The sequence below is a fragment of the Bufo bufo genome, chromosome 11, assembly GCF_905171765.1.
Source record: "Bufo bufo chromosome 11, aBufBuf1.1, whole genome shotgun sequence".
Classification (NCBI taxonomy): Eukaryota; Metazoa; Chordata; class Amphibia; order Anura; family Bufonidae; genus Bufo; species Bufo bufo.
The window spans coordinates 93,503,788-93,575,876 of NC_053399.1; the positions used below are offsets into that span (position 1 = coordinate 93,503,788).

Below are 72,089 nucleotides of genomic sequence, written 5' to 3' on the forward strand. Positions count from 1 at the left end.
TTCGATGACATCACAAAGGAACCTCACGATATAGGATCTAAATCTCCTGTAAGACTCATTAATTACAATTTGGTCGGTCTCCAGAGGCAGGTTAAAAAAAAAAAAACATCAAAAATAAAAAAATATAGGAAAAAATCCCTTTGTCTTTACCAGCCCACCCTTGTGGCACACACCTAGAAAAATCACGAGACAACACAACAATCTATAGAATAGCTCATTAGAAGGAAGGCTGATTTTCTGGTTAGAAGAGTGGTGAGGCTTGGGCTTCTGTTCACCTCGTCTCGAGGAGAACATTCCCTGGGAATGATAGCGGAAGGTGATTAAAATCTGAAATGTGAAACCTTAAAAAAATTAATAAAAAGGCCCCGAGGATTCCTGGAAAGCTGTACGCAGGGTTAACGTGTATCCACAGATCCATCTGCCGTGGTGGGTTCCTCCGTTCCTCTGTAGCCCAGAGGTTGCACCTTGCAATGCTGCTGCGCTGATGTATCATCTGCTCTGGGGGTGTTAGACCAATGCACGTCCATTCATTCTTAACACACCCCTCCTTTGCTTGCCTGCCATTGGTCAGAACAGCTGTGATGTCACCAACCTGGACTGACTGGCAGATATTTCATTTCATCAATGGGGCGGTTCAGGGGGACAGGGTAAAAAACAATATCTGCTTGTTGGACAGCACCATTCGCTACAGGATCTTTTGCTTTTACGCCTCCTTCCCCTCGCATTCTGCCTTTTTGTCTTGCCCACTGAGTGTAAGTTCTGTGGCTCAGCCTACCATTCTAAAAGATTATTTTAGTAACCCTTTACTTCCTGAAAAGAAAAGTAACGTCTAATGTCCTACTACATATTGCTCAAGCCCCGATAATTCGCCTGATACGATCCATAACTACTACAATTTTTTTGTAATATTTATCGGACACGGTATAGCATTTTTTGTCTTGTTACTTTATTATGAATTTTTTGAGAATTTTTGACTTTGGTCAAAACCAATGAATTCTCAGCCATTTTTTTTTTCAAAACAGAGCTTTTGACTTGGGTTAAAATCAAGGTTATCTGAGGTCCTGTGATGGAAACTCAAGGTTCTCAACTACCATGTCTACATTACCCCCCATCATCTGAATGAAGAGGATGTAATGACAGACCTCCATATAAGTTGGAACCAGCCAAGAGATGCTAGCCCACAGATCTTTGAGATTTCAGGATCTGAGAAAACTAAGATTTTGTGATATGAGGCATCTAATTTGCCTTGAGTTTTGCTCATTGCTACAATGGGAAAACTGTTTAGACCATGGCCAAATGTACGTTATCATAGAAGAGTCTCTTGAATGATCTAGGCTACCAATTCTACTAGGGCCTACATAGTCTTTCACTTTTGTTTGGCTAAAACCTCAGCTCTTGTGGTCTACTGTAGTTTCGTATAAAATAATTCCGTACACGGGCTATAGTGGCAGTTTTTTCCCCTTTGCCTAATGCAGGAAATGATGCCCAGAACAAGATAACACACGATGCATGAAGACAAGGTGCTGAGCCTTGAGCTAAAAGAAGAACAGAGTATACAGCGTGAGGGTATACAGGCCTGAACTAGTACCTGAGCTATCTATCTACTACTTATCTATCTATCTACTACCTATATATCTATCTCTCTATCTAGTCCACTGTATTAATGCTTTGTGAATGATTTCTTGCCAGTAGACTGCATTATGCATGTGCTGGGGTTAATATATGTAGACAGCCTCTTCCACCATAACCAGGGATGTGGGAACAGCTAATTAATACATTCATGAAATAAGCAGATGGACTTCAAAAGAGCTAATGTCTAGAGACACAGCACATGCATATATGTATGTATGTACAAGGAGCCCTCATCCATAGAAATGTTATCTGTAGACTATGTGCCTTCTCATCCTCCCATGTAATATGAGCTGAAAGATCTGTGCGTTAGGTTCCTCAGGATGTGGGGCCGATATCAGAAGGAACATATATTTCTCACAATCAGAGGCTGAAGGACATGCTTATAGATAGGACGCAGGTCAAGCCGGTACTCTATCTCTATAGAGGAGGAGCTACAGCCTTGGAGTCGCCATGTTTCCACTGTGACGTATCGGGGGCCACAGTGAACTCATCAAACGCTGTGATATCATCCAGATACAGACCGCCAAATAAATGCCAATGTCCTGGTGTCATCTATCTATCTATCTCATATCTATCTATATATTATCTATCTATCTCATATCTATATATTATCTATCTATCTCATATCTATCTATCTATCTATCTCATATCTATCTATCTATTATCTATCTCATATCTATCTATCTATTATCTATCTCATATCTATCTATCTATCTCATATCTATCTATTATCTATCTATCTATCTATCTATCTCATATCTATCTATCTATCTATCTCATATCTATCTATCTATCTCATATCTATCTATCTATCTATCTATCTATCTCATATCTATCTATCTATCTATCTATCTATCTCATATCTATCTATCTAATATCTATCTATCTCATATCTATCTATTATCTATCTATCTATCTCATATCTATCTATCTATCTATCTATCTCATATCTATCTATCTATCTCATATCTATCTATCTCATATCTATCTATCTATCTATCTATCATCTATCTCATATCTATCTATCTCATATCTATCTATTATCTATCTATCTATCTCATATCTATCTATTATCTATCTATCTATCTCATATCTATCTCATATCTATCTATCTATCATCTATCTCATATCTATCTATCTAATATCTATCTATCTATCTCATATCTATCTATTATCTATCTATCTCATATCTATCTATTATCTATCTATCTATCTCATATCTATCTATCTATCTATCTATCTCATATCTATCTATCTCATATCTATCTATCTATCTATCTATCTCATATCTATCTATCTATCTATCTATTATCTATCTATCTCATATCTATCTATTATCTATCTATCTATCTCATATCTATCTATCTATCTATCTATCTCATATCTATCTCATATCTATCTATCTATCTATCTATCTCATATCTATCTATCTCATATCTATCTATCTATTATCTATCTATCTATCTATCTCATATCTATCTATCTATCTATCTATCTCATATCTATCTATCTCATATCTATCTATCTATCTATCTCATATCTATCTATCTATTATCTATCTATCTATCTATCCCATATCTATCTATTATCTATCTATCTATCTATCTCATATCTATCTATCTATCTCCTATCTATCTATCTATCTCATATCTATCTATTATCTATCTATCTATCTATCTATCTCATATCTGTCTATCTATCTAATATCTATCTATCTCATATCTATCTATCTATCTATCTCATATCTATCTATCTATCTCATATCTATCTATCTATCTATGTATCTATCTATCTATCTATCTATCTCATATCTATATATTATCTATCTATCTATCTATCTCATATCTATCTATCTCATATCTATCTATCTATCTATCTCATATCTATCTCATATCTATCTATCTATCTATCTAATATCTATCTATCTCATATCTATCTATCTATCTCATATCTATCTATGTATCTATCTATCTATCTCATATCTATCTATTATCTATCTATCTATCTATCTATCTATCTCATATCTATCTATCTATCTATCTCATATCTATCTATCTATCTATTATCTATCTATCTATCTCATATCTATCTATCTCATATCTATCCATCTCATATCTATCTATCTATCTATCTATCTATCTATCTATCTATCTCATATCTATCTATCTATCTAATATCTATCTATCTAATATCTATCTCATATCTATCTATCTATCTCATATCTATCTATCTCATATCTATCTATCTATCTATCTATCTCATATCTATCTCATATCTATCTATCTATCTATCTCATATTTATCTATCTATTATCTATCTATCTCATATCTATCTATCTATCTATCTATCTATCTATCTATCTATCTATCTCATATCTATCTATCTCATATCTATCTATCTATCTATCTCATATCTATCTCATATCTATCTATCTATCTCATATCTATCTCATATCTATCTCATATCTATCTATCTATCTATAATATGTATCTGTGAAACTATTAGTAGTATCCTAATCATCTATTAAAAAGTCCATACTACACATGACATGACATATAATACCGCACTACACTGCACCTGTCCACCTACATTAAGCTTCCTTTAAATGAAAGGCTTAGGGAGTAAAGTGTACCCCTCCCCATTACAATATTATGTTTCCCGAAACAATCCATTTAACACAAAGCCTCATGTAAAAAATAAAATAGAAAATGCCAAAACGACTAGGCCAACGTCACCAAGAGAATGTGTTCAGTTTGAAACAAGGAGCCTGTGAAGAAGAGTGCGCGCTCCCCTCTGACGTGTTGTACCTGCCCCGTGTATAGCAGACGGCTGATCCCCTGTATTTACATCTGATTAGAAATGGGGATTCTGCTATTATCTGGTGATGTTGGGCTCCATTGTGCTCAGCCACATAGCTGCACTCCCCCTGCCTCATTATACTGCATGTGACTGGTAAATAGAATTACTGGCGCCCCACCTCCCGCTATACACCGCTATACACCGCTGCTACAGAATCATCTACACTATATGTTTAGGGGAGAGAGATAGATAGATATGAGATAGATAGATATGAGATAGTTAGATAGATAGATAGATATGAGATAGATAATAGATAGATAGATAGATATGATATATATAATAGATAGATAGATATTAGATAGATAGATATGAGATAGATAGATAGATAATAGATAGATAGATAGATATGAGATAGATAGATAGATAATAGATAGATATGAGATAGATAGATAGATATGAGATAGATAGATATGAGATAGATAGATAGATATTAGATAGATAGATAGATATGAGATAGATAGATAGATATGAGATAGATAGATAGATAGATAGATAGATAGATAGATATGAGATAGATAATAGATAGATAGATATGAGATAGATAGATAGATATGAGATAGATATGAGATAGATAGATAGATAGATAATAGATAGATATGAGATAGATAGATATGAGATAGATAGAGAGATATGAGATAGATAGATATGAGATAGATAGATAGATAGATAGATAGATATGAGATAGATAGATAGATATGAGATAGATAGATATGAGATAGATAGATAATAGATAGATATGAGATAGATAGATATGAGATAGATAGATAGATAGATATTAGATAGATAGATAGATAGATAGATAGATAGATATGAGATAGATAGATATGAGATAGATAGATAGATATGAGATAGATAGATAGGAGATAGATAGATAGATAGATATGAGATAGATAGATAGATAGATAATAGATAGATATGAGATAGATAGATAGATAGATAGATAGATATGAGATAGATAGATAGATATGAGATAGATAGATAATAGATAGATATGAGATAGATAGATAGATAGATAGATAGATAGATATGAGATAGATAGATAGATATGAGATAGATAGATAGATAATAGATAGATATGAGATAGATAGATAGATATGAGATAGATAGATAATAGATAGATAGATAGATAGATAGATAGATAGATAATAGATAGATATGAGATAGATAGATAGATAGATATGAGATAGATAGATAGATAGGAGATAGATAGATATGAGATAGATAGATATGAGATAGATAGATATGAGATAGATAGATAGATATGAGATAGATAAATAGATATGAGATAGATAGATAGATATGAGATAGATAGATAGATAGATAGATAGATATGAGATAGATAGATAGATATGAGATGGATATGAGATAGATATGAGATAGATAGATAATAGATAGATAGATAGATAGATAGATAATAGATATGAGATAGATAGATAGATAATAGATATGAGATAGATAGATAGATAGATAGATATGAGATAGATAGATAGATAATAGATATGAGATAGATAGATAGATAGATAGATAATAGATAGATAGATAGATATGAGATAGATAGATAGATAGATAGATAGATATGAGATAGATAGATAGATATGAGATAGATAGATATGAGATAGATAGATAGGAGATAGATAGATAGATAGATATGAGATAGATAGATAGATAGATAGGAGATAGATAGATATGAGATAGATAGATATGAGATAGATAGATAGATAGATATGAGATAGATAGATAGATATGAGATAGATATGAGATAGATAGATAGATAGATAGATATGAGATAGATAGATAGATATGAGATAGATAGATAGATAGATAGATAGATATGAGATATGAGATAGATAGATAGATGGATAGATATGAGATAGTTAGATAGATAGATAGATATGAGATAGATAATAGATAGATAGATAGATATGATATATATAATAGATAGATAGATATTAGATAGATAGATAATAGATAGATAGATATGAGATAGATAGATAGATAATAGATAGATAGATAGATATGAGATAGATAGATAGATAATAGATAGATATGAGATAGATAGATAGATATGAGATAGATAGATATGAGATAGATAGATAGATATTAGATAGATAGATAGATATGAGATAGATAGATAGATATGAGATAGATAGATAGATAGATAGATATGAGATAGATAATAGATAGATAGATATGAGATAGATAGATAGATATGAGATAGATATGAGATAGATAGATAGATAGATAATAGATAGATATGAGATAGATAGATATGAGATAGATAGATAGAGAGATATGAGATAGATAGATATGAGATAGATAGATAGATAGATAGATAGATATGAGATAGATAGATAGATATGAGATAGATAGATATGAGATAGATAGATAATAGATAGATATGAGATAGATAGATATGAGATAGATAGATAGATAGATATTAGATAGATAGATAGATAGATAGATAGATATGAGATAGATAGATATGAGATAGATAGATAGATATGAGATAGATAGATAGGAGATAGATAGATAGATAGATATGAGATAGATAGATAGATAGATAATAGATAGATATGAGATAGATAGATAGATAGATAGATATGAGATAGATAGATAGATATGAGATAGATAGATAATAGATAGATATGAGATAGATAGATAGATAGATAGATAGATATGAGATAGATAGATAGATATGAGATAGATAGATAGATAATAGATAGATATGAGATAGATAGATAGATATGAGATAGATAGATAATAGATAGATAGATAGATAGATAGATAGATAGATAGATAGATAGATAATAGATAGATATGAGATAGATAGATAGATAGATATGAGATAGATAGATAGATAGGAGATAGATAGATATGAGATAGATAGATATGAGATAGATAGATAGATAGATATGAGATAGATAGATAGATAGATATGAGATAGATAGATAGATATGAGATAGTAGATAGATATGAGATAGATAGATAGATATGAGATAGATATGAGATAGATAGATAGATATGAGATAGATAGATAGATATGAGATAGATAGATATGAGATAGATAGATATGAGATAGATAGATAGATAGATATGAGATAGATAGATAGATAGATAGATATGAGATAGATATGAGATAGATAGATAGATATGAGATAGATAGATAGATATGAGATAGATAGATATGAGATAGATAGATAGATAGATAGATAGATAGATATGAGATAGATAGATAGATAGATATGAGATAGATAGATAGATATGAGATAGTAGATAGATATGAGATAGATAGATAGATATGAGATAGATATGAGATAGATAGATAGATATGAGATAGATAGATAGATAGATAGATAGATATGAGATAGATAGATAGATAGATAGATATGAGATAGATAGATATGAGATAGATAGATATGAGATAGATAGATAGATAGATATGAGATAGATAGATAGATAGATAGATAGATAGATATGAGATAGATAGATAGATATGAGATAGATAGATATGAGATAGATAGATATGAGATAGATAGATAGATAGATAGATATGAGATAGATATGAGATAGATAGATAGATAGATAGATATGAGATAGATAGATATGAGATAGATAGATAGATAGATATGAGATAGATAGATATGAGATAGATAGATAGATAGATATGAGATAGATAGATATGAGATAGATAGATAGATAGATATGAGATAGATAGATAGATATGAGATAGATAGATAGATATGAGATAGATAGATATGAGATAGATAGATAGATAGATAGATAGATATGAGATAGATAGATATGAGATAGATAGATAGATATGAGATAGTAGATAGATATGAGATAGATAGATAGATATGAGATAGATAGATAGATAGATAGATAGATAGATAGATAGATATGAGATAGATAGATAGATAGATAGATAGATAGATAGATATGAGATAGATAGATAGATAGATAGATATGAGATAGATAGATAGATAGATATGAGATAGATATGAGATAGATAGATAGATATGAGATAGATAGATATGAGATAGATGATAGATAGATATGAGATAGATAGATAGATATGAGATAGATAGATAGATAGATATGAGATAGATATGAGATAGATAGATAGATAGATAGATATGAGATAGATAGATATGAGATAGATAGATAGATAGATAGATAGATAGATAGATATGAGATAGATAGATAGATAGATATGAGATAGATAGATATGAGATAGATAGATAGATAGATAGATATGAGATAGATAGATAGATATGAGATAGATAGATATGAGATAGATAGATAGATAGATAGATAGATATGAGATAGATAGATAGATATGAGATAGTAGATAGATATGAGATAGTAGATAGATATGAGATAGATAGATAGATAGATAGATAGATATGAGATAGATAGATAGATAGATAGATAGATAGATATGAGATAGATAGATAGATAGATATGAGATAGATAGATAGATATGAGATAGATAGATATGAGATAGATGATAGATAGATATGAGATAGATATGAGATAGATAGATAGATATGAGATAGATACATATAGTTTATGGTTTGAGGCCTTTGATACGCAGCCTAAAGAGTTGAAAATAACCTAAAAACAGCAAATACATATTACACTTAAACACACCTAAGAAAAAAACATTATAAAATAGAGAAAACAATTTTACAAAAAAAAAACCTCTCATACCTTCTGCTCCTGAATTTCCAATCTCGTGTTTCTAAAAAACAAACAAAAAACAAACAAAAAATAAGATATAAATAATAAAAGTCTAGCAACATAAAAAAGAGCCGATGTCAGCCTGTGATAGGAGAGACCACGGCCTGTGTTTAGAGCAAAATCCCTCCTTTCATTTTCCTATTGACCCACCATTTATATTACTGTTCATCCCACCTGTATGGACTGAGGCCTGCTCATCACAACATACACAACCACCATCTTCTATCATTTATGTTCCATGAAGGAGCGTTGAAGACGATTATTACTTATTATATCTATTTTATAGCATCCCCTGCTAAGGTATATAGTATACGGTACCTATATGTGTCAGCTAAGGGTTAGTAATGCCTAGGTCTACCAGAAAGTATCCATGCAAAAGTGTCTATCCAGTATCTATCTATCTATCTATTATCTATCTATCTATCTATCTATCTATCTATCTATCTATCTATCTCTTCTATCTATCTATCTATTTATCTTCCACTTCTATCTATCTGTCTCAGATTTATCCATTGATCAAATACCACAAGAAATATTACAAAGCATAACAATCCACAGTAAAATGTATACTATAGCCTACAGCCTACAATATATAGCATGCATTTATCATATACTGGGCCCTACTGTTTAATATCCAAAATAAAATTCCTCAACCAATTATTTCCTTTTTCAAATACGATCAATGGGGAAAAAAAATGAATAATTTTTCATTTTGATAATGAAAAAAAAAATGAAAATGAAAATAATAATAAAAAATCCCCCCCTAGTTCTCAAAGGATTCCTCGGCTATTTTGCTTTTTGCTATACTATCTAACGTTTCCTCTCCTCTAAGCGGAGATTTGCTTCTGAATTCTTCTTGACGGTCGCAAGAAGCAGAAGAGGTAAAGCAGAAGTCATTGGTCGTCTAGGCCTTTTCTTTCCACATAATAGGGGGCCCATCTTTCCGGCACTATTCCAGTTGCCTCTCCCGTTCTCAATCCTGTTAAATGAAGATGCTAAGTGGTGGCATGGAGGATTATAATGAGAAGAGAGGTACCTCGGCTGCTCTTAGTGCCGTACGTAGCATTCTCTCTATTAATCCCTCTCAGGCAGCAGAGTTAATTCTCCAGCCATTATTACCGAAGGCAGAATTTTTTATTTTTTTTTAGCCTACAGCTAAGACATGCCTATGAGAGGTCTCGAGACTGCCTCATAATTGCATACGTCCTTCACAGACCCGTAAAGCAACAAAAGCTGCTTAATTGGCACTGTTGTACATCTCGGTGGCCATGCCAGAAAATCAACTGTCGACCATCAGTCCCAATTTTTTAATAAAAAATAAATTATAAAATAGAATAGCTATAAAAAAATAGATGAAAAAGTACAAAAAATACTCAGTACTCACTGTGTAATGAAAGCATTCTTCCCGGTGGATGCAGCATTCTTGGAGATGCTGGCAAAATGAGGCGCTTTTCCCACATCCTACCCTCTTGTGGCAGTTGGTTGCATCTCGGAGTGACGTAAAAAGGTGCTATCCATTCAGGATTTTTCTCCGCAGCTTTTAAGGTTCTCAGAATCCGTCCTTTCTTTATGCATATGTGCTCGCTCTGCCTCCACAGCCTTTTTTTTTTTTTTCTTGCACCAGAAGTCAGGTCTTCATGCTGAACGATTATGCAGCTCCTCTAACCATGGTAGACACAAATAACCACAATTATATATTTCAAGAGCCTCTCCACCCGTACCTCACAGAAAAAAAAAACTAGTGAAAGACAATCATAGCATGGCTCTTTTCACATAAATACTTCTTTATCCACTGGCTCCTCCTCACATTCTTTTCAATTTTGACCAAAGAAAATGTTGATTGGGGTAGGACCGAGCAAGGGGGAGTGGTGGAGAAGAAATAGGGGTGTGGAATGGCTTTGTGGACACCTAATATAGTGGAGTCCCTCCCCTTAACCCTCACTCCACAAATTCAATGTTCCTAGTGAGAGAAAACATTCAATTTTTTTGAATACAAAAATTAAAATGCTTATGCTCTACTTCAAAATTTTAATTTTTGAAAACTTTTTAGCATTTGAAAATGTAAAAATCAAGTCTACTCACTTTTTCTTCTTACCATGTCAAAAGCACGGTGGGATTGTCATCTCTAATGAATATTCACTTCTAACTTTGTTCAAAATTTTATTTTATTTTACAGTGTGGTTACGACATCATCTTGATAGGACAAATGGTGGGCAGAGTCCTCCATGCTCTTCGGGAAGTGACTAAATTGCCAGCACCATAGGTCTGAATCTACATTTTTTTACGTCTGGTTTCCAGGGCTCATTTCGAGACTGTCTTTGGAAGTTGGACTAATGGTCCGTAGAAAATGCACAATGAATTCACTTTTCTGTCTTCTTGCCTGGGAACTCAGTACGTCCTGAACTTGACAGGCAGTCTACTGAATGTTAATGAGATGTCTCAAGTTCATTGTCAAAAGGCCCTCGCAGACACCCTGTTCTCTCCCATAGACCAGCCTTCAATTCCAACGCTTGTTTTGTTCCACTGACTAAACCCTTGTGTGTGTGTTTTTTTTAAATGCATTTGAAGTACCCAGACTTCCATACCGGCATAATTAGCCAAGAAAATTTGCATGGTCGGTCCTTTCAGCTAAATAAACAATTCCCATACTTACGCCTTCAAAGTAGCAGCTTCTGCCAAATGGGTCCACCATATCTTCTCTGCTCTGATTGTGGATAGATAAAAAGGGAAGACGGAAAGATGGGAATATAGTCAGCTATGGATTATAGTCTCCTACTCCTTTTAAGTCTTCTTATTTTTGTTATTTTACATAAATCAGGATATGCTCTCTTAGCATCCATGATGATGTCTACCTCTACAGAGTTGTCACCCATGAATTCAACTTTGGACTTTTCACCATGGAGCTACACATAGGTGAGTCTGAGATGAGCCGTAGACATTTTTATTATGTTAGTTTAAAAGAATAAAAATTAAGCAAAGAAAAGATTTTTAATGTTTACGTCAGTGATTAAAATTTAGGGATCAAAAAAAAAACTAAATCAAATTTGAAATTAAGTTCTCATTTTCTAGAACCCCCTTTTGTCTGTGGGCATATTAATATGATTTTCTCACCAAGTTGGGATAAATTGAGCCTCTTGTGTCTCTGTCTTTTGTTCAGACAAATCTTTTCATATTGTTAGCACTCCCTGGGAGCTGATTTAAGCACGCCTTCTATAAACCCACGTGACCAACCCCCCCCCCCCCCTTACACCACCTTGTTAAAAAAAAATGCTCATTAGCCGAAAGGAAGCTAAGAGGCATATAATTATAATTAACTACAGACACCTCTTGATTGCTTTCCCTTTTTTACCTTAAAAAAATCCCTTTACCCTACTATTTATGGAATTTGACAATTTTGCCAATTAATTTTTACCTTAATTTTTCAAATTTCAAATTTATAAACATTTTATTAATAGATTGCTTTTGGAATTTCTAACATTATTTTTAGAAAAGATCGTACCTTTACTTGTGGATTCCCACTGGTTCTAAAAGGTATTTTTTGATCTTCGTTTCTCCTGTAGCTATGTAGTGATCCTATTGTAAGCAAGAAATAGACTCTTATGAGCTTACCTCTTATCAGCAAAATTCCAATTCCGATAGAATTCATCTTCGAAAGTCATAATTTTTTTAACCCCATTGTGAAATATTTTCTCCTTTTTTCCCTTCTGTGGTTTATGAGGGAAAAGCTCTTCAAGAAAATGGGATCGTTCTGGAGACGAGAGTGAAGCTCCCTGTGAGAAAAAGGGGGAAACTGACATGGCGTAAGGATACACGAACTACAAAGGAATACTCCACGTAGCTTTAGACGTAAAGTATACGTATTATTTTTAAAAAAAAGATGATATGCAGATGCTGTAAAGGGTGGTCTGACCCACCAATAGTTTTTTTTTAAGGGTGGGAATAAAATATTCTTTTTTTACCTCTGTTATGTTTTTATTGTAATTGAGTCCTTACAGTCATGCATAGCTGACTGATCATTATAATCTCATTAGCATATATGCAAATCTGAAATCCTGTGCACAGTATGGGGAGGGTAGATCACATCAGCATTATTTTTCCAGAACACATCTGCATCTTTTCTCAGAATCTGAGCAAATTTTTCTTCAGGATTAAAAAAAATTGAAAAACTAAATTTAAGCGCTATCGAGATAACACAATGTCTATCTATCTATCTAATATCTATCTGTGTATCTATCTATAATAAAAAAAAATTATAAATCAATTTTCCAAAAAAACTTGTTAAATTCTAGTTAAAGTCTCCTAGTGCACCAGTTTAGTTTAATTTTGCTTAAAAAAAATGCTTCTAAAAATAGTTATAGAATTTTTTTAAATTTGATAAAATTTGGGGGATTTTTAGCAAATTTTACATAAAATAATAAACTAAAATGATATCAAAAGCCCATGTAACGTAACAAAAACCACAACTGATGTTGATAATAGCAAGTGATGGTAATAGTAGGCTCCCATGGCATAAATGATGTGTTTGCAGCCTGAATACCTGACAGCACACAGCAACCGTTTCATTGTCAACAACATCTAAGTGTAACAGGAGACCAACACTGGTACAAAGGCAAGAGATGAAAACAAGCCACGGCGAAATCAAACCTTACCATCGAACACAATCTACAGTTAGCTATGAATTCATGTTTCGTGTGTAATATTCACTTGGGTAACGGAGCCATTTTCAAGGGGGATTTCTAAATTAACGCCATGCATGCCCCAAGGGACAACCACATTTTCAATTACTCCGTGATATTTTTCTGTTTTTTATTTATCTTTAAGATGCCTTGAATTTTACTCATTTTTATATCTTAATTTTAAACTGGTCTAAAAAAAATGGTGTCCAAAAAGTTCTACATAGGAAAGTGAAGCACATATTCCAGGGCATAAAGGAAATTTGTACAAATCCCATTAGATTGGCCAGATTTAGATAAAAATATTAATAGTCTTGTGTGTTCTTTAAAGTTTAGAATTTTATTTTAGATTTTTTAATTTTTTTTTACGCCAATCAGAAAATGGTGAAAACACACACCACTAACATTTATTCTGAGAGCCACTTGATCATGTCAAATATGAGTGGTTAAAGATTTATTAAAATTATGTGTTTTCTTTGGACTTTTTTATGTTATTTTCTATCACATTCACGCCTGGAGGTTTACTTCAATACTTATTGATAATAATGCTAGTTTACTGTGGAGTGCTTGATTTCTATATTATGCATATTCTAAGCATACAGCTTTAATAAAAGTATAAAGGAATATATACCGTATGAATTTTTTTTCTAGGGTTATTTATATAACAATTGTGAAGAGAAATCAGTGTAAAATTGTCTTTTTATATAAATGTACTTACCTAATTTTACACAAAAAGGTAAGAGACCCTTGAAAGTGTGAATATCTATCTATCTACATATATATCTGTCTTTCTACGTACAATGTTCTAGAATTTGAAATTTTTGTCGGACGTGCAACTGCTGTATACAAAGTGCATTTTCCCACCCATGAGAATTTTTTTAAATAATATATTATATAGAATTGTTGTGCCTGTTCTATTATCTATCTATCATCTCATATCTATCTATCCATCCAATATTGATCTATATTTCTATCTTTTTTCTATCTATGTATCTCTCGTATCTATCTATCTATCTATCTATCTCATATCTATCTATCTATCTCATATCTATCTATCTACTATCTCTCTCTCTCATATCTATCTATCTCATATCTATCTATCTAATATTGCTCTATATTTCTATCTATCTATCTAGTGCTTAAACCAATACTGTTGCTATAAAAACCATGGTCTATATAATCTGTACAAACACTTGTCTTCGGTGGATAACTTATAGTGTACCAATGATTGCTCAGTTCTCCAGGTGACATCTTATAGTCACCTCTGAAGTCACCTTTACAGTGTATGCACTAACTAATGTCATATACAGCCGTAGATAAGCTTTACCCGATGGTCACTCATCCCATCAATATTATATGACCTGAAATAAATGTATAATAAGAAAAGTACATAATAAAGTAATCCTGAAAGGTCAGTTTTAGGGGATTTCCCTTTAAAAAACTTACAAAATTGGTGATTTTTTTTTAAACATAATTTTACACAATTTTTTTGTTTTATTTTTTGAAAAAAAATAAAAATTAATTTATTACAACCTTTTATTATTATTAGCCATTATTGTTAAGCCAGGGTTAACGACATTTAAGTGGTGTCAGGGTTTACAAGGTTAATCCTAAGAGGCTTTAAGTGAAAAAAAAAACTAAAGTTTTGTTAAATTTCAATAAAATTTTGAGGAAATTTGGTGAATAATTTGTTTGAACATATGTGTAATCATTACTATTATTTTTCTGAATTGAAGATATGATGTCCCTGGAGGTAAAAATATTGGGGTGAAATTAGAAAAAAATTTACTTTCAATCATGTCTATGGAAGAAGTTCCCTTTTTGAAATGTGCCTCGATTAGCAAGTTTTGATATCTGTAACCCTTGTGATATTCGTTTACTCCATGGTTGTCTTGATGTAGGGCACTTCTACCACTTTTTTATGTATTTTTTGGTTTTTATTTACACTCTACTTCAATAAAAACCTACTTGACAAAAAAGACTATAAAATCAAAATGACAAAATGTTGTAAATTAGATTTTTTTCTGTGTAAAATGTGTATTCATGTTGATTCTATCAAAGAAGGGAAGAATATTTTCTAATGGATGAATTAAAAAATAAATAATTCCTGGGCATTTTCTATAATCCTCACCTTTTAAAGACCTGCATTCTTATAGGTGCCAAGACTCAGAATAAGGCCTCATGCACACAAACGTATTTTTATTCCGTGTCCGTTCCAAATACGGAACCATTCATTTCAATGGGTCCGCAAAAAAAACGGAAGGTACTCCATGTGCATTCTGTTTCCGTATGTCCATATTTCCGTTCCGCAAAAAAATAGAACATGTCCTATTATTGTCCGCATTACGGACAAGGATAGGACTGTTCTATTAGGGGCCAGCTGTTCCGTTCCGCAAAATATGGAATGCACATGGACGTCATCCGGATTTTTTGCGGATCGCAAAATACATACTGTCGTGTGCATCAGGCCTAACTCGTTTTACAAGTCGTCTATTTATTTTATTGAATAGTGGAAAATCCATGCAAAGAAGAGATATTGATGCCATTGCGAAGGATGAAAATGAAACGATGCAGGGTACTATAGAAAACTATTTTTGAATATGCTGTGTTTTATGGTTCGATGAAACATTGCTTGGAACTTAAAAAATTCTATAAATCTTGACAAATTGAAAATAAAATTGAAGTTTTAATCAAAAATTTGTTTTCATTTTTTATTGCTTTGTTCTGATTTTAGTCAAATATCTCATACAAAACTGAAAAAATATATTTACACACGAATAACAAAACTAAAAAAAAATATACCCACCTTGTACAATTGTGTGCAATTTATACTTTTTGATTTTTTGTTGTTGTTTTTAGTAAATTTTTTAATTTAGCACTTAATTCACACAAGTTACAGCCAATAAAAGAACAGACATTGAAATAATTTCAACAATTCAATAAAATACCTAAAATTTGTACAGTTAGTAATTGGAAACCTGATACATATGATTAAGTGATGTTTTGGTCCAAAGGGAATGGAACAATATTGAAATGGGGGGGGGATGTCTTTTTTTTTTGGAGACGGTTAATAGCTGTACCATTATTATGTGACAGAAATGTAGAAAGGGGGTGATGTCTCCAGAGCCAGTGTGATAGTATGTGGCTTGTAGACTGCAGTAGTGACCACTACCATTCTTCTGATCTTAAAATAATATATAGAGTAGATGTGTTTTTTTTTTTTTTTTTACATTTTTGTCCCCCATTTTGACAAAAAAGCATTAAGTTTTACTTATACAATGAACCCCAATTAACCCAGAAAATAGAACAGGCTTGCCCTACCTAGTCAAGAGACCTCTGTCCAGCACCTGTTCAGAGTTTTTCATAGGGGTCAGTAAAATGATGCATCACTGGGCCTCAACATACATGTTGATAGAGTATTTGGGAGCTAGATTGGGGCTGTATTTGGAATTTAACAATGACCAAGACACAGAAAAAAGAAAAATTATGAGAAATTCAAAAATCTAGGAACTGTTTTTTGAATAGTTCTGTATAAATATCTTGGGATGAGTATTTTTTGTACTAAGGAAATATCTACCAGCCCTTACCTACACTCTTGAACTGGAAATAAGGCTCTACATATATCTCTGCTGACTAGATCATCGTTTTTATCATAGTATATTTCAAAAATTGTCTCCTAATTCTTCTGCCATGGACAGTGACCTGGAATTATATAGACATACAGAAGACAACTTCCGTAAAGCATAAAGAAACTTATTTTTTTATAGTCGGGTAGGTCCATACAATCTGGTTGAATTTTTTAACTACTTAAATAATCAAAATAACCTAATTAAAAGAATAGAAAAATTTGAGAAAAAAATAAAATAAAAATCACTAATGAGAAAAAAAATTCACCAGGTCTCTTTCATCGCCTGTAAAACAATCATGACAACTGGTTGAGGTTCTCTAATAAAGTGCAATTACTTACTACCTTCCATTGTTCTGGCCATGTATGTAGGTTTTAAAGGCTTGTTAATCTCTGTCTTTAAGTCTCTTCATACAGTCTCTGAGGGACTATAGAAGAGGCGGTTCCATATTATTTTATCACGTTAGTTAAAGAAGACATCTTCTGAGGCTACAGGACAATGCCCGTATGACCATTCAGGCTGAATGACCTTATTCTCAGGCCTGTGACCTTTGTGATTGTACCGGCAAATAGCACCTTTTTAGAAACCCTCACACATCAGAATAAAAAAAGGGACTCAATAAAGAAAGCAGGGGACAGAGGACTTACACAAGGCAACATGAATGGACTTTCTATCCACTGACTGGGAAAAGTTTGTTTAAATTCTTTTTATGCCTTTCTTGTCGGCCCCAGCAGGAAAGCCGCTACCAGTCATTCTCTTTGCCGGTTCTTCCTACCTCGTACAATGATGTCCAGGAGTGGATGTCGCACCAGGAAAGGTGTTGTTTATTTTTGCTTTAAATCAACAATACCAGCAGATGGACTTTGATAGGATTACCTTATTAATTCCCAAGTCGTGGTACAGAGAAAACGATCTGTTATTTGCATAAGAGGGGGAGACAAAAAATTCTTAATTTACTGGTGGCTTTTCTCCTAGAGTGAATCAGCCTGTGAAAAAGTTGGAAAGAATTGAAATAGATCGGTGTTCTGCACCGTCTGCTTCAAATTGAAAATTTAGCACAAAAAAAAGTTTGAGCTCTTGCAAATTTGAAATTAAAATTTGCTTTTGAGCTCAAAAATAACTAATTTTTGTACAGAATTTTGATTTTGGCAACCCCCACCAAATCAATGTCTCCTTGATGAACATTAATCTGAGTTCACACAACTCTTGTAACTTCTGTTTCTAAGCCAAACCACAATGCTCAGCTAGATACGTGCACGCTAGACACCATCAACATAGACTAATATGGGGTTAGTTGGGTTCCATCTCTTTGAGAGGAAGAATAGTGTCGAATGCACTGGTATTCTTTCTGTCAAATATGTTGAGACTATCAATGGAGGCTCCAGAAAGTATGAATAAAGCTTAAGGGTTTTTTAACCTGGGCCTATAACCTAGCTCTAACAAGCAATCGATGATATAGGAAGTGGATCTACACTTGTTCATTTTACTGTTATCAGGCAATGTATGAATGATCATTTTTGTGATCATTTGTTCCTCCTTAATTCTTATACAGTTAACTTAGTTGGAGAGGGCTTTATATATATATTTTTTGTGTGTGTCTACATATGCTTTTAGGGATGTTACATAGAGAATTCCTTATAATAACCTATACAGATTTATTGTAAGCCCATTTCCCACAAAATCCAGCTGTGGTCCTCAAGTTCAACGCTTTGGGGCTTTTCCATCTAATCCTTACTTAAGAGGTCTTCTGCTGTAGATAATACCTGCTCAAATGAGAATTTTAGGTACCAGAAGAGGGTTTCCTGAATGCCTTTGAAGTTGGGGTCCCGAAAAAGGAGAGGGGTTATCCAAATATGACAGGTTCCTCATCCTTTTCATGAACCCATCCATGATGTATGCCTTTAATTCTATGGCTCTGAGAAATCAATCAAGGAGATAAAAGCCTGATCAGCTTTCAGGCCTTCTTCACAAGGCCATACTGGTGAGTTCTAGGGCACATTGTGAGAATAGTTTAAATTAAAGGTGCAATCAGTGGGGCAGCTCTTGAGGATGCAGATGTTGTAGTCACACCCAGGCCCATGAAAGTGTCCATTCTCTCTCAGACGTATTACAAATGGGCAGTACTGAGGTGTTATGGCATATTGTGATGACTGTAATAACGGCTATCTCACCACACAATGTATAGACATCCTATACCATGACATGCAGTGGCTTTTTATTTTTGTTAAGGGGGGACGGGGACAATGGTGAATTTTTTTTCACAGGGTTTCAAAAACTAGTAATATTTATAAAGTACACCATAAAAAAAATCAATCAATTTTATGGGGGTAAAAACAGCAAAAAGTAAAAAAAATAAAAATAATAATCAATGACAGGTAATAAAAAATCACAAAAAAAACATTTTTTAATTATGATTCAAAAACTTCCAAGCACTACCATAGTGATGTCATCCTTATAAACAAGATTCCTTCATAGAAGCATTTTTATGGTGTTTTATGTTATTTTTTTATTATTAAAAGTAAAAGTAAAAAAAATAAATGTAAAAAAATCTTAAAAATTTTATATAATGATATAGGTAAAATTTTTCGCATCAATGACTCACTGTAAATTAAGGATTTTTGCTGTCTCCCTATTAGAATCTCCATCCCCCGCTTCTTTGAAGCACGCCCGTGAATCCCAAATGACGTGTGGGAAAATATATTTTATTCATTCCCACAGTATTCTGCGGGAATAAAATGCTGCGACATTTAAGGGCGGGATTTAATTTGTAGATGTCGATTTTATAACCCTTTCACGACCTCGGCGCTGGGTTGACACTTATCAGTGTTAAACAAAGGCTCGTAATAGGCTCATATTAATCCCATCTGTCACTTTCTATCTGGTTATCTGCGTGGAGTGCAAGCTCCTAGGGGCAATGATATCCTAACCAGTTTAATGCCCTTATCTCTTCCCGTCAGCTGAGCCGGTTTACAGGAACTGGGTCTAGCAGAACGATCTTTTTTGGGATGCCGTTTTGGCATTCTCTTTCTCTCTTCGGAATAAACATGAGGACACATCAGGCGCCAAGGGAAGTGACAAAGATGTTGCTGAAGGTATCTTGCACTCTCAGTTGGAGGTGTGAAGGTTTAATTAGATTTTGGAATTATCCCCCCCTCCCTCCCCAAAAAGAAAATGCAAGTGATTTCTTTGAAAGTTCCGTCAGCAAATACAAAAAAATTTCAAAATGTATACTCGTGCCTGCCTGCCAGCCAATTTTTGATTATTCTCCTATTGGCTGACAGTTTACCAAGAGGAGCGGGGGGTTACCTGAAAAAAATGCAATTGTAGTTCCAGCCAATCACAGGTCAGACCAGTTGTACATGGTCAAAGGACTTTACTTAATGGGCTGAAAACCGGAGGACCCCCAATTTTTTGCAATATTTCTGACTTCGACAACCAATCCCCAATATACCGTACATATTCATTCCCGCCTCTTAATGAAAAGTTGGGACATTATTCCCTATTCTTCAGATTTACTCATAATCTGGAAGCTTTTTTTTGCCCGATTTTGGATTACTGGACATCCCATACTTTTGGATGACAGATTAAAGGCGTATATTTTCCATAGTTGGAATTTTTTTGTCTTTTTTCATTCCTGTTATTATGATATTATATTTGTGCCATGTGAATAATGTTGGCGACCATCTTGTGAACAGAACCAACTGATTTCCCGGCTGAATGCTCTTCTTACTCATTGGTTTAGCCTACAAAATAGAGTAGGCTCCTCATGATGCTCCGGTTAGTTATAAAATCATGAATGGGTCAGGTATGCGCCAATAAACCCTCATTTATCTCCTGTAGATTAAACTGTAGATATTTTTCTGTGAATTTTTGGCCTTTAAGAAATGGCTTCCTGTACCGTGTGCCGTCTTCTCATTGGAAACGTCAAAATTCCTTGGTTTTAATGCAAGACATGTTCAAAAACACCCTTCCTGGAATAATGACCATCAACTAGATTAGATTGTTTGACACCATTTTAAATTTCCCTTTTAAGCCTGTACAATGTAGGGAAAATTTGTGTCTTTTTCATACATTGTGGTTTCGGCCATTAGGTCACAACTTGATTCACCTGTAGGCAAAAGGTGAATCACATTTTTGGTGTTGGGAGATGATGGGGATTCCCAAGCACATCCTATAAATTCCTATGAAGTTGGAATAGGGAAAACGAAAGCCCTGAGCGCCATCTAGTGGCAAGAGGGTGTACCTAAACTTAAGGAAAAATAAATAAGAAGTGTGCTGGAATATTATATTGGAATTAATACATGTAAAGATTCATGGTGGCTGGTGGATAGTAGTCATCTACAGATTCTCATCTGGATTCATTCATTCATTTTGCCTGTAGTTTAAAGGGTTAAAAATTACTCCTTATAGGGATCTTTCAAGGAACATTGCTATGATCATTGGTGGTCACTGCTTAATGGGTCATAGTTCAATAAATGTTAATGCCCCTCCCTCATAAATGCGTCACCCACTGGAGGAGGAGGAGCATGAACATCCATGTTTTAGTGATATATACGGTATGTCAACCATTGTGATTACTGCAGCACTGAAGACCAGTAGACATCTGGCCCTGGAGCTGTGAGGCTTCTGCATGGTAAAGCACCTAGATGAACTTCAGTTGATGCCACTAGGGGCAAGACTGCCATCAGGGACATAACTTGAAGCTTCTGGGTCCCAAAGCAAAATCTGTACGAAGGTCCAAAACCTACTATGCGCCATTTATAGTACTGGTGGGGGTGGTGGAGCATTTGGGTCTCGATGTCGCTGCCACCTCTGTACTCCATATAGTTACGCCCCTGAGCACCACGGCACAATGTGACCAGTGCAGGACTAGAGCATCTTCCCACCAGCCACGATAGAGCCAGTTTTTACTCCTCTATTGCTCACCTGTTCCAGATCCACCTCTTCTCATGTGACTTGCCAACCCAGCACCCACTGATGACATCATCCAACTGGGTTATTTAAATCCAGCTCAGCCAGTGGGATGCTGCCTGATTATTTGGTTAAGGGCTCTTTCACACCTGCGTTATTGTCTTCCGGCATAGAGTTCCGTCGTCGGGGCTCTATGCCGGAAGAATCCTGATCAGGATTATCCTAATGCATTCTGAATGGAGAGAAATCCGTTCAGGATGCATCAGGATGTCTTCAGTTCCGGAACGGAACGTTTTTTGGCCGGAGAAAATACCGCAGCATGCTGCGCTTTTTGCTCCGGCCAAAAATCCGGAACACTTGCCGCAAGGCCGGATCCGGAATTAATGCCCATTGGAAGGCATTGATCCGGATCCGGCCTTAAGCTAAACGTCATTTAGCTTTTTCTGAATGGTTACCATGGCTGCCGGGACGCTAAAGTCCTGGCAGCCATGGTAAGTGTAGCGGGGGAGCAGTGTACTTACCGTCCGTGCGGCTCCCCGGGCGCTCCAGAGTGACGTCAGGGCGCCCCATGCGCATGGGTCACGTGATCGCATGGATCACATCATCCATGCGCATGGGGCGCTCTGACGTCATTCTGGAGCGCCCCGGGAGCCGCACGGACTGTAAGTATACCGCTCCCCGCTCCTACTATGGCAACCAGGACTTTAATAGCGTCCTGGTTGCCATAGTAACACTGAAAGCATTTGGAAGACGGTTCCGTCTTCAAATGCTTTCAGTACACTTGCGTTTTTCCGGATCCGGCGGGCACCTCCGGCAACGGAAGTGCATGCCGGATCCCAACAACGCAAGTGTGAAAGAGGCCTAAGTTTTGGTGGCCGTCCAGTTCTACTACTCCATTCTTTACTTCCACTTAGCTACATCAATCTTCAGTTTAACTCTGCTATACTGGTCTTCTGTCAAATCTTTGACGTCAGTCTTCTGTTCTCTGCTGCATAAAGACCTTCAGCTTTGCTGCATACAGCACTGCTACATTTCCTCCTCTCCAGCTCTGCTACAACTGTCCTCCTACTGTACTGCACCAGGGTCATCTGTCCATGCTGCTCAATATCTGGAAGTGGCTTAGTGGCTCCACTTCACCAGGTGATAAAATAACAAACTCAAATTTTCTCTTCCAATTTTACCATTACCTTTGGAAACATAACATCTTTCAAAACACTGTTGGAAATTAGAATTGGAAGGTCTAAGCCTAGAAAAGAAGTGAAGTTTATGAGGGGCAGTGGTACTTTCCTGGACCATGTGTGGTCGAGCACAAGGAAGGAGGTCATAGTTCATGTGATACTAAAACATTCTATCAGTGATGTAAAGGTGTATAACATTAGACTGATGGGTGGGCATGCTTGCCTTTATCCAAGAGTTGCTCACCGTGCACTTCATGTTGTACTGATAGGTACTGACAATACTCTGTTCTGCTGTGAGGCCCTGCTCCTCCCACCATGAGTCTGTGAGGTCTCCCTTTCATAACATAACCCCCCCCCCCCCTATCTTCGCTAACATCACTGCATGAATAGAGACAAGATTACAATGCTCCCTAGCTGAAATACTCTGAGCAGCTGTGGTGATCTGATTGGCTTCTATTCCCTGTCTCCGCCCACTTTCAATCAGTATGTGCAAAAACTACCAGGAGATGAATTAAATGCACTGTGTAAAGATGGTAACGAGCTGTGTTATTAATGAATTTACTTTTGCAAGAACGAGCTGGTTATTCCGATATAGTCAAGGACTTGATAAAATCCAGAAGCAGCTGCCACGTTCCGACACCCATGTTCTCCTCTAGGCCTCGAGAAGATGTAAAGATCCCTTCATGGTAGACAAACATTAACTTCAAGTTGCACATTTCCATTGCTCGACCCTAAATCTTTGCTGAGGAGCTTGACAACTTATTGTCTGCTTGAATCAGGGATAGGTGTTTACGTGCCACGGGTTGCCACGTTTAAAGTGGCAACCAGCACAGTTAATGAATGTAGACTTCCCATTCAAAGTTCTTGAGGGTATGGGATTCGATAGCCCTTTCCTTACTATTTTCAGACGGTGCATGTCCGTATCAGGGGGTAGGAATCCACATCTATCACCCCCACACTTCGCATTAGTTTTCAAACCCTTAGCTCGACCAACCTGTTCTGATCCAAACATTAAAGACTTTCATATAGGAGGTCAGGAGCATAAGTGCGCTCTATTTGCAGATTATGTACTTTTCTTTATGTCTTCTCCTCAAACCTTCCTAATCTTTTCCGCCTCCTTGATAGGTTGTCTTGTTTATGGGTCTATTATGCTATCCTTGGCCTTGAACATTAAGACTACTTTCACACATGCGCAAAAGCTATCCGGCAGAGTAACAGCCTAGCTGGAGTTCACTGTATCCAGCCAAGACTCGCCAGAGCCTATTGACTTCAGATGGTTTTGGTAGAGATGATGGAATCGGTTAGTCAACCTATGGATTAACCCGATTAGTTCTTCATATTTTCTGTACTGTGGCTGAGGGACTGTCTGAAAAGCGATGTTAAAATGTATACTTTGCGATGAGGCTAGAAAAATATGGCCGCCGGTCTCACGAGACCATGTCAATCTCGCGCATGAGTCATGCGGCACAAGCGTGAATATACTAAATTACGAATCCGAACCCAGATTCATTATGATTGTAGCACGTGCTACATGCAGTATATTCACGCATGTGCCGCTACTCACAGTATGGTCTCGCAAGACCGGCAGTCATTTTATTCTAGCCTCATGGCGAAGAATACATTTTAACATCACTATACGGATAGTCCCTCAGCCACAATACAGATAATATGATGAACAAATCGGGTTCGACCGTAGCAGGACAAACCAATTCCCTCATCACTAGTTTCCAGTGCATGCACTAGTTTTTATCTGACCGAAACCCAGTGCTCATGCTGGAAACTGGCCGGATCCCTGCCTGATCCCACTAAAGTCAATGAGGTCCGGTGATGAATGGCAGTGTCTGGCTAGGTAGGATACGGTAAACTCCAGTAGGCCGTTCCTTCGCCCAAACAGCCTGCTGGATTATTTTAACACAAGTGTGAAACTAGCCTAATTTATCAAATTTACAGCAGTACTTTGACTTTCACTGGCAGCCGAATGGCCTTCTGCACATAGGATGGTATATTTCTAGACCTTTGGAATCTCTATATAATGTCAATTATCCACCCTTATATGCCGACTAGAACAGGACCTTTTATAGAGGTCCTCTTACAATCTGTCATGGTTAGGGCAGATAAAACTGACCTGGTTACCCAAAATCCTTTATTTGTTTAGCACGTTTCCCATTCCCTTGTAGGGTTTTGAATAGTCTTCAGAACAAGCTCCTGCAGTTTATTTGTCATGGGATTCCTCAAAGGACTATTTATGCTACCTGTCCCTCTGAATTGTTGAGAGTTCCCAATCTCACCAAGTATTGTCATGGTGCCCAACTGGCTCAGTTTTTGGCTGTATTTTCCCATCACTATTTACCCCCATGGGGGATTATAGAGTCTCATGCCGTGACCCCTGCCGGAATGGTTTGCCTCTTGTGGTGTAAAAACCCAGTGTTCAACCCCCCCTGTTAGGTTAGCATGGAGGCATGCCTTGATTTCCCCCCATGGTCCCCTGTCTAATCTTTTCTGGCAATCCCACCTTTTCCTCAGGACTTAGTTATGGTGATTTCTGCTGACTTTCTCATATGTACCCTGGATTTTCTAGGCTGTGTTTCCGAGGTTGTGGTCAGGAGGGTTTTTCCACATCTGGTGGAAATGTTCTAAGCTTACCCAGTTTTGGATTCAAGTCTATTCTTTTATCCATACCTTACCCAATATCAATCTACACAAGTCTCCTTGGGAGGCTGTCTTAAGGCACCAAATCCCAGGGCTACCTGTCGATTGATCTCTCTTTGTTTTATTGTTGCTATAGTGTGGTCCTGGAAGACCTCCTCAGTCAGCCTTGAATGGAAGCTTTCTTGGATAATGGTTAACATAACAATGGTTATCTGAACTTATATGGTCCTCATGGTATCAATACCCTCAGTCCTGCAGTGGTACAAGACTAGCCAGTTCCTGGCCTTTGGCCTACAGCATTTTTCCCTTGTTTAGAGGAATATCCTCCTTACTTTTTTATGGTTTTTCTCCTGTGAAATGTGTTGGGCACTCTCTCCGTCCACTCCTCCTCTCCCTTTCCCCCTTCCTTAATATATATGATTTGATACAGTTCATCATCATTACTTTACTTTCCCTGACTTTGTAGGTCCTATGTCTTCCTCTCGTGGTCTTGTCCTCTGTCCTGGTTCATCTCTTTGCTGTGCCTGTTAGTTGGAATACCCTTCTTATTTTATATATATTTTAAATACTATGGGTATTTTTGATGAAACTTCATGTGTTTTATACACTTTTTTCTCCAGCAATAAATATCCTGTTGAGAGTAAAAGTACAATTTTGCATATGCCACATCTTAAGAGTATATAGTAAATAGAGGCCATAAAGGGTTAAAAAAGAAGAATCAGCCATGGCAGATATGCGATCAATTCAGCGTGAAGCTCCTCCTATGGTTAATACAAGTCATCAAATGTAAGATCCTTTATCTCGGAACATGACAGTCTGGGGAGATTTGTCAAAACTGGTGTAAAGGAAAACTGGCTTAGTTGGCAGCAGCAACCAATCGGATTGATCCTTTCATTTTCCAAAAGAGCTCTAAAAATAAAAAGGTGGAATCTCATTGGTTGCTATGGGCAACTAAGTCAGTCTTCATTTGCACCATTTATGTTAAATCTCCCCCTATATCTTCATCTTTGAATTCCAGTTGCTATCTTGAAACAGTCAACAAGCTGCTGTTGATGGTTCTGTTACCCCTACTTAGTACATTAAGTGCACAGGGATGTACTCTTCAGAATTGCCTGTGGCTAAGATTGATTATTTTAAAACTTAGGTATACCATAAAGCCTGTCTCAATTCACTCAATGATAAGAGAATTTAAAATGTTAATAAGCCAAAGGCCCAAAGCCTATTCATAAAAGTACACCCTTGTGCACTCAAAGTACTAAGTACAGACCTATCATTTGTAAATTACCATCTATCACCAGCATTTTTGATGGTTTGCAGGTAAAAGGAGACTTTACTTGCCAAAGGTTGTTGTCTACTAGGACACTTTCAAGTACACACCGAGTACAATTGATGAGTGTAGACTTCTCTTTTAAAAATACAATTTATTTATCAGGCATGGCAGTGAATGGGTATTGGATATGCAATCAATCTTGAGTGAAGATTACTATTAGTCATCAAATATAAGATCCAGCATCGGAGAACTTGACAATATATGCTAGTCATTTTTTGAATTCCGGTTGCTATCTGGAAACAATCAACAAGCCGCAATTGATAGTTCTGTTTGTCCTACCATGTGTTATACTTACCATGTGTCTTTAGTACCTTGATTGCACAGGGGTGTACTCTTCAGAATTGCCTGTGGGATGTATTGTTCAATTAACACCTAGGTGTCACCGCCAGTTCTGTGAGAAGGTCTGTTAGACGTTCCTCTCTACCTCTTGCATGAGGTTCTTTGTTTTGGTTTCACTTTGTCATCTCCTTTCCTTCTCCCAGCTGTCACCTATTTACACTAATTGTCTCCCTTTATATTCCCTCCCATACTGCCTCACTATGCAGTTTATACTTCTTCCTGGATGAGTTGTTCACTGCTGGAGGCTCCTACTGCTGATTCCTCAGATAAGTCCTTTTCCTTTATTTGTGTTTCCTTACTGGCTTGATTCTAGGTGACACTGACTCCGTCCGTATTAAGTGCAGGGAGCCGGTGGTCGTGTCCCTTCACTATTATAGGGTTTTCAGGTGTCACACAGTATAAGGTACGTGGGCATGCAATCATCTACCATAAAGACCTTTGAATGGGCATAGCAGTCAGGGAGAGCTCTAGGGGTTTTATAGGGCTCACCCATATGCTCCTTAGTTTGTGATCAAGCCAGTCGGATGTTTATTTATAAGTTCCAGCTTTCTGCATCACCATCCGTGACACTAGGTATACCATGAAGTCTCGTGGTTCACTCGGGATTCAACGTGTTAATGAGCCAGACAAAGACCTAAAGCCAGAGAGGTACACCCTTGTGCACTCAGAGTACTAAGTAGAGACCTATAAGAAGTAAATGACCATCCACACCACCATTTGACCTGCTTGTCAATGGTTTCCAGCCAGGTAGTAGGATATTTATTTGTGCACAACAGGACAAAACCAATATTAATCAGGGGTAGAGGTCCCCTATAGTGCCATACAGTATATATTTATACAATCATACTTTACCTATTATGTGCTCATATACTATCCTACAAATTTTAGTATACATTTAGCATGCATCTTCTGCTTTGAAAAGCATATTACAAATATAACAAGATAAAAGTAAAAAAAATATATATACATTTTAGTTTTTTAAAATAGTGTTAGGTTTGACCTTTCCAAACCACCTGGAAGTCATACAATATTTAGGCACCTTCCTTCTGCCCGTTTGGAACCAGCCTGTGCCACTTCCCAGCTATGACATCTGTGGCCAGATTTGGCAGCACCATCTTTAATGTTAGGTGAAGGTTTAGACTATTGTGGAGTCTCTTGAGTTCAGCCCACATCATAAAACAGCGGTATCTAGGTGACATTATGCTTGTGTCTGCTGGTCAGGATCCTCGGTGCGCACAGCAATGTGACCTTCTTCTTCAGGAACCTGGAATTAGAAAAAAAATGGGGTATTCAGTTTGTCATTGATTTTTTATTTTATTTTTCAAAAAGAAAAAAGAAAGAGACTGTTGCTGCCATCTACCGGTGGATATTGAGATTGCATTTGTAGTGGCAACTTGACAACAGCAGGAGCCATGATGTTGTGGGTCAAGGGGAAGCACTGAGGCCCACAATGGCAATTTTTGTAATAATTTTATGTGACATTTGACCATACTTTGACCAGTTAGTGGAGTTGGTTGACCAAGTAGAGAAGCCATTCACAGTTTTGCAGGTTTCACAGCTGAATTGTCGCAGCATCCCCTACTTGTTCAGTGTCTGCATTGAGCTCATTCTGGTGATCTACATTCAAGGAAGTGTCCTTTTTTAGACCAATCATTGTACACAAGGAAAATATACCTCCTGGAGCTTATGTGAGCCGCCAGAGAGCCGCCTTGCTGACAGTTTCCTGTGAAACCGTCAGTATTAAGAGGATCAATACTAGATATCTTATGCATCTCTTAAGTATGTTTGTGGTTGCCCACTTAGTTTTTAGTTTATGTTTACTATTGCTATCTTTATATCTCTAACTGGAAGCCATCAGCAACATGCTGTTCACTGATCTGTTATATGTATTTTGTGACTACTACACTGAGGGTATTCTGTTTGTGAATGGGCTGGATGTGTATTTACTGCATTTTTTTTATATTTTTTTTTACAATTTTTATTGCAATTTTGGCAAATATGACAATACTCATATAGAGTATAAAAAAACTAAATTAAAGGCATGCTCCCTACTTTAGCCCGGCCAATTAATATTTAATAAAATTATATAGAAAAACAAGCCATCAAAGAGCTGTTAACAACATTTAGCCTGCTTACTGATGGGTTCCAATGTAAAATGACTTACCTCCCAATACAGTGAATCATCAAAGCATTCGGCATCAGATGGAGCTCCAAAGATAGATAATTTCAATATAAATCCTGTAAAACAAAAATATACAGTTAAAAAAAATTGAAATTCTCCATGACATTATTCTACAGTGTAAAATAATACTAAAACATACATATGTAGCAGAGCTGAATTTGCCATTGAACTCTTTATTTTGTCCAGGGTGGTATCTCGTTGCGTTAGGATCAGGCATGGGATTCAGCCAGTTCTCCAGATCCGGTTGTTAAAATTACAACTGGATCGGAGAACCGCATTACCGGCTGAGTCCCGATCCGGTGTTCTGGCGCCGGCAGGGCAGCTGGAGATGTTCACTTCCATTGCTTTGCGTGCCACTGATAGTTTAGCTCCTTAGTTGGGCGGTGTGTGTGTGTACTGTATATATGGTGTATTTATAAGTATGTGTGTTGCATATATATGGTGTATTTATAAGTATGTGTATTGCATAAATATGGTGTATTTAAAAGTATGTGTGTTGCATATACACTCACCTAAAGAATTATTAGGAACACCATACTAATACGGTGTTGGACCCCCTTTTGCCTTCAGAACTGCCTTAATTCTACGTGGCATTGATTCCACAAGGTGCTGATAGCATTCTTTAGAAATGTTGGCCCATATTGATAGGATAGCATCTTGCAGTTGATGGAGATTTGAGGGATGCACATCCAGGGCACGAAGCTCCCGTTCCACCACATCCCAAAGATGCTCTATTGGGTTGAGATCTGGTGACTGGGGGGGACATTTTAGTACAGTGAACTCATTGTCATGTTCAAGAAACCAATGTGAAATGATTCGAGCTTTGTGACATGGTGCATTATCCTGCTGGAAGTAGCCATCAGAGGATGGATACATGTTCTCATTCTGTTTACGCCAAATTCGGACTCTACCATTTGAATGTCTAAACAGAAATCGAGACTCATCAGACCAGGCAACATTTTTCCAGTCTTCAACACTCCAAACATTGGTGAGCTCGTGCAAATTGTAGCCTCTTTTTCCTATTTGTAGTGGAGATGAGTGGTACCCGGTGGGGTCTTCTGCTGTTGTAGCCCATCCGCCTCAAGGTTGTGCGTGTTGTGGCTTCACAAATGCTTTGCTGCATACCTCGGTTGTAACGAGTGGTTATTTCAGTCAACGTTGCTCTTCTATCAGCTTGAATCAGTCGGCCCATTCTCCTCTGACCTCCAGCATCCACAAGGCATTTTTGCCCACAGGACGGCCGCATACTGGATGTTTTTCCCTTTTCACACCATTCTTTGTAAACCCTAGAAATGGTTGTGCGTGAAAATCCCAGTAACTGAGCAGATTGTGAAATACTCAGACCGGCCAGTCTGGCACCAACAACCATGCGCCACGCTCAAAATTGCTTAAATCACCTTTCTTTCCCATTCTGATATTCAGTTTGGAGTTCAGGAGATTGTCTTGACCAGGACCACCCCCCTAAATGCATTGAAGCAACTGCCATGTGATTGGTTGACTAGATAATTGCATTAATGAGAAATAGAACGGGTGTTCCTAATAATTCTTTAGGTGAGTGTATATGGTGTATTTATAAGTATGTGTGTTGCATATATATAGTGTATGAATATGTAAACATGTGTTGTGATGCCGCATGTCCGCCGTTAAGTAAGGAACCTGTTGTTAAAAATTTGAATCCCATCCCTGGTTAGGATACTTCAGTAGGTTTACATGCAGTCCTATGTAAGACGGCAGCCAAAACAGTCTAGACCAGATGACAAAATCAGCCACACTAGAGCCTTATTAAAGGGGTTCTCCGGATAGGTCATCAATATCAGATCGGCGGGGGTCCGACACCCAGCACCCCCACGATCAGCTGTTTAAAGAGGAGGCGCGCGCCGTGCCAACGCTGCCTCCTCATCACTGTTTACCTTCTCGCCGTCGCCTAACCGTCCCATTCTATTCAATAGGACGGATCGCTCCTATACACTTGTCCTATACACTTGAAATGAATGGGACGGCTTGGGCGTAGTTACACCTGCTCACCGCTGCAGAGGCTACAGCAAGAAGGTAAACAGTAAAGAGGAGGCAGCGCTGGCACGGCGCGCGCCTCCTCTTCAAACAGCTGATCGGCGGGGGTGCCGGGTGTCGGACCCCCGCCGATCTGATATTGATGACCTAAGGATAGGTCATCAATATTAAAAGCCCGATGAAACCCTTTAATTTTCTGTCTGCAAAATGGGTGCACTAGTGAAACTAGAGCACTGTGATGGTAACGTGTTATGGTCACACGACGCCACCTAGTGGCTGAAATATGGAAACAATGCAAGGCATTTGTATCTAACACAGTAATTATTGAAGGTTTGGAGACTCTGCACTGATTTCTGGGAAAAGGCCACTCACCTACAATAATTCCCCCAACCAGAGCAAATCCCAGGGCGACCAGGAGTGCCAGACCCTGATACACGGCCTGAGACTTGGCTGTGCGCGTCGTGTCCGCAATTAAGGGGAAGACGTCACTCATTCTAGAAGGATGGAAATGGAAAAGTTTTGGATAGATAGATATGAGATAGATAGATGGATAGATGATAGATTCACTTACCCTCCCCCATAGATATCAGCAGTTGCTGTAAAGGCCACTATAACTCCTATCAGTGCCCCCAAGATGCCAGGCATGCCATGTAAGTTGTGGACCCCACACGTGTCCTGAATTTTCAGCTTGGAGTCTAGTATCGGCTGTAAATGAATTGGGAGACTATCACACTGAGGATGAAATATCAGCAGCAATAAGCAAAAAGAATATAACACATACTAATTTACAGCTGTAGTATCTAGAAGCATCGCGTTACTCACTGTCAAAAATTTGTATCCAAGAGTTGAAATAATACCAGCGAAACTCCCAGCAATCATAGCGCCAAAGGGAGTCAACATCATTTCTGCAGAGGTTCCTACTGCAACACCCCCCGCCAATGCTGCATTCTGGATGTGAACCTACAGGGAGGGGACATGACAGAGGACAGGTACATAGGAGCAGTATTATAGTAGTTATATTCTTGTACATAGGAGCAGTATTATAGTAGTTATATTCTTGTACATAGGAGGCAGTATTATAGTAGTTATATACTTGTACATAGGAGCAGTATTATAGTAGTTATATTCTTGTACATAGGAACAGTATTATAGTAGTTATATTCTTGTACATAGGAGGCAGTATTATAGTAGTTATATTCTTGTACATAGGAGGCAGTATTATAGTAGTTATATTCTTGTACATAGAGGCAGTATTATAGTAGTTATATTCTTGTACATAGGAGCAGTATTATAGTAGTTATATTCTTGTACATAGGAGCAGTATTATATTAGTTATATTCTTGTACATAGGAGCAGTATTATAGTAGTTATATTCTTGTACATAGGAGTGGTATTATAGTAGTTATATTCTTGTACATAGGAGGCAGTATTATAGTAGTTATATTCTTGTACATAGGAGGCAGTATTATAGTAGTTATATTCTTGTACATAGGGGGCAGTATTATAGTAGTTATATTCTTGTACATAGGAGGCAGTATTATAGTAGTTATATTCTTGTACATAGGAGCAGTATTATAGTAGTTATATTCTTGTACATAGGAGCAGTATTACAGTAGTTATATTCTTGTACATAGGAGGCAGTATTATAGTAGTTATATTCTTATACATAGGATCAGTATTATAGTAGTTATATTCTTGTACATAGGAGTGGTATTATAGTAGTTATATTCTTGTACATAGGAGCGGTATTATAGTAGTTATATTCTTGTACATAGAGGCAGTATTATAGTAGTTATATTCTTGTACATAGGAACAGTATTATAGTAGTTATATTCTTGTACATAGGAGCAGTATTATATTAGTTATATTCTTGTACATAGGAGCAGTATTATAGTAGTTATATTCTTGTACATAGGAGTGGTATTATAGTAGTTATATTCTTGTACATAGGAGGCAGTATTATAGTAGTTATATTCTTGTACATAGAGGCAGTATTATAGTAGTTATATTCTTGTACATAGGAGCAGTATTATAGTAGTTATATTCTTGTACATAGGAGCAGTATTATATTAGTTATATTCTTGTACATAGGAGCAGTATTATAGTAGTTATATTCTTGTACATAGGAGTGGTATTATAGTAGTTATATTCTTGTACATAGGAGGCAGTATTATAGTAGTTATATTCTTGTACATAGGAGGCAGTATTATAGTAGTTATATTCTTGTACATAGGAGGCAGTATTATAGTAGTTATATTCTTGTACATAGGAGCAGTATTATAGTAGTTATATTCTTGTACATAGGAGGCAGTATTATAGTAGTTATATTCTTGTACATAGGAGGCAGTATTATAGTAGTTATATTCTTGTACATAGGAGGCAGTATTATAGTAGTTATATTCCTGTACATAGGGGGCAGTATTATAGTAGTTATATTCTTGTACATAGGAGGCAGTATTATAGTAGTTATATTCTTGTACATAGGAGCAGTATTATAGTAGTTATATTCTTGTACATAGGAGCAGTATTATAGTAGTTATATTCTTGTACATAGGAGCAGTATTATAGTAGTTATATTCTTGTACATAGGAGCAGTATTACAGTAGTTATATTCTTGTACATAGGAGCAATATTATAGTAGTTATATTCTTGTACATAGGAGCAGTATTATAGTAGTTATATTCTTGTACATAGGAGCAGTATTATAGTAGTTATATTCTTGTACATAGGAGCAGTATTATAGTAGTTATATTCTTGTACATAGGGGCCGGAATTGTAATCTTTATTGCTATCTAGTAATTAATCAGTCATAACATTTGTGATTTTTAGTTTGTGATACAAAAGGATTTATTTTAAGCAAAACATATTTTAATATTTTGGATTTTACCATATCTAGCTTCCCTTCCCCATTCAGCAGGGATGACAAGGCGAATGTGGCCAGTGTACAGGCAGCTAGAGAGTAGTAGGTGTTCAACACTGTTCGGTGCTGGTCATCCCCATGGGCTGTGACGGCGGAATTGAAGCTCGGCCAGAACATCCACAAATAAATGGTTCCTGAAATGAAAATACTAAACATTTAAAGGGGAATTCTAGTTGAAATGCCTTGGCACATTTTATAAATATGGTGGGAGATCACATCATTTGAGTCTATCAGTTGGACTTCTATCCCTTCCCAATTGATTAATGCAAGCACACTGGAAAATAATAATACCGCCTTGCAGAGTAAATTCTAATTCCATAGAGTGCCCGGTAAACATTTGAATGAGCAGCCACTTTTGTGGAGTCTATATTCCGGACTACTCTAAGTTTGTATATCGGTTTAAATGAAAAATTTCCTTGAATATAAATGAAATGTTATAATGTGTATATACCGATCATGGCGAAGAGGTCGGAGTGATAGGCAGATCCTTCCCTGTGACGACTCTTCTCCAGGTGAGGCCTGTATAGAACGCGAGATACCACCAGGCCAAAGTAAGCTCCAAATGTGTGGATGGTCATCGAGCCCCCAGCATCCTTGGCCTATGAACAGTGACCCAAATAGCAATGAAGTGCCACATATATCAGATTCAGGATATTATATCTTTTTGGGCCTAATCTTTCCTAAAACTCTGCACTGATGAACCTTGTGATCCAGTAATAGACCAGGAAAGCTGTTCTATGATGACCTCCTGTGTCTTTTGTGACTTGGACTTCTGGAAATGTGAGGAGTTTTCTAGCACTACAACTATAGGAGGCAGGCTGGGCCTCTTAGCAAGGATTGATGACATCACCACAGAGAGGCAGTGACATCACATACCATGGATATGAAAACTGCATGTGAAGATGATGGATGCTATATTATACTACAATGATGATCACATTTCTCAACATGATAAGCGGTAAGACATTCAAATTTGTTTAAGTATGGGGGGGGGGGTGCAGAGGTTGTATTTGCACCTGGATCCAGGTACAAGAGGAAGCTCAAAGGCCCATCTGCTGGATAAGGAGACACCAATAGTATACATGTACATAGTAGGTGGGGTCCCAGTTACAGAGTGTCAAGTTTTACCTTTTGAAGGAACAACAAGGAGAGAAGGAAGTGGCTACAGAGATGATTGGGGACGATCTATAGAGATGATTGGGGACGATCTATAGAGATGAGATGGGGCGGGCTACAGAGATGAGATGGGGCGGGCTACAGAGATGAGATGGGGCGGGCTACAGAGATGAGATGGGGCGGGCTACAGAGATGAGATGGGGCGGGCTACAGAGTTGGGAGAAGGGAGGAACTACAAAGATGAGAGGGGGTGGGCTACAGAAATAAGAGGAGAGGAGCTACAGAAAGGTAAAAGGGAGAAGCTACAGAGATTATTGGGGAGGGGCTATAAAGATGTGAAAGGAGAAAGACTACAGAGATGAGAAGGAAGGATCTAGAGGGATAAGAGGGGAGAAACTACAGAGATGAGATGGGAAATGATAGAGATAAGAGAGGGGATGAACTACAGAGATCAGAGAGGACAGGCTACAGAGATGAGAGAAGGGAGGAACTACAGAGATGAGAGAAGACAGGTTTCAGAGAATAGAGCAGAAGAACTACAGAGATAGATGAAGGACAGGACAGCAGAGATGTGCTACATAGATGAAAATGGAAGAGCTACAGACATGAGAGGAGAAGAGCTACAGAGATGGAAAGGGATGAACTATAGAAATATGAAGGAAGGAGCTACAGAGATGGAAAGGGATGAACTACAGAGATGTGCTACAGAGTTGAGAGGAGATAAGCTACAGAAATGAGAATGAAAGAGCTACAGAGATAGATGTAGGACAGAACTGCAGAGATGAGAGGGGATGAGCTACAGAGATGGAAAAGGAGGCATTACAGAGATGAGAGTGGAAGAGCCATATAAATAAAGGAGATAAGAAGATAGCAGACATTGTGTATTTTAATGAAGCCTAAGTGACTTTGTGACTTATTGTAAGTTCGCCATTTTCTACATCTGGATACAAGAAGGAAAAATTTGCTGTAATGTGAGATGTTCCATCTTCTGGGCCTGGCAAGAATGAAAAGGATTTCCATCATGACCACTGATGGTTTATTTCATGGCCCCACTTACCCTTTGTCACTTACCCCAACAATGTTCAGAATTATGTACTCATTGATTCCAAAGAGTGTCACTTCAAACAGAGTCATGACGATCAGCTGGACTGGACTCGTCTTGCCAAGGAGAGCTCCAAAGGAGATGAGAACAGCTCCGGTGCAGAAGTCTGCATTGATCATACTGAGAAGATGGAAGGAAAATCACGAGAATTTCTAAGTGATCTCCTCCACCCAGAATTTTTGGGAAAATAAAAAGTATTTCTACAATTTTACCCTGATCTGATTGAATAGAAATGCTAATATTACTCCAGAAGTGAAAGTGCACAGACAGTAGGTTTCCATTGATCTATTGATAAAGACTGTTATGAAATACAGATCAAAGACTCTTCTGTTTGGGGACAAGACATTGTGTAACGACAGGTCTAAATTTCAATCGATGTGATTTTTCTTTCTTTTTTTTTTTTGCCATTTACTATGATCACTAGTTGCATTAAATGGGTTGTCTACTATGGCAAACCCCTTTAATGTGGACCCCATTTTAAGATGTGTTTCCCTGCTTAAGGTGGATAAATGGGGAAATAAAATATAGGAGCACTATACTACCAAAGGAACTCATCAGTCTGCTTATTTCTTAAGGCGTATAGCTTCTTAGGTGAAAGATTTAAATAGAACACTGCTCCTAGGTGGCCAAATTGTCATAAAGTGGCAAGAAAAAAATAAAAATGCTGTAGAGCGTCCATAAGCTTAAGTATTTTCAGGTATTTAATAGCAAACTATAAACAGTGCTTCATCTCTTGCCAAGCACATTGCAATAACTATTTTTCTCTTTACCTAAAGACCTAAAAAATGGGCACCGAGACAAAGCAAACATCACATGTTCCTGCTATGTTCCAGGTATCTATTGATCATTTTCAGGTGGCAAGATATCATCATGGTCAAATGACACATGCTTACCTCTCTATACCAACGTGGATTTTTCCATCGTGGAAGCCATGGAAGAATCCTTGGATGAGAGTTGACCACTGGAGACCAAAGGATGCAATGAGAAAGTTGAAGGCCACGCTGCTGAAACCATAAAGCTTAAGGAAAGTCATCAGAAAGCCGAAGCCAATGAAGATCATGGTGTGGACATCTTGGAAACCTGTAGAAAACAGCAAATATAAGCCATAAAATGATAATAATTTGGAATTTTCGGAAAGTAACTTTTATAATTATTGTTCTTGGGCACTAGAGGGCAGACTAATCAACTCAATAAGGAAAAAGTTTTTTATCAAAACAAAATAGACCTCTAATGTGAAAAAAAACGTTAAAAGACTTCAAAATAAATCAATGTCATATATCCCTACACTTCTATTAATAGCTGACACAGTATATCAAAAGCTGTGAATGACAGACTTCGGCTACTACAACACTGCCCTGTTTTTGCAAAAATAAAAATACAAAAACTACTGTAACACTGTCTATGTACAAGAATATAACTACTATAATACTGCTCCTATGTACAGGAATATAACTACTATAATACTGCTCCTATGTACAAGAATATAACTACTATAATACTGCTCCTATGTACAAGAATATAACTACTATAATACTGCTCCTATGTACAAGAATATAACTACTATAATACTGCCTCCTATGTACAGGAATATAACTGTTATAATACTGCCTCCTATGTACAAGAATATAACTGTTATAATACTGCCTCCTATGTACAAGAATATAACTACTATAATACTGCCCCCTATGTACAAGAATATAACTACTATAATACTGCTCCTATGTACAGGAATATAACTACTATAATACTGCCTCCTATGTACAGGAATATAACTACTATAATACTGCTCCTATGTACAAGAATATAACTACTATAATACTGCTCGTATGTACAAGAATATAACTACTATAATACTGCTCCTATGTACAAGAATATAACTACTATAATACTGCCCCCTATGTACAAGAATATAACTACTATAATACTGCTCCTATGTACAAGAATATAACTACTATAATACTGCTCCTGTGTACAAGAATATAACTACTATAATACTGCTCCTATGTACAAGAATATAACTACTATAATACTGCTCCTGTGTACAAGAATATAACTACTATAATACTGCTCCTATGTACAAGAATATAACTACTATAATACTGCCCCCTATGTACAAGAATATAACTACTATAATACTGCTCCTATGTACAGGAATATAACTACTATAATACTGCTCCTATGTACAAGAATATAACTACTATAATACTGCTCCTATGTACAGGAATATAACTACTATAATACTGCTCCTATATACAGGAATATAACTGCTATAATACTGCTCCTATGTACAAGAATATAACTACTATAATACTGCTCCTATGTACAAGAATATAACTACTATAATACTGCTCCTATATACAAGAATATAACTACTATAATACTACATCCTATGTACAAGAATATAACTACTATAATACTGACCCCTATGTACAAGAATATAACTACTATAATACTACATCCTATGTACAAGAATATAACTACTATAATACTGACCCCTATGTACAAGAATATAACTACTATAATACTGCTTCTATGTACAAGAATATAACTACTATAATACTGCCGCCTATGTACAAGAATATAACTACTATAATACTGCCTCCTATGTACAAGAATATACCTACTATAATACTGCCTCCTATGTACAAGAATATAACTACTATAATACTGCCTCCTATGTACAAGAATATAACTACTATAATACTGCCTCCTATGTACAAGAATATAACTACTATAATACTGCTCCTATGTACAAGAATATAACTACTATAATACTGCTCCTATGTACAAGAATATAACTACTATAATACTGCCTCCTATATACAGGAATATAACTACTATAATACTGCCTCCTATGTACAAGAATATAACTACTATAATACTGCTCCTATGTACAAGAATATAACTACTATAATACTGCTCCTATGTACAAGAATATAACTACTATAATACTGCCTCCTATATACAGGAATATAACTACTATAATACTGCCTCCTATGTACAAGAATATAACTACTATAATACTGCTGCTATGTACAGGAATATAACTACTATAATACTGCTCCTATGTACAAGAATATAACTACTATAATACTGCTCCTATGTACAAGTATAAATACAAGAGTATAAATAATTAGGATAATTCATTAGTATATGTTTGTAGTTGGGTTTACTGTCCCTAATAACTTGTCAATCATTGAAGCCACTTTTTTCCTCATGTCTTTCCTTTCAATGATTTATCGTGGGTTTCCGGTGTAATTTGTCTTGTCCCTCGCAGTGATGTGGAACAGCTGTTAATATCTCTCAGGCGTGAAATGTCTGGACTGTAGGTGTCCTTCTAAACCTTAACTCAAAAGAGAAGTAAAGGGAATCTCGGGTGTAATATGCTTGATTTTACTATTATAATGGATTTCCAGGAATGACGAGTTGATTGTCTGGACTCGCCGCATTGCTTAGTGACACATATTTTCTCGGTGCCAGGTCTGGTTTTTCAGGTTGTTGACATGGAAACTACCTGTTAAATATCACAAGTGGTTCACTAAAATACCTGCCGCTGACAGTCGAACACAGAAGCTTTCCTTCCTGTTGAAAGATATCCAAGTCCTGTAAAGTCTGATACCAGCGAGGCAAGAACACGAGAGGGGTAATCAACTAATACGATGGGCTCAGAGGTGAGGTTCCACTGGCTCACCAGGAAATGGACATTTTACCAGTGGGTCACCAGTGAATTCATTTTTTACCAGAGGCCCACCATGGAGTGGATATTTTGCCACAGGACCACCTGAGAATGCATTTTTTACCACAGGACCACCAGGGAATGGATATTTTACCACAGGCCCACTGGGTCACTAGAGAATATATACTTAACCATTGACTGGAAACTAAACAAGAGCACTACATGGGAGTGATTCCTCAAACACAGCCCCCCATGGATGCTGAATCACAGGGCCACCTGGATGGATACTTAACGATAGGTCTATCAGGGAGTGGTTTCTCAAACACAGTGCCACCAGGGACTAGATGTTAGAACACAGAGCCACCAGGGTGTGAATGCATGACTATATGGCCACTGCTTAGTCATCAATTTACCACAGGGCCACCAGGGAATGGATATTTTACCACAGGGCCGAAAGGAATTATACACTTTACCAAGAGGCCACCACTGACTGGGAACTAAACATGGGAGTGGTTACTCAAACACAGTCTCACCTGGGATGAAATCTGAATCACAGAGCCACCTGGATGGATGTTTAACCACAGGCCACCAGGCAGTGGTTGCTCAACAACAGGATCACCAAGGACTAGATGTTTGAAGACAGGGCAACCAAAGAGTGAATGCATGACTATATGGCCATTGTGCGATTAGCAACTGACCATAGACTCTCCAGGGGTCATATTCTTAACTAACAGGCAAGACTCGACTGGATACTAAATAAGAGGGCCACCATGAGAATGTTGCTTAACTACGGGGTAATCAGGGAATAGATGCTGGAGCTTAGCCTAACCATAGAGTTGTCGCTCAACCATAAGACCACCTGGGATAGGATACTTGATTACTTGGCCACCAAAGAGTGGTTGCTTATCCACAGGGCCACCATGTAATGTATGCAAGACTATAGGGCCACTGTGAGGTCATCTATTAACCACACAGCCACCAGATAGTGGACTTATGTTTTCCTGGCTACAGTGTAGTAGTCCAGTGATCTACCTTGTAGTAGACACCATACATGTTCACTGATGTTTGGAACAAAGGGTCACTCCTCATCAATCCCTATCCTGCAGCGACCTCCAGGGTTGGACACTATCCCATGAAGTTAGATAGCCCTGAATGCACTTCCATGAAGTCAGGCAGAACTTGACACTATCAAGTGGTGTCATTCAAAACTGGATACTGTCCCAGTGTGTCAACCAAGACCGGATGCCATCCTGAAGGTCATGTAGGACTGGATTCTGTTCTACAGGAGCAATTAGGACTTGGAAACTTTCCTCTTGGGTCACCAACATGGGACACTATTCCAAGGGGTGGTCAAGAAGTGGATACTGTCTCAAGAGTCAACCAGAACTGGAAAGTCTCCCACTGGGTCACCAGGACGAGGCAATCACCGTTATCTCATACAGTCACCTGGGCCTGATCACGATTGATTCTCCACAATTGCTCCCCTCAGACATGAAGCAGGCGCCTTACTTACCCAACGAGGACATCAAGGAACCAAAGTACAAAATCTCACCTAACACTTAAAATATATTGAGGTAAGCCACCCGTCCTCCATCTTTCACATATCCACTGGTTTTGTGAAGACACCACAGTAAATCACATTTGGGACTCCAAATGGTTAAATAAGTAATTCCCAAACTGTTATTACAGTACTACAGACTGCTATTAAGGACAGTATGTACAGGTTCCCATGTAAACCTAGGGGAATTTGCCATCTGGCAGCCTTGCGAGATAAACGGATTTTCCATAATTAAATTTTTCATACTTGAACGTTTTTTGAGGATTGTATAAGATGAAGGAACAAATGGAGTCAGACATGAGAGTGGTCACCACAAATAGATATGACGAGTGTCAGACAAGAACGGTCACTGAGCAGTCCCCTGGTGACGATCTGATCCACTAGGAAAACTGAGTGACTACCTGATACCATTAGGAAAAGTGAAATACATTGAAAGCACTAAACTCCCATGTAATACACGGATAGCAGAGGGCCTTGACAGTGGAGTCTTGACTGGGGAGATACCTCCTTACCTCTATATGCTAAAATAAACAAAATGGAGAGGACTTGTCCCCAACCTGGACAGTACCTACCAATACTCAGGTAGGGAATAGCCTAATCTAGTCCACATAGCAGATTTAAAGGTGAACTTCATGGATGGAAAAATGAATGCCTATCATGAGAAATAAAAAAGACTACCACTGTCAGGACATGATGGGGGTGGTAGATTCACATGAGCGACCGGATGGTGACGACCACAAATTTTAAGGAAGACACATGACTACGAGCAGTTTACTAATATCCATCAGCCTGGTCTCAATTTATCTTAAATTGATTGACCTCCCCTGTCCTTAAAGGGGCATTGCTCATTGTGAGTTGTGGATTTTGCAAAGTAAACAAGCTCTGAAGCCCCTCTTTTCAAGTATGAAGAATTAGGAAGGGGGCTTCTCAATTTAATGTGGGATCCCTCCTCAACATTGATTAGGAAGGGTGTTCCATGTTTTATGTATATAAAGCTTAGTCATAAATTGTAATATTCTGCAAAATTTATTTTTTACATTTTATACATCAATTCCTCTGCTTGCTGTAAGTGAATGGGGATATTCTTTATCCCAAAGGCTAAAAAAAAATCTGTGCAGATGTAACATTGTTCGCAGTATAGTATACGTTCTAGACACACCAGCAGCGCAAAACTTTTATCCTGAGGGTTTGTTACTGTGTATTAGAGCAGGTAGTATGTATCAGCCTGGAGAATTGTGCAGACTGCACCCTGCATGTTTCCATTCACTAACAGCAAGCAGAATAAATATCTGGGACTTAACAGATGCAGTACACGGGTGGACAGTACTTACTTGCATAACGATAGTAAAAATCATTCTCGTAGTCAGAGATGTTTTCGTGATGCCAAGCACTGGCGTCCGTTTCGTGGTCATACCTGACGAAGACGGCGAAGAGGATGATGGTGATGGCTTCAAGCAGGAGGCAGAAGAGGGGCAGCTTGACCCTCATATTGGTGGAGCGACTACCCATGGTTGCTGGCAGAGAAGAGGAGCAGAGGAGCCAGAAAGTAAAGCTCTATACGACTGATACATTTAATGTCAGAGCTGATCCCGCCCTGCAGTCAGTAGAAGAACTTCCCCATACAGGACCTGGTCACACCCCACCTCCCCTCCCCAGGACTTGTCTTGGCACATCTGAAGATCCAAAGGTCTACAAAGTCCGACACAGCAAATGACAGATGTTATATGAAGCCTGCAGCGCACAATCTACTCTCATCGACAGGTGTACAGGAACGTAAACCTAGATCCATCCACTTCGCAGGCAGCATCACACATGACAGGCTGAGACACATCGGTTCTGCAGGATAGGGCCAAACATGATAGGCTAACGAAGCAGGACGTCTCCCACAGCATAGAATTAGCTCCGTCGTATTACCTCCAGTTTACAACCTGTCTGGATAAACAGGAAATACAAGTATTTTCATTCTTATGCCTCATTCACTCGTCAGTGTTTGGTCAGAGATTTCCATCAGTGATTTTGAGCCAAAACCATGTCTGTGGAGGCTCCACTCCGGGTTTAGGCTCACAATCACTGGTGGAAATCACTGACCAAAATACTGACGTGTGAATGAGGCTTTAGAGATGTGTTATCATTTATAGGCTCTGCTGGGATCATTAATCCGGTCATAACTGTCAGATAACACAATTCCTAAGAATATAACTACTATAACTATCCCCATGTACAAGAATATACAGTGCCTTGCAAAAGTATTCACCCACCCCCTTGACTTTTTCGTTTGTTTGAGGAACATGCCCACAACTTTGAAGATTTTTAATTTTTATTGTGAAGCAAACAACAAATAGGACAAAATATTAGAAAAAGTCAATGTGCATAACTATTCACCCCCCTAAAGTCAATACTTTGTAGAGCCAACTTTTGCGGCAATCACAGCTCCAAGTCGCTTTGGATAAGTCTCTGTGAGCAGTTGCCACATCTGACCACTGGGATTTCTGCCCATTCCTCCTTGTAGAACTGCTCCAGCTCCTTCAGGTCGGATGTTTGCGCTTGTGAACAGCAATCTTTAATCTGACCACAGATCTTCTATTGGATTGAGATCTGGGCTGTGACTCAGCCATTCCAACACATTTCCATGTTTCCCCTTAAACCTCTCAAGTGTTGCTGTAGCCGTGTGTTTGGGGTCATTGTCCTGCTGGAAGGTGAACCTCCATCCTGGCCTCAGATCACACACAGAGTGGTACAGGTTTTGGTCAAGAATATCCCTGTATTTAGCTCCATCCATCTTTACCTCCACTCTGACCAGTTTCCCAGTCCCATCCCCCCAGCATGATGCTGCCACCACCATGTCTCACTGTGGGGACGGTGTTCATTGGGTGATGTGATGTGTTGGGTTTGCTCCAGACATAGTGTTTTCTTTGATGGCCAAAAAGTTCCATTTTAGTCTCATCAGACCAGAGCACCTTCCTCCATACATTTTGGGAGTCTCCCACAGGCCTTTTCACAAACTCACAACGTGGCTTATTGTTTTTAGCTGACAGTAATGGCTTTCTTCCGGCCACTCTGCCATAAAGCCCAACTCTATGGAGCGTACGGCTTATTGTCATCCTATGTACAGATACTCCAGTCTCTGCTGTGGAACTCTGCAGTTGCTCCAGGGTTACCTTAGGTCTCTGTGCTGCCTCTCGGATTAATGCCCTCCTTGCCCGGTCCGTGAGTTTTGAGGGGCAGCCGTCTCTTGGCATGTTCTTTCCATTTGGGTATGATAGATTTGATGGTGCTCCTCGGGATCATCAAAGATTTGGATATTTTTTTAAAACCTAACCCTGACATGTACTGCTCAACAAGATTGTTCCTTACTTGTTTGGAGAGTTCCTTGGTCTTCATGGCAGTGTTTGGTTAGTGATGCCTCTTGCTTAGGTGTTGCAGCCTCTGGGGCCTTTCAAAAAAGGTGTGTATATGTAATGACAGATCATGTGACACTTAGATTGCACACAGGTGACATCATTTCACTAATTATGTGACTTCTGAAGGCAATTGGTTGCACCAGAGCTTTTTATGGGCTTCCTAACAAAGGGGGTGAATACATACGCACAGGACAATTTTCTGCTTTCTATTTCTAAACAATAGTTTTATTTATATTTTTTTCTCATTTCACTTAACCAACTTAGTGTTCTGATCAATCACATCAAATTCAGATTAACAAAACATTGAACTTAAAGCTGTAATGTAAAAAAACACGAAAAAAGTAAAGGGCGGTGCATACTTTTGCAAGGCATTGTAACTACTATAATACTGCCTCCTATGTACAAGAATATAACTACTATAATACTGCCTCCTATGTACAAGAATATAACTACTATAATACTGCTCCTATGTACAAGAATATAACTACTATAATACTGCCTCCTATGTACAAGAATATAACTACTATAATACTGCTCCTATGTACAAGAATATAACTACTATAATACTGCCTCCTATATACAAGAATATAACTACTATAATACTGCTCCTATGTACAAGAATATAACTACTATAATACTGCTCCTATGTACAGGAATATAACTACTATAATACTGCCTCCTATGTACAAGAATATAACTACTATAATACTGCCTCCTATGTACAAGAATATAACTACTATAATACTGCCTCCTATGTACAAGAATATAACTACTATAATACTACTCCTATGTACAGGAATATAACTACTATAATACTGCTCCTATGTACAAGAATATAACTACTATAATACTGCCTCCTATGTACAATAATATAACTACTACAATACTGCCCCTGTGTACAAGAATATAACTACTATAATACTGCCTCCTATGTACAAGAATATAACTACTATAATACTGCTCCTATGTACAAGAATATAACTACTATAATACTGCTCCTATGTACAAGTATATAACTACTATAATACTGCCCCTATGTACAAGAATATAACTACTATAATACTGCTCCTATGTACAAGAATATAACTACTATAATACTGCCTTCTATGTACAAGAATATAACTACTATAATACTGCCTCCTATGTACAAGAATATAACTACTATAATACTGCTCCTATGTACAAGAATATAACTACTATAATACTGCTCCTGTGTACAAGAATATAACTACTATAATACTGCTCCTATGTACAAGAATATAACTACTATAATACTGCCTCCTATGTACAAGAATATAACTACTATAATACTTCTCCTATATACAAGAATATAACTACTATAATACTGCTCCTATGTACAAGAATATAACTACTATAATACTGCCTCCTATGTACAAGAATATAACTACTATAATACTGCTCCTATGTACAAGAATATAACTGCTATAATACTGCTCCTATGTAGAAGAATATAACTACTATAATACTGCTCCTATGTACAAGAATATAACTACTATAATACTGCCTCCTATGTACAAGAATATAACTACTATAATACTGCCTCCTATGTACAAGAATATAACTACTATAATACTGCTCCTATGTACAAGAATATAACTACTATAATACTGCCTCCTATGTACAAGAATATAACTACTATAATACTGCCTCCTATGTACAGGACTATAACTACTATAATACTGCTCCTATGTACAAGAATATAACTACTATAATACTGCTCCTATGTACAAGAATATAACTACTATAACTCCCATGGAGATAAGGGCACTAAACTCATGTCCTCTTTGCTTAAACAAAAGAAGGACTCCATGTATATAGCAGGTATTGACAATAAGGATGGCACTACCCTACACAAAACGTCAGATATAGCCACAGAGTTCCAAAAATTTTATAAAGATCTATATGGCCTTACAGAGGAAGTAGCAGGATCCACAGCAGGAAGAGATACCCTGATAGATAATTTTCTAAGCCATCTTATTACTTTCGGCTAAAAACAAAAAGGCACATTGTGAGTTTGCGAAAAGGCATGTGGGAGACTCCCAAAATGTATGGAGGAAGGTGCTCTGGTCTTATGAGACTAAAATTGAACTTTTCGGCCAAAGAAAACGCTATGTCTGGCGCAAACCCAACACATCACCCCCACAGTGAGACATGGTGGTGGCAGCATCATGCTGGGGGGGTGGGACTGGGAAACTGGTCAGAGTTAAGGGAAAGATGGATGGGGCTAAATACAGGGATATTCTTGACTAAAACCTGTACTACTCTGTGCGTGATTTGAGGCTAGGACGGACGTTCACCTTCCAGCAGGACAATGACCCGAAACACACGGCTAAAGCAACACTTGAGTGGTTTAAGGGGAAACATGTAAATGTGTAGGAATGGCCTAGTCAAAGCCCAGATCTCAATCCAATAGAAAATCTGTGGTCAGACTTAAAGATTGCTGTTCACAAGGGCAAACCATCCAACTTGAAGGAGCTGGAGCAGTTTGGCAAGGGGGAATGGGCAAAAATCCCAGTGGTAAGATGTGGAAGCTCATAGAGACTTATTCAAAGCGACTTAAATTAAATGATGCAAATCCTCAAACAATCCATGTTAATTCCAGGTTGTGAGGCACCAAAATACGAAAAAAGTCAAGGGGGTGAATACTTTTGCAAGGCACTATATATACAGTTGCAAGAAAAAGTGTGTGAACCCTTTGGAATGATATGGATTTCTGAACAATTTAGTTATAAAATGTGATCTGATCTTCATCTAAGTCACAACAATAAACAATCACAGTCTGCTTAAACTAATAACACACAAAGAATTAACTGTTACCATGTTTTTATTGAACACACCATGTAAACATTCACAGTGCAGGTGGAAAAAGTATGTGAACCCCTAGACTAATGACATCTCCAAGAGCTAATTGGAGTGAGGTGTAAGCCAACTGGAGTCCAATCAATGAGATGAGGTGTTGGTTACAGCTGCCCTGTCCTATAAAAAACACAAGAAGCATTGCCTGATGTGAATGATGCCTCGCACAAAAGAGCTCTCAGAAGACCTACGATTAAGAATTGTTGACTTGCATAAAGCTGGAAAGGGTTATAAAAGTATCTCCAAAAGCCTTGCTGTTCATCAGTCCACGGTAAGACAAATTGTCTATAAATGGAGAAAGTTCAGCACTGCTGCTACTCTCCCTAGGAATGGCCGTCCTGTAAGGATGACTGCAAGAGAACAGCGCAGACTGCACAATGAGGTGAAGAAGAATCCTAGAGTGTCAGCTAAAGACTTACAAAAGTTTCTAGCATATGCTAACATCCCTGTTAGCGAATCTACGATACGTAAAACACTAAAGAAGGATGGATTTCATGGGAGGATACCACAGAGGAAGCCACTGCTGTCCAAAAAAAACATTGCTGCACGTTTACAGTTTGCACAAGAGCACCTGGATGTTCCACAGCAGTACTGGCAAAATATTCTGTGGACAGATGAAACCAAAGTTGAGTTGTTTGGAAGAAACGCACAACACTATGTGTGGAGAAAAAGAGCCACAGCACACCAACATCAAAACCTCATCCCAACTGTGAAGTATGGTGGTGGGGGCATCATGGTTTGGGGCTGCTTTGCTGCGTCAGGGCCTGGACGGATTGCTATCATTGAAGGAAAAATTAATTCCCATGTTTATCAAGACATTTTGCAGGAGAACTTAAAGCCATCTGTCCACCAGCTGAAGCTCAACAGAAGATGGATGTTGCAACAGGACAACGACCCAAAGCATAGAAGTAAAACAACAGAATGGCTTAAACAGAAGAAAAGACGCCTTCTGGAGTGGCCCAGCCAGATTGAGATGCTGTGGCATGACGTCAAGAAAGCGATTCACACCAGACATCCCAAGAATATTGCTGAACTGAAACAGTTCTGTAAAGAGGAATGGTCAAGAATTACTCCTGACCGTTGTGCACGTCTGATCTGCAACTACAGGGAACGTTTGGTTGAAGTTATTGCTGCCAAAGGAGGTTCAACCAGTTATTAAATCCAAGGGTTCACATACTTTTTCCACCTGCACTGTGAATGTTTACATGGTGTGTTCAATAAAACATGGTAACAGTTAATTCTTTGTGTGTTATTAGTTTAAGCCGACTGTGATTGTCTATTGTTGTGACTTAGATGAAGATCAGATCACATTTTATGACCAATTTGTGCAGAAATCCAGATCATTCCAAAGGGTTCACATACTTTTTCTTGCAACTGTAGTTGGTTTGTAAATACAGGTGGTCTGGTCTGTTGTCTGTAAATATAGCTGGTCTGGTCTGTGATCTTTAAATAAAGTGGGTCTGGGTCTGTAGGTACAGGGGGTCTGGTCATACAGGGGCTCTGGTCTGGGGTCTGTAAATACAGGGGCTCTGGTCTGGGGTCTGTAAATACAGGGGCTCTGGTCTGGGTCTGTAACTACAGAGGGTCTGGTCTGGGGTCTCTAAGTGCAGGGGGTCTGGTCTGATGTATGTAAATACAGGAGATCTGTTCTGTGGTCTGTAAATAAAGAGGTCTGGGGTTTGTAAATACAGGGGGTCTGGTCTGGGGTCTGTATAAAGAGGAATGTGACAGTGCCTGTGGACAGAGGATTCTAGCTCTGGATTTTACTTAGGGAGTCTGGTGCTTCGTCCGTATTTATTTAATGTATTGATGAAGAGGATCCTATGTCCTATTTGTTAATTAAATGCTGTAGATTGTGGGAGTGTCCTATTAAAATGGGTGGGGCATAATGTATAACGCTACTTTTTCTTCTTTTCTTCAGAATCTTCCTTTTTTTTTAGAGTAAATATGCCAGGTGCAATCCCACTGAATATTTGAAAAGCTTGGGGGCGGGGGCATCTTAGAGATTTGCCTGGGGTGCCGAGAGAACCTGTCCTACCCCTGATATAAACCAGGAGCTCTTATGTGATGCTGGTAGGCCTAGGCGTGGCGGGCCAGAGTGGACGTTCCTTGCCCTCAGGGCTGCAGTAGGAGTTCAGTGAACAATGTAACATGGAGAATGTAAAGATTTCACTACTGAAAAATGTATGTCCAAAGGGCAAAAGCCTCAACAAGATGCTTTGAAGTTGTCAAAACTGAAGTCAATGAGATCATTGTGGAAACTGTGCATTCAACATGGTTATTCCAGACACGGACAAATCTGGGACAGGTTTATGGCAAAACGTGAGGATTTCCTCAGTGCTCGGCCAACAGCTGATCTTCAAAACCCTCCCATACACATGCATACTCTTCGTGGCAAAGCAGACACTGCCAGAAGTGTCGAGCAGCTTAGCTTATGTTCAGGGTGTGACAAGTAGTCCTGACAAAATTTTTTTTATGGGGGTCTACCCTAACATGACCACTTTTAGCAGCAAGATCAGAAAATGAATGGCTGATGATTATTTTGGTATCCCTAATATACTGGGTTATTGCACTGAATCATATAAGAATAGAGGGATAATAAACACAGTGATGTCACAGTGCAGAGATAATAAACACTGTGATGTCACAGTACAGGGATAATAAACACTGTGATGTCACAGTACAGGGATAATAAACACAGTGATGTCACAGTACAGGGATAATAAACACAGTGATGTCACAGTACAGGGATAATAAACACAGTGATGTCACAGTACAGGGATAATAAACACAGTGATGTCACAGTACAGGGATAATAAACACAGTGATGTCACAGTACAGAGGTAATAAACACAGTGATGTCACAGTACAGGGATAATAAAGAAAGTGATGTCACAGCACAGGGATAATAAACAGTGATGTCACAGTACAGGGATAATACACACAGTGATGTCACAGTACAGGGATAATAAACACAGTGATGTCACAGTACAGGGATAATAAACACACTAATGTCACAGTACAGGGATAATAAACACAGTGATGTCACAGTACAGAGATAATAAAGAAAGTGATGTCACAGTACAGAGATAATAAACAGTGATGTCACAGTACAGGGATAATAAACACAGTGATGTCACAGTACAGGGATAATAAACACACTAATGTCACAGTACAGGGATAATAAACACAGTGATGTCACAGTACAGGGATAATAAAGAAAGTGATGTCACAGCACAGGGATAATAAACAGTGATGTCACAGTACAGGGATAATAAACACAGTGATGTCACAGTACAGGGATAATAAACACAGTGATGTCACAGTACAGGGATAATAAACACAGTGATGTCACAGTACAGAGATAATAAACACAATGATGTCACAGTACAGAGATAATAAACACAGTGATGTCACAGTACAGGGATAATAAACACAGTGATGTCACAGCACAGGGATAATAAACACAGTGATGTCACAGTACAGAGATAATAAACACAATGATGTCACAGTACAGAGATAATAAACACAGTGATGTCACAGTACAGGGATAATACACACAGTGATGTCACAGTACAGGGATAATAAACACAGTGATGTCACAGTACAGGGATAATAAACACAGTGATGTCACAGTACAGGGATAATAAACACAGTGATGCCACAGTACAGGGATAATAAACACAGTGATGTCACAGCACAGGGATAATAAACACAGTGATGTCACAGTACAGGGATAATAAACACTGTGATGTCACAGTACAGGGATAATAAACACTGTGATGTCACAGTACAGGGATAATAAACACAGTGATGTCACAGCACAGGGATAATAAACACAGTGATGTCACAGTACAGGGATAATAAACACAGTGATGTCACAGTACAGGGATAATAAACACAGTGATGTCACAGTACAGAGATAATAAACACAGTGATGTCACAGTACAGGGATAATAAACACAGTGATGTCACAGTACAAAGATAATAAACACAGTGATGTCACAGTACAGAGATAATAAACACAGCGATGTCACAGTACAGGGATAATAAACACAGTGATGTCACAGTACAGAGATAATAAACACAGTGATGTCAAAGTACAGAGATAATAAACACAGTGATGTCACAGTACAGGGATAATAAACACAGTGATGTCACAGTACAGGGATAATAAACGCAGTGATGTCACAGCACAGGGATAATACACACAATGATGTCACAGTACAGGGATAATAAACACAGTGATGCCACAGTACAGGGATAATAAACACAGTGATGTCACAGCACGGGGATAATAAACACAGTGATGTCACAGTACAAAGATAATAAACACAGTGATGTCACAGTACAGGGATAATAAACACAGTGATGTCACAGTACAGGGATAATAAACACAGTGATGTCACAGTACAGAGATAATAAACACAGTGATGTCACAGTACAGGGATAATAAACACAGTGATGTCACAGTACAGGGATAATAAACACAGTGATGTCACAGTACAAAGATAATAAACACAGTGATGTCACAGTACAGAGATAATAAACACAGCGATGTCACAGTACAGGGATAATAAACACAGTGATGTCACAGTACAGAGATAATAAACACAGTGATGTCAAAGTACAGAGATAATAAACACACTGATGTCACAGTACAGGTATAATAAACACAGTGATGTCACAGTACAGAGATAATAAACACAGTGATGTCACAGTACAGGGATAATAAACACAGTGATGTCACAGCACGGGGATAATAAACACAGTGATGTCACAGTACAGGGATAATAAACACAGTGATGTCACAGTACAGAGATAATAAACACAGTGATGTCACAGTACAGGGATAATAAACACAGTGATGTCACAGTACAGGGATAATAAACACAGTGATGTCACAGTACAGGGATAATAAACACAGTGATGTCACAGTACAGAGATAATAAACACAGTGATGTCACAGCACAGAGATAATAAACACAGTGATGTCACAGTACAGGGATAATAAACACAGTGATGTCACAGTACAAAGATAATAAACACAGTGATGTCACAGTACAGGGATAATAAACACAGTGATGTCACAGTACAGAGATAATAAACACAGTGATGTCACAGTACAGGGATAATAAACACAGTGATGTCACAGTACAGGGATAATAAACACAGTGATGTCACAGTTCGGGCTGGGAGTGACTCAGTAAAGTGTAGGTAGTTTGTCACAGGTATCTGGAGCCACGCTGTCTGCAGTGCATCCCACAGCTGCTGGAGGGGGCATTGCCAATCAGTAGAGGTGTGATTCCAATACTGTCAGGAAAACTGAAGCCTTTTCTGCCGATGCTCCTTCATTAGCAGAGGTGCTGTGACCATCCATCTCCTCCAGAGCCCCATACGCAGTAGGGTTCACTGAACGTCTGGTAGCCTCCCGGTTAATTTTGGGGTGAGCTGCTTCACTGTAGCGTGTCAATCCACCCTTGTGCACTTTCATAGCTGATGTTCACCTCTTACATGGTGCTCCGCAGTTTCCACATCGCTTATTCACAATGGTGTCATCACGATACACTTCCACCACAGCAGCATGAGAACAGTTCACACTGCGCAGTTTTAGAAAAACCGCCACCCATGGCCTGAAAGCCAATAATCATCTAATAACTGATCACCCATCTCTATTACAGCACACATAGAGGACAGGCTGTTTTGTGTCAATCACCAGGTTGTAGAATCACATAAAGTATATGGTGGAGGTTACATTAAACTGCGGGCCGTTTACATGTACACAGGGAGCACGGGACGCTGTTTATTTAGCATACATCTCTGGGCCGTGGACCCGCTGAAATCTAAGTCAGGTGGAGAAACACAAAAAATAACAAGAGAGGAACAAAGGGGAAGAGATCAAGGGGCATGGGTCTACCAGGGGTAAAATGACGGGGAGGGGGATGGAGATTGGGCAATTGCTTAATACCCCAGAACCCAACAGTTCAGGGACAACCAGCGTGACGCATCTGATTTACATATCTGACCAGTGAGTTGTGGGAGTAGAAACTTGATCTTGGGTCAGCGGGGGCAAGATTTATCTTTTCAGAAAGGTAAAAGTGAATCACCTAGAGTTCTGTTACCAGTTAAAACCAGACTGTGAATGGACACAGCTCACCTCCTCCCCCTCCCTGCACTATAGCATTCACAGATTTGCTTTACTGTAGCCACATGGACCATAGGAACCTGGAGATGATGTACTGACTATGGCATGCTCTGTGACCTGTACAGAGGTTATTATGCAGGGAGGGGGAGGAGGTGAGCTGTGTCCATCACCAATGTGAATGGTGGATCCTGTGCTATCTATCTTTAGGTATTACCTGTCATTGTAATGCAGAGGCTATAGTGCAGGGAGGGGGAGGAGGTGAGCTGTGTCCATCACCTATTGTGAATGGTGGATCTCGTATTATCTATCTTTTGGTATTACCTGTCATTGTAATGCAGAGGCTATAGTGCAGGGAGGGGGAGGAGGTGAGCTGTGTCCATCACCAATGTGAATGGTGGATCCTGTGTTATCTTTCTTTAGGTATTACCTGTCGTTGTAATGCAGAGGCTATAGTGCAGGGAGGGGGAGGAGGTGAGCTGTGTCCATCACCAATGTGAATGGTGGATCCTGTGCTATCTATCTTTAGGTATTACCTGTCATTGTAATGCAGAGGCTATAGTGCAGGGAGGGGGAGGAGGTGAGCTGTGTCCATCACCTATTGTGAATGGTGGATCTTGTATTATCTATCTTTTGGTATTACCTGTCATTGTAATGCAGAGGCTATAGTGCAGGGAGGGGGAGGAGGTGAGCTGTGTCCATCACCAATGTGAATGGTGGATCCTGTGTTATCTTTCTTTAGGTATTACCTGTCGTTGTAATGCAGAGGCTATAGTGCAGGGAGGGGGAGGAGGTGAGCTGTGTCCATCACCAATGTGAATGGTGGATCCTGTTGTATCTATCTTTAGGTATTACCTGTCGTTGTAATGCAGAGGTTATAGTGCAGGGAGGGGGAGGAGGTGAGCTGTGTCCATGACCAATGTGAATGGTGGATCCTGTGCTATCTATCTTTAGGTATTACCTGTCATTGTAATGCAGAGGCTATAGTGCAGGGAGGGGGAGGAGGTGAGCTGTGTCCATCACCTATTGTGTATGATAGATCCTGTTGTATCTATCTTTAGGTATTACCTGTCGTCGTAATCCTGATGATAATGAGATGACTGCTGATGAGAGATCTCCACTAATCAGGAAGTGAAGGCCTATTATGAACTCTGTGTATAAAAGGTAGAGTTCTAACCAGTATGGTGAGCATCCCCTTTAAGACATTTCAGTGGGTGGTGAGATTACAGAGGGCTCCTGAAGCCCCTAACATGGTAGAAACTTCTGGGCTCCAGTAAACTGTAAAGAAGGACTATGTTAATCGTTAACCCTGGCCCCGTCCTCGCTCACACAGTCATGCTGCAATATTATTACACCAAACATTTGGGCCGGGGGAGACTGGAAACAATTAAAAAGCAATAGTGTTTTCTGTGCATTTCTCGTTAACTACTGACCAGAGTCGCTCCGGTGGGAATGTGTTTTATTTGGCAGACCTGTTTACCGTGTTCTCAAGTCGTAGTTAAAGATGTGTAATATTTCAGATTCCCACAAAGTAATGCGCTTTAATGGAAGACGCCCATCCCCGCAGGGTGATTAGGACTAATAATTATCACACAATCGTGCAAAACATCGCAATAAATATAATATTAACCAGTTAATGGTTCTTCTAAGATTAGGCAATTATCTGATAAAGAATTTGGGCACCGAGCCCTCAACAAGGACTGATCACTTTCAGCTGGTGCTGCGTACACTGGGGGAAAGGGCAAGAGTCATCTAAGAGGACATCAATACAAAGAGGTGGCAGATAACACAGGATTACAATGGGACCTCTGCAAATGTCACAGGGCATGCCCACTACACACAGAGCATGCCCACTACAGTCCACCCATGCCAATGAGTCCATTTCTAAACAAAGTTTCAGATCTTGAGGTGCAAATCTATGAAATCACATACCTCAATTATAAAGGGAAGGCAGGTAACACAAGATTACAAAGTGACATCTGCACATGTCACAGAGCGTGCCCACTACACACAGAGCGTGCCCACTACACTCCACGCATGCCAATGAGTCCATTTCTGACCAAAAGTTTCTGCTGTTGAAGCGCAAGTCTATGAAATCACATAACTCGAGTAATAAAGAGGAGATAACACAAGATTACAAAGTGACTTCTGCACATGTCATAAAGCATGCCCACTACACACACTGCATGCCCACTACACACACAGCATGCCCACTACACACACTGCATGCCCACTACACACACAGCATGTCCACTACACACACAGCATGCCCACTACAGTCCCCTCCATAGAAGTTAATGCGTCATTTTCTGACCAAAGTGTTTGATGTTCAGGCGCAAATGTATGGAATCACATACCTTGATTATTAAAGAGGAGGCAGATAACACAGGGTTACAAAGTGAACTCTGCACATGTTACACGACATGCCCACTTACACACAGAGCATGCCCACTATAGTCAACCCATAGAGGCCAATGATTTATTTTATGACCAAATTTTCTGATGTTGAGCCACAAATCTATGGAAGGACATACCTTGAGTATAAGGAGGTGTTAGATAACGTAATTACAAAGTGACCTCTGCACATGTCACAAAGCATGCCCACTACACACAGAACATGCCCACCACAGTCTCCCCATAGAGGTAAATGAGTCATTTTTTGACTGAAGTTTCTGATGTTGAGGAGCAAATCTATGAAATCACATACCTCGATTATTAAAGAGGAGGCAGATAACATGGGATTACTAAGTGACTTCTGTACATGTCACAGAGCATGCCCACTACACACAGAGCATGCCCACTATAGTCAACCCATAGAGGCCAATGAGGTATTTTCTGACCAAAGTTTGGTGCACATCTATGCAATGGTTGTCCACAGCTCAGGTAAGTCAGATTGCTGCCTCTAAAAGAATAATAAATATGAAATCTCATTAGAAAAAATATATTTCAGTTTATAGATTTAATTAATAATACAAAATTGCCCAATTTTTCTATTCTGATTTACTTATTTAATAAATTTTTTTATATTTTATTTTGATTAGATATCTGTTTACATTATTTTATATACTTTTTTTATGTTGCTTATTAAATGAAAATTGTTGCCGTATCCTAATCCTAAAACGATTCCACACCCCCCCCCCCCAGTATAACTGGTTATTAGTTATGTAACGGTCGCGTACACACACACACAGGGGGGAGGGAAGTGACCACTGCGCTCCACCCTTACCCCTGGCCCTGCCTACTTGCCTCGCGAGTCCTAATGATAGGGGACAACTGGACGGCAATCCCTAACTTGGAATAAGTGCAGGGATGACAGACAGACAAACAACAGAACGAGAACGGACCGAGTCAATACCAGGAAAGCTACAAAGTACAAAGGGAGCAAGCAGAGAATTGTCAGGAGAAGCCGGGGTCATAAATACCAGTAGAGTCGTGTAGTACCAAAGGAGTCAGCAGAGGAACGTCAGGAGGAGGCCGGGGTCAGAATACCAGGAGAGCAGCAAAGTACACAAGGAGCAGGCAGAGGATCGTCAGGAATTCAGCAGGAGGTAAGTACGCCAGGAAGGACAAAGTCACAGGTGGAACCTAAATTAACAGGCAACCTGTGGCCAGCAGGCTGCCTGTATTTATAGTGGGGAGTGAGGGTCATGTGACGTGGCCAGCGTCACATGACCGACAGACCAACCAGTCGAGCACCGAGTGATCAGCTCGGCGCTCAAGGCAGACTTAGGAGCAGGGAGCCACCCAGCTAGTAAAGCCGCCCTGGGAACAAGGTCAAACACAGATCCTAGTTCCCAAAGCTAAGCAGCAGGTCTGCGGCTAATGGGGGACGAGTGCACCTTCGGAACCCCGTTACAAGTTATATCCGTTTCTGGGATTGATGATCACCAAAGCAATATCTCATGCCATCCCAACAAAGAAGGACTAGGCTAATTACATGTAATTTAATGTAAAAAGTCAATATACCATAATAATATGATATCTGCTTTAACATTTTTCTGATATCTGTAGAAGCTCCACCATGTACAACCACAATCTAGAACTATGTTAGAAATTCATCATTGCTATGAACCCTCCAACCTTCCTTTACAGAAACCTCTGGATCCAATCAAACTGTTATCTTTGCTGAAATTTGCCACAAACATCTTGTCCGGATCTTAATGTTTAGCAGATGGTCATTTGGAGCTCTGATGAACAAGCTGACGAAGCTCTGTGGAAATCTTGTGATGAAGAGTGGGTAACTGCAAAGTTCAGGCATTCAAGACATCAAGGGTTCTACTCACTTAAGGAATGTGCCGTTGATAAAAGACTTACTTTTGGGGATTGGCTTGGCAGCCGAGAGTTATGGCTGTGTGAAAGATCCGCTCCCGTACCACAGCGACTGCTACACGGCGGAACCTCCACCTAGAGCGACAGACTTGGCGGCAAACTCTCCCGATACACCCACAGACAACATGGGGAAAAACAAAAGAACCTTTCCAGGGCTCAGCAGTGGGAACTTGGATTCCTTTCTTGAGAAGGGCAAAATCAAAGATGGCGCCGGACCGGACGGCAAGGCGGCTTCCCCCGATTCCATCCACATGTTACCTGCGCAAGCGCCTGGACCGCTCTCTCCACCAGAGAGAGCGGACTCTCGTCTGTCGCTGGGGCTCACCCAGCCTTCTCTTCCGCCGACACCGGAGGACGCCACAGCCGCCCGCAGCGGACATCCATCATGGCGCCCGGCAGGTCTTCTCTGCGGCATCCCCGCTTGTCAGCCCTACAAAACAGAAGCCATGGATGGCCATGCATGACACCGTTCAGGTCAGTACCTTACAGGGGCCCAGTGTGCATCTCAGCACACAAGAGGACGCATTTAGCAGCTTTCCAACCTCTGATAAGCCGCCTTCAGAGGAAACCATAAAACTGATGCTGATGGCGTTAAAAACTTACCTACAGAAGGACATTGTCTCATTGATTAACCCACTGTCCGCCAGAATTCAGGAGGTGGAGGAGAGGGTTTTGCATGTGGAGACTAAAATGGGGGAATTCTCTACTTCCCAAAATACTGTGATAGACGCTCCTAACGACATGTCAGATGAAGTAGAGGCCATAAAAAGAAAACTGGTGGATCTTAAGGACCACTCACGCAGGAATAATATCAAATTCAGAGGTATACCTGAAGAGGTGCTATCCAAAGACCTCTCTGCCTACATAAAGAAGCTAATCAGCAAACTCCTGCCAGAACAAGAACAAATTATAGACCGGGCCCATAGGGTGCCCAAATCAAAGCATCTAGGCCTGGAGGTCCCCAGAGACACCCTAGCCAGGATCCACTTTTTTTTTATGTCAAAGAAGCTGTTATGCAAGCAGCGAGGAAGGCTGACGTTCTGCCTGCACCTTTTCAGCCAGTGAAATTGTTCATTGACCTGTCAGCCCTTAACATTGAGGCAGAGAAGTGCCCTCCTGCCCATCACGTTGGCACTGCGCAACTTTAACGTAGCGTATAAATGGGGATTCCCTGTTAAGCTGCTAATCTCTAAAGATGGACATTTTCACGCTGTGTGCACCCTTGATGAAGGTATAAAGCTGCTACAGGAGTGGAGAATTCCACCATCTTACCCAGACAAAGGGACTCATGAACATCTCCCGCCGATCCAGCAGGAGTGGAAACAAGTGTCCCACAAGAGAAATCACAAAACCTGAAGTAACTGTGCATAGTCTCATTGACGTCCCACTTTGAGACCGGTTAATTCTGGTTAATTCTGTAACAAGTGCAGAACTTCTGTACTCCTCCCCAGAGAGCGTGATGTTCACCGGGGTACATAACTTGTATCTATGGAGGTTTTTTCTGTCATAGGTGAAGTTCTCCGTTTCACTCTCGGCCTCTTTGAATGGACTCTTCACCTCCCACCTACAAACGTGTATCACCGTACTGGTTAATATGTTTGCTTTTCCAATGCTGTCTTGCTTCGTTTTTTTTCATGTGCATTGTTTCACTCAGGATTTCACCAGACCATCTATCTTATGCAATACTTCATTTACAGCATAAATCCCGAGGTGTGCCATGGGGGTTAAGATAATGTCATTCAATGTCAAGGGCCTAAACTGTCCCCAAAAGAGGAATTTTTTGTGGAAGGAAGCTGCGACGCACGGGGCGGACGTCTTGTGCATCCAGGAGTCTCACCTCCTACGCAACGATGCTCACAGAGTAAGACATCGCCTATTCCCTACCATAAGCCACGCACATCATTCTAAAAAGGCAAGGGGAGTTTTCATAGTGGTCAGAAACTCAATCTCTTTCACACTTATTTCCCAAAAAGTGGACCAGGGCGGGAGATACGTGATTCTGGTTTGCTCCCTCAACAACATAGTGTATACATTGGTCAACCTGTATGCCCCTTATGAGCGTCTGATGTCATTCCTTCATAAATTAAATAGACAGATCCAAACTATCAAAAAAGGTAAACTGATCTTACGTGGCGATTTTAACTCCATCATAGATCCCTCTTTGGACTCCACTAACTCCTCTCGGCGCTCCATGAGCGGTCTGGCCTCCTTTATTCATGCTGAGGGGCTAATAGATGTTTGGCAGGCCTCACCACAGTCAGGAGAGGAATTACTCTTTCTTCTCCCCCTATCATGGTTCATACTCCCGCATTCATCTGTTTTTAGTGGATAATACCACTCTATTCCACACTAAGAAATCTGAAATTGGCACAATTAGTGGGTCAGATCGTGCCCCTGTCACAATAACGTTAGACGACCGGTATCAAAATCAGACTGCACCAGTATGGAGAAATAACACGTCTCTATATAGTTTCCCGACCTATCAGGCGGAGATATGTAAGTCATTGCAAGAGTTTTTTCTCTTTAACGAGGGGTCAGTGGCAGATCCTTTTACTATCTGACAAGCCCATAAGGCCTTTACACGCGGCTTACTTATTAAAATGAACCATATCGAAAAGAAGAGGAGAGAACTTGTAGTTAATACACAAATTGAAAAAAATAAAAATAAAAACTAGAGTCGGTGAATAAACAAAATCCTTCAGCGCCCCTAACAGCAGAAGTAAACCTAGAAATGGGCAAACTGAGGACGCTACTGCTACAGGAGTATGAGAAGGGATTGCTCCGATTGAAATCTAAATGCTATGCGCAAGGGAACAAGGCAGGACGTCTACTAGCTAGACAACTCAAAACCCAACAAACCAAGTCCAGGATACCGCACATAACTCACCCTCTCGTAAAGCAAAATTGATAGACCCAAGGGATATTGCCAAACAATTTAGACTCTTTTACATGGATCTATACAACCTTTGGGATACCGTCACCCTGCCAGAAAATTATGGGACACCAGTGTCAGACTTTCTAGCGAAAGCCTCCTTGCCTTCTCTCCCATACCCAACTAGAGGCCTTGAATGCCCCTCTAACTGACCCGGAGGTTCGAACATTAATTTTGACCCCTCTTTAGGGGAAATCCCCCGGACCTGACGGTCTCTTGAATGAATATTATAAACAGTTCAGCAAATTGCTTATGCCCCAACTAATGGCCATCTTTAATAAATGCCTGTCAGGTTCACCTTTCCCCACTGAAATGCTGCAAGCCCTGATTATAACACTTCCCAAACCGGGCAAATCAACAGATACCCCACAGAATTTTAGACCCATCTCCATATTGAACTCGGACATTAAACTCTTTGCTAAACTTCCAGACTAGCCCCCATTCTTCCTCTATTAATCAAGCCCGATCAAACAGGCTTCATAAAGGGCAGGCTAGCATCCGATAATATCCGTAGAGTCCTAGATCTTTTTAACTACGCTGAAATTCAAAAATCCCCCCTCCTGGTGGTGACCTTGGACACCGAGAAGGCGTTTGATCACCTTCATTGGCCCTTTGCATTCTCGGTGTTAGATGTAATGGGTTTTCGAGGCCCAATACTGCAGGCCATATCGAGCCTCTACTCCAACCCTACTGAAAAGTTTTTTGTAAATTTTGGTGCTCTCAAATAGCTTCACAATCACCAATGGATCCCGTCAGGGGTACCCGCTCTTGCCCCTAGTTTTTATTTTAGCCTTGGAGCCTCTGGCCCAGCATATATACGAAATACGGAAAGGATAGAGGTCTTCGTTGTAGGCCACTACACCCACACCATCTCGCTTTATGTGGATGACATTATTCTCACTCTATCGAATCCCTCTAGATTGCTAGGTCGGGCCTTGCAGGTGATCTCCTATTTTGGGCTATTGTCATACTACAAACTCAATGAGTCCAAGTCCCAAGTCCTACCTATCAACATTTCCATTTCAGAAATCAGGCAATTGAAAGCCCTTTACCCTCTGGACTGGCAAACGTCAGAACTAACTTATTTAGGCATCAAGCTTATTACCCCTTGTTCCCTTCTGTACAAGCATAATTATGAATCTCTTTTAGCTACCCTTGATGCTGACCTCAATAGCTTCACTATGAAGGAGATCTCCTAAATGGGACACATAGCTGCGTTCCAAATGATGACATTAACAAACTTATATATATGTTTTAAGCTCTTCCTATCCTTGTCCTAGAATCCTTTTTCAAAAAAGCACAAAAACTCCTGAATACCTACCTGTGGAAGTCGTGGTCTTCCTAGCATAAAGGACTATCACTGTGCAATTGGGTTGTCATTCTTGAGGGAATGGTGGAATGATTCAACTAGCAAACAATGGATCCTAATTGAGGCGGCCTCTATACATCCTGAGTCACTGCAGCACTATTTGCTGCAGCTACTGTGGTGCCGCACACCTGCTAAGGCCTCTCTTTTAACCGTAGCTTACGCAGGGTCATTGTGGCAACGTTTTCACCGCCTTCTTGGCAGTTTGGAAGATTTCCCATATGACCAGATACCTCTCCAAGCTTTAGAAAATGGTATTGAAAACATTGACTTTTCACAGTGGTACTTGGCAGGTGTCGTGACCTTAGACCGACTTGTTCAGGGCAATGCACTACTCCCTTTTGAAACTATTCAAACCTCCCTCCCCCTGCCACACCAGGAGGTGTTCAACTACTTGAGACTAAAAAATTATCATGACTCACACCTAAAACTCCCCCTTAAGGTTAACTCGGATATTCTGAGACTTTTCCGAAATCCAACACTTAATAAAAAAAACACTCCACTAGGTACATCTATGACCTAATCAATGATAAAGCGGTCTTCGTTAGATCAAAACCCATCCTAAAGTGAGAATCTGACGTGGGCCAAAAGTATTCAGGGGAAGAATGGTCTCAGGCCACAAGGTTCCTCTCTTCAAACTTCAAATGTGTTACTCACTATGAAGCAGGTATCAAAACGCTACTGAGATGGTATTATACGCCTGATAGATTGATTAAAATGTACCCAGGAGAGCCAGCTTCTTGTTTAAGGGAATGCGGCCGCATCGATACCCTATATCATATATTGTGGGAGTGTCCCAAATTGACAGCCTACTGGCAACAGGTATTCAAATTGGTCTCCCAAATTACCTCGTCCACATTCACGCCCTCACCTGCACTAGCTCTCTTGTTTTTGGGCATCCAACAACTCCATTGTGACCATGCAAGCCTGATAGGCCACATACTCTTGAGTGCCAAACTGGTCATCACCTGACATTCGAAGTCCAACTATGCAAGAGGTCGCTCTTACGATTTATACGACTGGACCCCAAGAAAAGAAATAAAACATGGGCCCCATGGCTCACCACCCACTATATGTCCCATGACCTTGATTTCTAACATCTCGAATATGTAGAACTACACTGAATGGCTTGAGTGAATTGTTCTTATTTCGGTTTGACATATTGTTCAGTTCTTTACTTAATACACCATTTAGACTGCGGTCCATTAACGCATATAAAGGAATTATTTGTATATTCATCCTCATGTCTTTTGTAAACACTCCTATGTAAATCTAACTGTGATGATAGAATGTTCCTATAAATGTAAGGCTTACAGTGTGTATCATCTGTAAAACTTAATAAAAATGATTATTTACAAAAGACTTACTTCTATTCTTCTAAACCCAGGTAGAAATTTGGTAGATAATTTTCCACCAGTGTGTGCTAGCCTCAGGAAGGTCCGGTAACAATATGTGACCAATCAATTTGGTCATCTTTAGTTGGAACGTTCATGGAGATAGGTACAAAAGACATAGGTTTGGATGAAGCAAGGGAACATGACATGGAATTAGCTCATGAATCTACTGTCAGCCGCGGGGCCTGCTACCGTCGGACCCACTGGCAATAGAGCTTGGTGTTGCTGATGAGACAATGATTGATGGACTATGGAAAGCCTGCAAAAGGAAAAGGTTTATTCCCAATTGAGACAGTGTGGACTAACCATCTGAACTGGAGTGATGCACATCTGGTCACCAGTGGGAACAGTCTTGTCCCTCTGCACAGTGGCAGGAGAGACTGAAGGCTGTGGCTGTGACCCTAAGATGGGAAATGTGAAGGTAGGCCTGGGTGCATCTGAGGAGACAGGTCGTCTGCTGAGAGAGAGTGAGTCCCTGAGTGGAGCAGTATGGCTGCTTTGCCAAGTGGGTGAGTGTTTGTCATAGCTTGTGGGCTGATAGACTAGCCGTGGAAGGGGTAGGTCTTTGGGTTTATGGGCTAGGCTAATCGTGAAGTGTGGTCCACTGAAGACTACCATCAGTCTAGGGTGGTTTGCTCTGAAGAGTCTGCTGGGGCTGTCGGAATAGTCAACCTCATGAGGGAACCAGCGTTTATTAGCGTAGTGTGCTCAAACTTGGGGGAATCTGTAGCTACACTAGGCCCTGTTAGCAGATTAAGGAAGATCTTCTGCTTTAAGGGCCACTAAGATAACAACAGAGATTTGTGGTTCCCTGCAGGCCTTATATGTGGCCTGGTAGTACAGTCCTACTGGTACCGAAAATGTTTGCAGCATACCTGGTATTGAGTTCTGGGTTTATTAACAAAACATGAAGTGAGTGATGTGACATTTGCTTCGTAGTTGTGTGACTGTGACGAGTCGAGTCCCTCACTTGCACCTCTCAACATCAACGGTATACAGTCATCTTTATTTACATAATTAGTGGCAGTGGCTTTAATAAAATCTGATAATTACAGTACATTTCTTGGAATGCTGTTTTATTAACGATGTAAAGACAGCTTTAATCCATGGAGGCATGGACTGCACAAGGCCAGATGTTCTGTGGTATCTGACACAAGACTTTAGCAACAGATCTCAGTCATGTACGTTGTGAGGTGTGGTCTTCATGAAACGGACTTGTTTTTCCAGATGTTTGATGTGATTGAGTTCTGGAGAATTTATAGGCCAAGTGAACACCTTGAACTCTTTATAACGTTCCTCATTCCTGAACAGTATTTGCAGTGTGTCAGGGACTTTGTCCTAATGAATGAGGACACTGCCATAAAGGGGGTACTAGTCCATGTAATGGTCTTCATGAAACGGACTTGTTTTTCCAGATGTTTGATGTGATTGAGTTCTGGAGAATTTATAGGCCAAGTGAACACCTTGAACTCTTTATAACGTTCCTCATTCCTGAACAGTTTTTGCAGTGTGTCCGGGACTTTGTCCTGATGAATGAGGACACTGCCATAAAGGGGTACTAGTCCATGTAATGTTTAAGTGGGTGGACCCAGCAGAACATTATCCAGAACCCCACACTGCATCTGCTCGATTGTCTTTTTCCCTATAATGCATCCTGTTGCCATCTGTTCCCCAGATAAGCAATGCACATCCACCCAAGTAACTAAATCGCGACTAAATCCTGGAAAACCCCTTTAAGTGTTTTTACATGAAACTGGATGATTCCTTTAATAAAAATCACCTATACCTTAACCGTCATCTGACCTTCAAGTTCATGCCTGTGGACCTGCAGAGCATCTTCATCCATGGTGACTTTTATAGGGCTGCTGTGTTTATCCAAGGGTGTACGCTAAGGACTCTATTAACACCGTGACACCTAACAGACGGTAATAAAAGGTTATAAGGAATGTAATTATGTTTATAGGAATGTAAAGCTGGCGGCCGCTCCAATATTTACACTGCGGGAATACTCCTTTAAGTCATCTTCCCCTACCCAGTAGTTTACCAGTTCTTTTCAACAATATCTAATTGACTTCAATCCGACTTTCAGGAAAAATGTGATTCGCCACGAAAACCATTCAGCCTTATGTAGCGGTATTATTTGGGAACTGAATTGCGGTATTAAATGTAAACTATATGGCAGTAAGGTTTGATTACTGCACATAATTTTTTAACTATATGGTGATATTATGTGCATAGTCTTGAATCTGCTGGGACTGTCCCTCATTTTTAAAGATAGTTGATGCAAATTCAGGCTACCCCGAGCCAAAAATGTGTATGGTTCATTCAAGACCTGTCCATAAGTGGTTGGTCCCGGCGGGTTTAGGGGTGTTCCTGGGGTAGGCTTACAGTGTTGATAAATATGTAAGTGGGCTCTATAGGGTAACATTATCTTGGTACAATATGGTGGTATTATATGGGCTGAAATTATTAAAACTGTCTAAAAAAAAGCACATTTTCCATAAAAGGCGACGGACCTTTCGGTGCACATTGTTTTTTGATAGCTAAGGTTTCACAATGTTGTGTACCTCCGAGGCTTGCTATTTTTGTGTCCCAATGTGACCCCAACCTGCTGGCACACAGCCATGGGCTGACGGGCAAATTTCAGCCTTAGGAAAAGCACAAAAAGGGGGCAGAGGTATCTGAAGAGTACCTGAGGGCCCTAGAGGGGAGCAAGGGAGAGATAATAGGCAGGGTGGAGTGGATAACCTCAGTGGGGATGGCAGGAAGATGTGGGGATGGGAACCCGGGCAGAGCCTGCCACCATCTTACCCAACTTCTTTTCATCATTACAGTTGTAGTCTCATGAAAAATATTCTGCAGTTTGCAAACCAGAACCTGGATCTGAATACTTTTGTAATTGCATGTAATTAAAGAATTAGCATAGTCCCTGAGTTATTTAATAAAATTTATCTGTATAGCGCCACCTGCTGTTTGTTTTCTTTCTCATTTCTCTGTCCACATACCACAGCATAGTGACTTAATAATACTGCAACATTAAAACCACTACCATTACCACCAACTAGTGACCTAATAATACCGCCATACTGTTACTCAATAAAGTCCACCATGCAGTGAGTATTTAGTGCTAGATATCAGTTGTAAACAGATGCTCTGAAGACGGTATAAGTGATTACAGTACAATTACATCCAGCGACTCACAGGTGAAGTCTTCTCTGATTATAGTTTCTAACTTTTTCAAGTTTTTGATCTGGGCTGGCCCAGACCACCATGAAGACTTGACTTGTCTACAGAGTTTCCTGTCCAGACATTGTTGGCGCCTCACTTTCTGGCATCCTCCCTACCAGACTACACCACAGTACCATCCAGACCACACAGACTCCCTATCCTGCTGATAACCCAGTTCTGTTATTGCCCATCTGCCCCTATCGCTGTAGGATCTGTCCCTCTACTCACCATTGCTGCTGTGTTGCACAGTCCACAGTCGTGTCCCAGTTAGTAGCAGTACAAACAAAAAGTGCTATCTCTTGTACCCCACACCGTGATAGTCACCCTCTTCATGCTCAACACAGTAATAGGCCGCTTTTTGTATTCCACCCTCTGTTACACAGACTGCTCTCCATGTCCCTTCTGTTACACAGACTGCTCTCCATGCCCCGTTACAGACTGCTCTCCATGCCCCGTTACAGACTGCTCTCCATGCCCCGTTACAGACTGCTCTCTATGCCCTCTCTGTTACACAGACTGCTCTCCATGCCCCTTCTGTTACACAGACTGCTCTCCCAGACCCTTCTGTTACACAGACTGCTCCCCTTGCCCTCTCTTACACAGACTGCTCACCATGCCCTCTCTGTTACACAGACTGCTCTCCATGCCCTCTCCGTTAGACAGACTGCTCTCCATGCCCTCTCCGTTACACAGACTGCTCTCCATGTCCTCTCCGTTACACAGACTGCTTTCCATACCCCCTCTGTTACACAGACTGCTCCCCATGCCCTCTCTGTTATAGACTGCTCTCTATGCCCTCTCGGTTACACAGACTGCTCCCCATGCCCTCTCTGTTATAGACTGCTCTCTATGCCCTCTCGGTTACACAGACTGCTCTCTATGAACCATCTGTTACACATACTGCTTTTTATGCCCCTCTGCTACACAATACTGCTCTCCATACCCACGTTACACAGATGCCCACCTATGGTACACAGATGCCTAACTATATCCCCTCTGTTATATAGACTGCTCTCCATGCCCCCCTGTTATACAGACTACTCTCCATGCCCCCTCTGTTACACAGACTGCTCTCTATGCCCCTCTGTTACACAGACTGCTCTCCATGCCCCTCTGTTACACAGACTGCTCTCCATACCACCCATTACATAGACTGCTCTCCATACCCCCCATTACACAGACTGCTCTCCATACCCATTACACAGACTGCTCGCCATGGCCCCTCTGTAACACAGACTGCTCGCCATAGCCCCTCTGTTACACAGACTGCTCTTTATGCCCCCCCCCCCCGTTACACAGAATGCTCTCCATGCCCCCCAGTTATACATACTGCTCTTAATGCCCCCTCTGTTACACAGACTGCTCTCCATGCCCCTCCCCCGTTACACAGACTGCTCTCCATGCCCCTCCCCCGTTACACAGATTGCTCTCCATGCCCCCTGTTACACAGACTGCTCTCTATGCCCTCTCTGTTACACAGACTGCTCTTCATTCCCCCTAGTTACACATTCTGCTCTCCATGATCCCCCGTTACACAGACTGTTCTCCATGCCCCCAGTTACACAGACTGTTCTCCATGCCCCCATTATACAGACTACTCTCCATTTCCCCAGTTACACAGACTACTCTCCATTTTCCCAGTTACACAGACTGATCTTCATGCCCCTCTGTTACACAGACTGCTCTCTATGCCCTCTCTGTTACACAGACTGCTCTTTATGCCCTCTCTGTTACACAGACTGCTCTCCATGCCCTCTCTGCTACATAGACTGCTCTCCATGCCCCACTGTTATACAGACTGCTCTCCATGCCCCCCTGTTATACAGACTGCTCTCCATGCCCCCTCTGTTACACAGACTGCTCTATATGTCCTCTCTGTTACACATACTTCTCTCCATGCCCCCGTTACACAGACTGCTCTCCATGCCCTCTCTGTTATACAGACTGTTCCCCATGCCCTCTCTGTTACACATACTGCTCTCCATGCCCCCTCTGCTACACAGACTGCTCTCTATGTCCCCAGTTACACAGACTGCTCTCTATGCCCCTCTGTTACACAGACTGCTCTCCATGCCCCTCTGTTACACAGACTGCTCTCCATACCCCCATTATACAGACTGCTTACCATGCCCCCTCTGTTACACAGCAGCTCTCCATGCCCCCTCTGTTACACAGACTGCTCTCCATGCCCTCCCCGTTACACAGAATGCTCTCCATGCCCCCCAGTTACACATACTGCTCTCAATGCCCCCTCTGTTACACAGACTGCTCTCCATGCCCCTCCCCCGTTACACAGATTGCTCTCCATGCCCCTCCCCCGTTACACAGATTGCTCTCCATGCCCCCTCTGTTACACAGACTGCTCTCTATGCCCCCTCTGTTACACAGACTGCTCTCCATGCCCCCTTTGTTGCCCCCTGACAGACTGTTCTTGCTCCACACAGACTGCTCCATATGCCCCTCCCCCGTTACACAGAATGCTCTCCATGCCCCCCAGTTATACATACTGCTCTTAATGCCCCCTGTTACACAGATTGCTCTTCATGCCCCCTCTGTTACACAGACTGCTCTCTATGCCCCCTCTGTTACACAGATTGCTCTTCATGCCCCCTCTGTTACACAGACTGCTCTCTATGCCCCCTCTGTTACACAGACTGCTCTCTATGCCCTCTCTGTTCTCTGTTACACAGACTGCTCTCTATGCCCCCTCTGTTACACAGACTGCTCTCTATGCCCCCTCTGTTACACAGACTGCTCTCTATGCCCCCTCTGTTACACAGACTGCTCTCTATGCCCTCTCTGTTCTCTGTTACACAGACTGCTCTCTATGCCCTCTCTGTTCTCTGTTACACAGACTGCTCTCTATGCCCTCTCTGTTCTCTGTTACACAGACTGCTCTCTATGCCCTCTCTGTTACACAGACTGCTCTTCATGCCCCCTCTGTTACACAGACTGCTCTCTATGCCCTCTCTGTTACACAGACTGCTCTCTATGCCCTCTCTGTTACACAGACTGCTCTCTATGCCCTCTCTGTTACACAGACTGCTATTCATTCCCCCCAGTTACACATTCTTCTCTCCATGATCCCCCGTTACACAGACTGTTCTCCATGCCCCCAGTTACACAGACTGTTCTCCATGCCCCCATTATACAGACTGCTCTCCATTTCCCCAGTTACACAGACTGTTCTCCATACCCCCCGTTACAGACTACTCTCCATTTTCGCAGTTACACAGACTGATCTTCATGCCCCTCTGTTACACAGACTGCTCTCCATGCCCCCTCTGTTACACAGACTGCTCTCCATGCCCCCTTTGTTGCCCCCTGACAGACTGTTCCTTGCTCCACTACTTTCCATGGTCTCTTGTAGGAAGCTGAATTCTTATGATTTAGCTTCATGTTTTCAGCCCAGAATTGACTGTGTGGCTGCACAGTTCTCTCTTCGATTGGGGAAAGAACTTTTTCAGCGTTCCGTCTGAATGTTAAGGGAGGATGAGGTGGAAGGTTGGAGGGGGAGTTAAGCTGAGCGGTTCCGAACATCTGCTGGAGACTGGTCCCGGACACGCGTGCCCAGTCAAGCTCAACCCTGCACACAGCCAAACAACATTGTTGGACCCTGATAGGAACCTAAGACATTTCCAATGGCCACAACAGACTAGGGCTGATGACTGCAATTGCAGAAGCGAAATGTGGCTTGAGTCATGTATCCACCATATATATGCCTGGAGTCGAGGTCAAGTCCACGCTTCATTTTACCAGTTTATACACTTGAGTCAAACAAATCTACATGCTAGAGCAATCTTTCCAGGCGATTCAGTAAAACTGAGATAATAATAATAATATGACATTCTAGGGGAACGTTATCAGGTGCATCACATATTTACAGTCAGATATAGCATACGACTGCTCATAAAAA

The 72,089-nt window shown here is 39.7% G+C and overlaps 1 protein-coding gene and 1 long non-coding RNA gene across 3 annotated transcripts; one reads left to right on the forward strand and one right to left on the reverse strand.

Annotated features, from left to right (window-relative positions):
- Window positions 1–12,992: 12,992 nt before the first annotated feature.
- LOC120982065 lies at window positions 12,993–28,889 on the forward strand. Of its 2 annotated transcripts, XR_005774832.1 has the most exons (3): window positions 12,993–13,006; window positions 27,746–27,977; window positions 28,514–28,889. It is a non-coding gene; the product is annotated as an uncharacterized LOC120982065 (long non-coding RNA). The 2 variants fall into 2 exon arrangements; XR_005774831.1 differs by lacking the exon at window positions 12,993–13,006 and having other exon boundaries at window positions 27,646–27,977.
- Window positions 28,640–44,285, reverse strand: RHBG (Rh family B glycoprotein). Its single transcript, XM_040411956.1, has 10 exons — window positions 43,836–44,285; window positions 38,164–38,350; window positions 37,240–37,390; window positions 35,504–35,651; window positions 35,020–35,186; window positions 32,955–33,092; window positions 32,704–32,837; window positions 32,505–32,626; window positions 30,105–30,178; window positions 28,640–29,204 (listed from the first exon to the last, which is right to left on the reverse strand). Exons 1-10 carry the CDS (start codon window positions 44,011–44,013, stop codon window positions 29,139–29,141), a joined length of 1,365 nt encoding a protein of 454 aa, XP_040267890.1. The 5' UTR covers window positions 44,014–44,285; the 3' UTR covers window positions 28,640–29,138.
- Between the last annotated feature and the right edge of the window lie 27,804 nt (window positions 44,286–72,089).

Bases quoted from the DNA above. Each gene is read 5' to 3' on its own strand.
- RHBG (XM_040411956.1), bottom strand. From the start codon at position 44,013: ATGGGTAGTCGCTCCACCAATATGAGGGTCAAGCTGCCCCTCTTCTGC. The intron at 38,351-43,835 runs GTAAGTACTGTC...TGTTTTCTACAG, and splicing joins TTTTTACTATCGTTATGCAA to GTTTCCAAGATGTCCACACC. The intron at 35,652-37,239 runs GTAAGTGACAAA...CACTGTTCATAG, and splicing joins TAATTCTGAACATTGTTGGG to GCCAAGGATGCTGGGGGCTC.